We start from the raw sequence: 71,766 nt of genomic DNA, 5'->3' as shown, positions 1-71,766 counted from the left end.
GTTACCCAGATGGGTAACGTATCTGCCCACCGCTGTTTGAAGGCGTCGGCATGATAATCACATGCCAAGTAGCCCCCTTATCTTCCTTTGACCTAATACTAGGCCGGGACTGGATTGCGGAGCATGTAGTCTCCACCAACTGGGGGACCAATGAATGGGTCCTCCGCGATGTTGATACTAAACACGTCTCATTTTTTCCCACTTCCTCCTCACTAGCACCCATCTCAGCTCACGCTCTGTTATCTATAACAGAGGAGGGCGAGCATACGCTATCAAAGGAACAAATTCGGCGTCGGGCAGCAGCGTTCGCAACAAACTGCTACCTCAACCTGATCTCAGATGGTACAGTTTTGGGCCCTCGAGAGGAGCCTACTTCACAACTCCCATTGACTTTCCCCGCTGACGGGCCTTTAAAAGGCAAACTCATCACGCTGACAAACAAGTTTTCTTCCCTGTTTGATGAGCTAGAGCAGGCTACAGATTGCGAAAGGGTGATTGAACACCTGATTGACACGGGCGACGCTAAGCCGGTATACCAACCGGTCAGGCAGATGTTGCCAATGCTGCTGGGGGAATTGAAAGATAGACTAGCTAAGTTACAAAAAGCTGGATTTATTTGGCCTTCCACTTCTGCCTGGTCATCCCCCATCCTTTTTGCTAAAAATCCCAACTCGGGTAAACTTCGTCTGTGTGTAGACTACCGGGCTCTGAACGCGGTCACGAAGAAAGACCGCCATCCCATTCCTTTGATTCAAGAGTGTTTTGATTCGCTCCGAGGAGCGTGCGACTTCTCAAAGGTGGACCTCCAACAAGGATTTCGCCAAATGAAAATCGCCGAGAAGGATGTGCCGCGTACTGCCTTTGGCACGAAATACGGGCACTACAAATGGCTTGTTATGCCATTCTGGCTGGTGAATGCACCCAGCACTTTTCAGCGTATGATGACGCATATACTTTGTGAGTTCATTGATGTGTTCGTCCAAGTCTACTTGGACGACATCTTGATCTACTCTAAAGATGAAGACGAACATTTGCAGCATGTGCGGAAAGTCTTCGAGGTCCTCCGCCGGGAGGAGCTCAAGTGCAGCGGCGCCAAGTGTTCCTTTGGCCAGACTGAAATTCAATTCGTTGGACACATTGTCTCTCATAACTCCATCCGTCCGATGCAGGACAAACTCGATGCCATCAATGAGTGGCCGCGCCTAGCAACGGTCCATGATGTGCACTCTTTTCTGGGACTGAGCGGCTACTACAGGCGCTACGTAAATTTTTTTGCCAAGTTAGCTTCGCCTCTCCATGACTTGACCGCCGGTAATGTTACCAAACGGCAAGCGATTTCGTGGTTACCTGTCCACGAGGTCGCATTTAAATTGCTAAAACAGGCCTTAACTTCTGCGCCGGTATTAATCATGCCGGACCTGAACAAACCCTTCACTATCAAGACGGACGCATCCGACTACGCTGTTGGCGCGGTCCTACTGCAAACTGCCGAAGACAAGAAGCCCCATCCAGTCGCGTTCGAGTCTTGTAAGCTCAATTCTGCACAGCGCGGCTATCCAGCGCAGGAAAGAGAATTGTTGGCCATCCTCCATGCTTGGAGGAAGTGGAAGATTTATCTCGAGGGGGCCGTCGCCACGACCGTGGTGTACACTGATTACGCCTCTCTCCAATACCTCGCAACCCAAAAACTACCGACGCCTCGCCTCATCCAACGGATAGATGAGTTTTGAGAAATGGATATAAAAGTAAAATACAAAAAAGGTTGCGAAAACTTTGTGCCGGATGCATTATCGCGCCGCGCAGACTTAGCCTTGATTGATGAGATAGGCAATAAGTTCCATGAAACTGACTGGCCTTTGATTATTCCCTACCTGAAGGATGGCCGACCGGTGCCGGACGATGTCCCGGAAGGTCTTGTTAAACGGGCAGAAGATTCTGCCGAGATTTTTGAATACAATCCCATAGCCAAGACCCTGATGTATCTGGGCCGGCCAGGGCTGAAGGAGCGATCACTGTTCATCGCTTTCCCTCACCGTTTTGCCCTTCTTACCCAGCTGCACGATAATATGGGCCATCGTGGCAGGGATTGTACCCTGCAGCTCCTCCGTGGGCGCGGTTGGTGGCCTCGACGATATGAGGATGTCAAAAACTACATTCGTACGTGCTCTTCTTGTCAGATCCACGAGCGAGCGCACAAATCCCAGGAGACGGGACCGCAGATCCCCCTCCCGGCAGTTGGCTCTTTTGAACGTTGGGCCGCCGACTTTATCTCCATGCCGGAGAGCTACGCTAATAAGTATACGTGGATCTTGACGATAATTGAGCACTGTACGTCTTGGCCAATCGCTATCCCCATGAAGGAAGCGACAGCGACGGCCATTGCGGAGGCACTCCTCAATCACGTCATCACCCCGTTTGGTTTACCACGGGAATTCCTGACTGACAGAGGAGATAACTTCCTAGCTAAAGTCTTGACTAGCTTCCTCAAAGCTGGCAAGATCAGCAAACTCAACACTTTGGGCTACCACCCCCGGACAAATGGCAAATGCAAGCGTTACAACGGCATCTTGGAGGCCGCTTTGTTCCGACTCAACAAAACCGGTGATCCCTCCAAATGGGAGGACTTTTTACCGGCAGCTTTATTCTCCACGCGCATACATGTGAGCGATAGCAGTGGGTTTTCACCTTTTGAACTCACTTATGGAGTTAAACCGCAACTTGCCTGTGAGCCAGTTCCAGCATTAGCATCTGATGCAGCTCTCCCTGGAGAGGAAAAGCTGCGTGCTTGCATTGGCGAGATCAATAAGATTCGCCTTGAGGCTTTGGGCCAAACGGCCGTCCGAGCTGAACGTAACAAGGCCGCCTTTGACAGCAAGACCAAGTTCGCCAGGGATTTTGCTTCCTTCGTGGTCGGCCAAGCCGTCAAGCTGCGCAACGAGTCCCATACCAAGGGACAGGCGCGTTGGTTTGGACCTTTTGAGATTAAGAGGGTCCTTGAAAATAATGTGTACATCCTACAGGATCAAAACGGCGATGATTACTCCCGACCAGTAAACGGCAACAATCTCCGACCGGTAGCCCTGCGATCGCTCATCCCAAACAACATGTGGTCGACACCTCCGGCCATCATCCTCAAAGACAAGCAGAAGGCCGCCCGTGTCGCCAAGGCCCTTATCAAGAAGACCAAATCGGTTGTCAAACTTCCGCCACCGAAGTCCCGGATCAAGATTACCGGCCGCTTTGCTGCGGCAAATCCTTTGGAACCCTCAGCATCTTCCGGGGATGGGACCTCCCCTCCTTAGGGGGGGGGGGGGGATGGTTGTAGCCGTGTCCATGACACCCGGACAAAAGGCTCCATGGTTCACCTGGCCCTTGCTCTCCCAATGGGCTTGGGCCTTCACCTTGTTTCAGGATTCTCCGCCCTTCCGGCGGGCTCCAACCTCACCCTTGCCCTGAAAACAGTCTTGGGTATTCCTACGACAAGCGCCTCCGCCTCAAGATGACGATGGCGCCCCTTCCTACGCTTCTTTCCTCCTTACGTGCTTCTATGTTTGGGCTTTAGGCCCGTTTCCTTTGTTGTATTCCGGCTCGTTCCTAAGATACCTCGCTGGTTACCTTCTATTCTTCTTGTTACGCCCTGAGCCCCCCAGGGCTCTCCCTGAGGGAGCGCCCTTCTTGTCGACGATGTCCCATGATAGCCGCAGGGTATAAATAGACCCTGCTGGCCCGTTGTTTTCCTGTTCCTCACTCAACTACATAGTACAAATTACATACGTACCCATTTGAGCTTTCACACACTCCTTCACATGCCATTTCACACAGCTTTCACCTGTCCCGCATAGCCTATAGCCCACCCCACTATATATCTTGACTCAGGACGCTGAGTTCAAGGGCTGAACAGAGTTTTCATATTCATTGACTCGTGGTTGACTTCCATCTTACCAAAATTCTGAATTTTCCTCTTTGTATCCTCCAGTCAATTTTTTTTCTTTCTCTCCGTCACTGCCTATTCTTTCCCCTTTGCCACCATATCTCTTCAAAAATGATCAAAATCTTAACCCTAAACATAAAAAATCAAAAAAAAAAAAACATACATATCTACATCTCACCATGGACAAACTCTTTCATCTTTTCTTTCTTTTCCCCTGCCTCTCCTCAATCGTACTCCACACGTCCCACCCCTATCTTCAATCCTCATTTCTGCTCCGATTTTTTTTCCCCATTCCTTTTTTTCCTTTCATTTCATAACCCCACCAACCCATAAACATGGATCCCAACGTCAATCCCCCAAACCCGGCAAACATCGAAATCAACAGAGCTCCCCATCAGCAACCCCGTCTACCAGTGCCAGGGAACCTTGCCGACAATCAAAATGCCTCAGCAATCATTTCCTCTGTCTCAGGACAAATCAGAGACGCAGACAGACTGCTTGCTGACGGTAGTAACCTAGGGGTCTGGGAGGAATTTCTCGAAGAAAGGCTCCGGGACGCAATCAACGATCCGGACTATCTTGCATATGAATCAACAAGTGCTCACCATGAGGGGATTGCCCGCTCCATTCTGATATCCTCCGTCGATAGATCCCTGCAACAAGACTTACAATGACTTCCTTTTGCGTCCAGTATGTTGATTGAAATCCGCGCCCGATTCAGTGTGGTTAGCCAAGCTGCGCAGCTCAACTGTTTCTGACATCTCTTGCGATTCAACGTTGGCAACCACCCAACGGCGGCCACTATGGCTGCAGGAATCAATGACGAACTCGACGAGTTGGCTCGACTCAACATCACGCTCACGAGGAACCAACTAGCCGGTCTTATCCTCCAAAACAGTCTGGGATCGGAGCCAGAACTGATGGAAGAGGTTGACCGTTGCAGCGAGCAGTAATTGTCCAGATCAAGAACAGGGACAGTTGAAGATTTCAAATCAATCATCAGGACGATTGGGATCGTCCGCCAGAACCTCCGACATCAAACCAAGATGCGGAGCCAAGGTCAACAAACATCAACTGCGCCAACACTCGCCATGAATGTCGGGGTCAATCTGCCTGCCCCTCCTCAGTAACCTGTCTTCTTGGGCGAGGGACAGTACAGCAAAGTTGAAGTGGCGGCAATGCAAGCTGGTGTTTGCTTCCTATGTAGATCCCCGGGACATATCCAGCGCAACTGCCCCAACACTCAGCACCCTTGAAACGGCACCAGATCCTTTGCTCCGCCCTGCCCTTACAATCAGTACCCAACAACCGGTCAACATTCTGGATTTCAACCTTTCTACCCGATTGTGGCGCCCATTGGCTTGGTTGGCACTTACCCGTCGGTTGTTCCGCCGGCAAGACCACTAGGACATTCTCAAGCCACGTCGACAAACACCAGACATCAAGAACCCAATTTGTCTTGCAACGACTCCTATTGAGCGCAGTACCACTTGCAGCGAGTCGACTCGCACCGCCCGCCACAGGCAAACGCAAGGTTGGCGACGGCAGATGCTCCGGAGTCGGGAGCGGGCGGAGGGGCTCAGTTTGTGGAGCTCGGGGACCTGACAGAGGATCTGGCGAACCTCCAATTTGGCCAGATTGACGTGGATATGGCGGAAGGAGCACCAATAGTTGACTCTGGTGCGTCACACCATTTGTGTGGTGACAAATGTTTCCTTTTCAATTTTTGCTCATTTCCTTCCCCCATTCCCCTTAAAGTTGCGACCAAAGGTATTCCCGCTTTTATCACCGGCCAAGGTGACTTGCAGTTCAACAGACTTGAAAACCAATGTGTTACTATTCACAAAGTGCTGTACTGTAAGCTAGCAAGAACCATTCTTATCTCACTAGCTGCAATCCGCAAAGCTAATTCGTTCTTGATTGCTACGAGATTTTCAGTAGGGTTGGATCAAAACTCTTCTCTTGTCCTTTTGACGCTCGCCAGAACAAATGGATTTTCCCATTACCTATCCCGGTTCCTGTTCCTTTCTCGCCCCCGAGCATATCTTCTGCGCTACCTGCTTCATCTGCTACTCCGTCCTTTTGTCCTATATCTACTCCTGAACGTTTGCAACTAAAGACCAGTTTCTTGATACCTGTTGATGTGCCACAGCAAGAGTTCTTCGCTGGAAAAGAACTGAGAAACAATGAGAAGACTCTAGTGTACTGGCATAGGTTATTTGGCCACACAAGTCTCAGAAAAATCAGGAGGATTTGTAAGCTTGGGCTAGTGACGGGGCTTCCAAAGATTCTTCCGCCGGGGGAGATCAAGTGTTCTACGTGTGCCATAGCAAAGAGCGTTCTGAGGAACAGACTAACAAGTACTGACAGAGTTCTAGAACGATTGGCAGTGATATCTTGCGATATCATAGGTGTGAGCCCCCCCTCAAGGTCTTCCAAGACGGGATTAGATGGACTCTTAGGTTCAGACTCCCCGACGCCCTCCTAGCTCAGCAGAGAGAAACTAACTTCTCTCCTGGGCTAGGTGAGCTTCATCTCCTTTCATCCTTTCAAGTTGTAACTAGAGGAGAGAGAAATTAACTTCTCTCCTGGGCTAGTATTGCAATACAAGAGTGGTGTCCTAGAATTTCTTTTTTTCCCAGGCTCCAAGCCTGTGTGCCAGCCCAGCCTTAAGCCAACAGTGAAAATTTCAAACGGACTCTTACAATAGGGCCGTTCCAAGTACCAGAGTTCAAGGCAGGACTTTTCGTTCTCACAATCTGGGATTTAGGGACAGGTTACTCCAAGGCCAAAATGATGAAGACTAAAGATCAGGTGTGCAATATGCTGATATCAACCATCAAAAGGTGGGAAACTATAACAGGGAACAAGGTCAAAACGGTATGAAGTGACAACGGTGGTGAGTTTAACAGCCTGGTTCTTCTAAAATTCTTGAGTGAATGTGGTATTACTGCTGAACGTGCTTTACCCTACCATCACTATCACAATGGTGCAATTGAGTGTTACAACAGGAAACTGAGCGAAATGGGGCGGACGCTTCTGATTGATAGTGGATTGGATAAGTCTTTCTGGGGGTTCAGCTACATATGGGCGAGCAACACTTTGAATCGGATCCCAAGCAAGTCAAGCGGGAACAAGTCGCCGTGGGAAGCCTTTTTTGATTGCAAACTGTAAGAATTCACGAACTGAGAGAATTTTATTTCCAAGTCAGGTTATATGTACAATGAGAAGAAGCAATGTCTTGTTAGAGAATTTAGGATGTAGTGGATTATGCTCTTACCTGAGAGCAGGAACGCTGGCGAAAAGTAAATGAAAAATAGGAAAGAGTAGAGAAAAGAAGATAAATCGCTTGAGAGCGGTCTGATGAGGATAACGGTCTAAAAGGCTTTGAACAAGAAAGTAAAAGAAGATTGAAACAGGAATGGCAAGCTGCGCGGTAGGGGCTTTGACTGCAGGATGACAAAGGCTAGTAAAGCTAAAATGTAGCGGCAAAAATAGCAAGGAGGAAAATTCACAAGCTGTTGGTTGATGATTGAGCAAGGATGAAGATGATGGTGAGCTGAAAGAGACAAAGAGGATGAGGAAGCCAAGTTAGCTATTTGTCTCAATGAACGCTCTTTTATAGTCTTTTCTTTTAGCCCAGTCTTGTAGAGGAAGCTCTTACGGTAGAACGGCAGTCAGCCCAGTCAGAACGGTCCTGTACCGTTTTTAGGGGTTTATGTCTCCCATGGAGACATCCTGGTTGAAACCAGGGTAGTTGAAAGCCACAGCTTGAGCATTGTTGTCTGTAGAAACGGTAACAAGCCTGGTCAGTTTTATTCCGCTCATTGAGGCGGGATGGCTTGCTCAGGGTCTGGTTACTTACCTAAGGTTACAAGAGCCTCAGCGTCATCAGGCGAACTCTGACAGGCTGCCTTGCTCCCAGCAGCGATGCTGGGAGCAGAAGTCAGCGAGATGATGTTGGTTACCGTTGAGATTGCTCTAATAATCTTGCTGCGGCCGACAGGCTTGGTGAGAAAGTCGGAGATGTTTTCTTGAGACGTGACATATCGGAGCTTGACGGTTTTAGAGCTGATCATCTCCTGTATGAAATGGAGTCAAAGATCCATATGTTTTGTGCAGAAACCGTTTTGGCTGATTTGGCTGAGAGCAAGGTCAATTGCTCTTCTGTTGTCCACTAGGATGGTTGCAAGCCGTTGGGTTTTGTTTGGAAGCACCTCTCTGATTAGGTTGATGAGCCAGGCGATCTCTTTGCATGCATTGGACAGATCTTTGTACTCGGCCTCCGTGGATGAGAGAGATACCGTCTGTTGCTTGCAAGATTTCCAAGAGATCAGATGCTGGTTGTGAGTGATCATGTATCCAGTATGTGACCGTCGAGTGTCTGGGCAGTTTGCCCAATCTGCGTCAATGGAGGCGACCAGGGATGCTGGTTGATTGATGCGAAACGAGAGGACACAAAGATGCAGGTAATTCAGACGCGCCGAACTCAACCAACTTGCGTTCTATGTACTGCAATTGATTAAGAACGATTCCACCAGGTACTTGATCAAGTTTCATTCCTAAGAGAAAAGTTGCCTCTCCTAGGTACTTGATTTGAAATTCGTTGGCCATTTGCTTGCAGAAGGATTTGGGATCTTTGCTCACGATTACAAGGTCATCAACGTGCGCAAAGATCCAGGTAGGAGGTTCTGATGTCTTCCAGAATACGCAAGGATCAGCGACGGAGATAGAAAATCCAATGCGGACCAGGAACGAGCTTAATCTGTTGTACCAGGCTAGTGAGGCCTGTTTAAGCCCGTAGATTGCCTTTTTGAGCTCAAGGACAATGTTCTGATCTGACTTGTAACCGGGAGGTGGTAACATATAAACTTCCTCTTGGAGATCACACGTGAGGAAGGCTGATTTGACATCGAGTTGATGAATTAGAAGGTTGTTGGCCACGGAAAAGGAGTGAAGCGGGTTTACCGGTTGGAGCGTACTTGAGTTCAAAGTTGAGTCCGTAGGTTTGACGGTGTGAGAACTCCTTTGGGATGGGTTGGCAGTCCTTTGAGGGGGAAATAACAATATGATATTCCAGCTAAGTAATACTACTGTTACGGGTGGTTTGAAAGACCTGCCCCTCTATTATACTACACAGAATTCTGACAACAAATTTATTTGTTGTTGTGGCGTGACTTTTATGATGGAGAAAACTTGTATGTAGTAGTCTCTATCAGACCTAGATCAGTTTTAACAAGTACAAGATGCGTATACAACTTCTATATGGCGAGATGGGCAAAGAATATAATCAAGTGAGAATATGTTTTGTTGGGTTTTTAATGGTTTCAGCAGAGGGAAATGATGATGGAGTGTGGTATGAGATTTCTATGTTAATGTATGATGACTGTGTCTTCCGTGATGATGGCAAAATGATGACTGGTGACCACTGAGCTGGGGTGCCTGGGTGATGCTGGAAAAATGGTGGGAGGAGGGCCTCCTTATATATTCTTTTCTGAGTTATTTTTGCTGGTGAGGGCTGCACTTGAGGCATTTCTGCTGGTGGTGACCCTGTGGATTGCACTGCCTTCTGCCAGGGGTGCATAACTTAAACTGATGTTCCGCATGACCATGTGTGATTTGTACTTTTTAAGGCAAAGTCCGCCTAGGTTGGTTGCACTGCCAAAGTGGAGGCTTTCTGACCGCATGCATCGATGTAAGGTCCGTGCAAATCTGTTGAGTTGTTGAGTGGAGGCCTAGTCGATGCAGTTTCCAACACGCAGGTTGCGCAAGGTGATCTGTAGCTAATAGTGGAGGCCTGCCTAACTAGTAAATTTAACTATACCCTTCTATATATGCATGCCTTTTATGATTTATATGAATTTCCACCTGGGTATGGCCTGTACTAAACCTATAATTGTAACTAACTTCTAAACTAAAAGAGCTAGCTGGGTAGTTGAAGTGAGTGACTAGGGTTAAGTTTGTATTTAGAATCTATTTCTCTAATAATATTCTATCATATGCTAGTATTGTAGGCTGTGAGTTGAGGTTTTGGCAGTTTTGTTGCGCGCAACAGATCTGGATCACCACAACGGAAGCCTTGGGCGCAGATACGAGCTTTGTATTCTGTAACCTGGTTGTCTGCCCCAACTTTCTTGCGGTAGGCCCACGTCAAAGGGATAGCATGAATGCCAGGCTGCCTTGTCCTCTCAATCCAGACATTGTGAGCTTTCATGTTCTCGATCTCCTTTTTCTCGGCAGCGATCCAGGAGGCGCTGTCGTCGCAGGCCATTGCTTGATGATGATTGCAAGGTTCAACAGTTGCTGCGGTGAAAGCAGCCGGTGCTTGACGAGAAAAGTTGTGAATGTTGCTTTGGTCAATGCTGCTGTCAATCAGAGTTGGATGGCGAGGGCCAATGACTTTGATCCTCTTGACGGCAAGTGGTTCACCGGAAGGAGTCTCTTCCGACTCTGATGATTGCGAGTCCTGGGAACTTTGCTCATCCAGGTCCATTGGCTGCGGAACTCGAGAGGCGTCTTCCTGCTCTTGACCGGCAATTTCCAGGCCCTCGTCAATGAATGGAAGGGGTTCTTCATCAGTGATGGTCAGAAAAGGCGAGTTCGAGAAAGGGTCATAACTCGAATGAAGCGCGGATAAAGAAGGAAACACGGATTCGTCGAACAATGCATGTCGGGTTTCAATGATTTTCTTGTTGTCCAAGCGAATGATTCTGTAGGATGAATAGTCGTTGGAGTATCCGACGAGTATTCCTTCCCATGCTATTGGGTCAAACTTGCTGCCTCGGAAGTGTTTTGGCTTGACCATCCAGGCTTTGCATCCGAACGGCCTGAAGAATGATAGAGTCGGTATCTTTTTGAACAATTGCTCAACCAGCGAGATCTTGGATTTACCAAGGGAGGCGAGGCAGTTTGTTGTTAACATAGCCGTCTTGACTGCCTCCCCCCACCATTGTTTTGCAAGTTTGGATTGGACCATCAGGCATTGCGTCATGTTAATTATCGTTCTGTTAGCTCTTTCGGCGACGCCGTTGTGTTGAGGGGTGTAAGGCGGCGCAACATTGTGTTGACTTCCACATTCTTTGAGGTACGTCGAGAGTTGTTTGTTACAGAACTCACCTCCGCCATCGGTGACAAGCTTCTTGAGCGGATATCCGGTTTGTTTTTCAAAGAACACCTGAAAATCAATGATTGCTTTGGCGGCATGTCTCTTTTCTTTGAGGAGAGTTACACTGATAAAACCTGTATGTTGATCGACTAGAGTCAGGAAATATTTGGCACCGGCGTTTGTCGAAGGAGTGATTGGCCCAACTAATTCACCGTGGACAACTTCAAGAGGGTGTTGGGTTTTGTTGAAGTGCCCCTTAAAGGGGAGCTTCGTGATTTTCCCTTTCATGCAGGTATCGCAGGTGACTGAGTTCTCTAGATCAATGCCTGGTAGTGCGTTTTTGATTCGCGCCATGCTCGAGTGACCAAGACGGTTGTGCCAGGTTTTGAAAGGAGTAGTTTTGCCGGAATGAGAACTGGCAGCTAGCGCGGTTACAATTGTAGAGACTGGCCCAAGGAAATGACCAAACTTGAGTACATTGTTGGCGTGTTTGCACATGAAGATGATGGAGCCATCAATTGTAACTTCCTGGGCGGATCCGGCAGTCTGTCTGATTGAGATGGTGTTGGTCATCAGTTTTACCATTGAGATGAGATTTCTGGCTAGTCCTGGAACAAAAAGCGAGTCAGGAAGTTTTAGAGTTTTTCCAGTGGCCTGATAGATGGTGGCGGTTCCACGCCTGACCGCGACTAGTTCGGCCTCTCCTTTTCCGGTTCTGATGGGGATGTTGCACGTTTCAACGTCGGAGAAGGAATCGATGTTGTTGAACATATGATGTGATGCCCCGGAATCCAGAACCGGTCAAAGCTTCTGAGAGGTGGTCAAAAGGCCGACAACGGTGCAGTTGGCAAAGGCTGGTCTTTCATAGGAAGATGAGGATGGTTGGGGAGGTGCGGTATTGTTGGCAGTAGCTTTGGGTTTGCGGACTGGCCTCTTTTCCGGGTGCAAAGCCCAGCAGTTCTCTTCAGAGTAGCTGGCCTTGGGATTGTCCACACCGTTCTTGCATTTGGGAGGCGGTCTGGTTCGGCCGTTGCTCGAAAGTGCAGTTGCTTGCTTTTCTGCATAATTGGGTTTATGGTGAGTGGCGTCGTCATGATTGGCAATGTCGCGGAGCGTTTCAAGAAGAAGATCCAAGTTTTCCATGAGTTCAACGTTGGATATGAGGGGATCAGTTATCCCTTTTCTCTTCTTGGCAATTTTTGCGATGATTGTACCGCAGATTGTTTTCTCCGGAAGATCGAAGCTTATGGCGTCGAACTGGGCCAGGCAAGATTCAACTTGTTCAATGAAGATAGTCAGATCACCGTTGTAGCAAAGGTGATTCCACCCAGCTATGGCTCGCTGATTATTGTGAGTGGTTCCCCGGCCATACATGCGCTTGATTTTGGTCCAGAGCTCGTATCCGTTTGTGTTTGCCGTTCCTCTGACGGTTCCGTTGTAGATGCGGTCGCTGAGCTTGGTTCCAATTATGTACGTAGATTCGCGGAGTTGTTCCCTAACGCCGGCAGCGGGGTCAAGACCTGGGTCATTAGCAAGAACAGAGTCAAGTTTCTTGTGTGCAAGATATCCTTCCATGCGCTTGATCCAGAGAGGGTAGTTGCTGGTTCCCAAGAGCATGGGCAGGTTGTTGAGCTCGTCTTTGGTGCTGATTGTCGCCATTATCTAGTTCCTGCTCCGTCAGTTGTGATTTTTGGGTGATTTGAGTGAGCTGTTTGTCGAGACTGTAAATCTGTGAGAATTCACAAACTGAGAGAATTTTATTTCCAAGTCAGGTTATATGTACAATGAGAAGAAGCAATGTCTTGTTAGAGAATTTAGGATGTAGTGGATCATGCTCTTACCTCAGAGCAGGAACACTGGCAAAAAGTAAATGAAAAATAGGAAAGAGTAGAGAAAAGAAGATAAATCGCTTGAGAGCGGTCTGATGAGGATGACGGTCTAAAAGGCTTTGAACAAGAAAGTAAAAGAAGATTGAAACAGGAATGGCAAGCTGCGCGGTAGGGGCTTTGAATGCAGGATGACAAAGGCTAGTAAAGCTAAAATGTAGCGGCAAAAATAGCAAGGAGGCAAATTCACAAGCTGTTGGTTGATGATTGAGCAAGGATGAAGATGATGGTGAGCTGAAAGATCTCAATGAACGCTCTTTTATAGTCTTTTCTTTTAGCCCAGTCTTGTAGAGGAAGCTCTTACGGTAGAACGGCAGTCAGCCCAGTCAGAACGGTCCTGTACCGTTTTTAGGGGTTTATGTCTCCCATGGAGACATCCTGGTTGAAACCAGGGTAGTTGAAAGCCACAGCTTGAGCATTGTTGTCTGTAGAAACGGTAACAAGCCTGGTCAGTTTTATTCCGCTCATTGAGGCGGGATGGCTTGCTCAGGCTCTGGTTACTTACCTAAGGTTACAAGAGCCTCAGCGTCATCAGGCGAACTCTGACACAAACCTCTGTTTGGTTTCCTTCACATCCCGGTGGAGAAGAGAAAGAAGCTCAACGATCGTGCGATGGAAGGACACGTTGAGGCCAATTGCAATGATAGCAAAGGCTGGATTTTCTGGGTCCCCAGGAAGAACCAACTGGTGGCGTTGGCTGTGGTGCAATGGCAAGACAAACGGCCGAAGGAGCAAAAACAGATGAGTAGCAAAGGCGTCGTCAAACGTGTACCTGACAATAGTCCCGTAGGAGCTGCCGAACCGCGGGTGACTGACAAAAACAGTTGCTGCCCCACCAGATAAACACAAACTGGGCTTCATCATGAACAAGCTGACACTTGGGGATTTCAGCGCAGATAAATTGATTGTGCAGCAGGAACTGATAGTGAATAAGTTGTTGCAGGAATGTTCCTTTTTTTCAGCTACAGTTCCACGAACTTACAAACAGGCCGAGAAGTCAGCGCAATGGGATAAGTGGCAAGCAGCAATAGAAGAAGAGCTGGGAAACCTTCTTTGGATGAAAGTCTGGTCAGCGTTGCCGTTGTGGTGGCCCATTTGGTTGACCGCTGTGGAACTACTCAAGGGGGAGAATAGAGCTTGGAAGGGAAATGGATAGCAACACTAGTACTAATGTAAGCTATGCAAGGGTGCTGATGAGGCTGCCTTCCTTACTAATGCTGAGGGGATGAGAGTAACACTAAGAAAAAGAAGAAAAAGGTGTGGCTGATTTCTGCTTGATCTTAGGAGCTAGTACTATGAGCTTTAACTACTGACTACTGAGGGTAAGAGAGTTGGAGGAGTGATGAGAGTGGGGAATGCAATGGCAAGGTTTAATGGCAAGGGGTTGATGAGAATGGGCACTTATAATTTCTGTATCTAAAATTATCTATAAATTCTGCATAAGGTACAAGTGAGGGGGGAAAGACAGTTCTTATATGAAGGAAGGATGAGCACAGACAATAAGGAGTTCTGGCTATGAGAATGAAGGTTGTACAAATGAGGAAGAGTGATGTGAACATAGTAACAGTATGTAATGATGAGCAATGCTGAAAGGGGAATGCTGGTTATGGGAATAAAAGAATGTACTAATGGGGAAGAGTGATGAGAACATAGTAACTACTTGTAATGATGAGCACTACTGAAAGAGGTAAGCACAGATCCAATGATGTAATGTGTACAATAGGCATAGTACATAATGAGAAATGTATGTAAAGGGTTTAGTATGTGAGAATAAATATGTAAAAGGAATTTACTGTAATGATTCAAGTAGGTTACTAATGAAATGAGTATTGTAACTAATGAAGAATGTAGGTTGTCTGTAAGTCTTATATCCTTATATACACCAGGGAAGCTTTGGGGGCACTCCCCAGGGAGTGCCACAGCTGAATTTGGGGTTAGTTTTTGTCTGAACTGGGGCAGAAGTCCTTACAATGTGATGGTTAATTTTTCAATTACTGGGCAAGAACTATAGACCAATCTAATTTGGAGTGATATGTAACCGTTAGACGTGAACTATCATTCAACTCTGTTGAATTTGTCTTGAAGTCAAGTTCATGTCAATCCTAACTTAAGTTCTACATTTCAAAATCAGGTAACTCTTGCTTATACAATTTTTCTTACATTGGGGTGAACTGCCTCCATCAAATATATATCACACCTGAAACGCAACTGCCTAGATTTGGATAAAGAGAATATCAGAAGTGCAAAACGTTTCAATATTTGCACAAGAGCAGCAGAACTGTATTTTGGCTGGTTACACAAGGGTGAGACAGTTCATAAATCAATTGGCTACAAATGCCCCTCTGTTCTAAAAAATGTGTGATTGGTGTATGATTTGTCACCCTATTGTACGCGCGTACAATAGGGTGACAAATCATATTCCATCAGGGCAGTTACACTATTTTTTTCTTAAATTTTACCCTCATTTACTCGGCAGAAGTCCCCCTCTGGTCTGGAAATTTTGTGATTTGTCACCCTATTATACCCGCGTACAATAGGGTGACAAATCACAAACTTTTCAGACCAGAGGTGAATTTTTTCCCAGTAAATCAGGGTGACATGGTTTGGAAACAATTCAGCTGGACATGTCCCTCTGGTCTGAAAAGTGTGTGATTTGTCACCCTAGTACAATAGATTGACAAATCACACACAAGTCACATACTTTCCAGACCAGAGGGACATTTCCAGCTGATTTTTTTCCAAACTGTGCCACCCTCATTTCATTGGCAAAAATTAACCTTTGGTCTGAAAAGTGTGTGATTTGTCACCCTATTATACGCGCGTACAATAGGGTGACAAATCAGACACTTTCCATACCAGAGGGGGATTTCTGCCGAGTAAATGAGGGTTCCATACCAGAGGGGGATTTCTGCCGAGTAAATGAGGGTAAAATTTAAAAAATATTTGGCTGTAACTGCCCTGATGGACTATGATTTGTCACCCTATCGTCCAAGCGTACAATAGGGTGACAAATCACAAACCAATCACATTCTGTTGAGGCCACAGCAATGGGTACAGGATGATGAAATGGTTCCAACACTATTCAGCTTGACTTCACCCTTGGGTACAAACAATGTGTGAGTGGTGCTTTGCACTTTAGTTAAACTTTGGTTACAGACAATTTGTGTTCTGTGGTCAAGTTTAGTTACTCCTGCGCTACAGAAGAGTTCCAGCTGAGTTATAGATACTTCATATATATTTGTATATCATTTCATGTTTGATTACACATATGATGTAGTAGAAATTGCACTGAGTTATGAAAAAAATTCAAGGTAAGGCACTCCCTGGGGAGTGCCCCCCAAGCATCCCTGGTGATAACTACTGAACCATTGAAGATAAGGGGGTACTATGTATGAGTGACTATAGGTGAAATTTGGCGTAGAATCTGAATATGCAATAATAATGAAGTATTTGTGAAGGGTTATGGGGGAAATGGGAAATGTAATGATGAATGTATGTAAAGAAAAGCAATAAAATACTACTTATGGTTTGGAATGGAGCACCAAATCCTCCCCCAACTTATTGTCTGTCCCCAGGCAATGCACCAAAGAGAAGAGTGATCCAGAAAGAGTTGAAGAATGTTGAGTCCAAGAGTCCAAAGTTCCAAAGTCCAGTGTCCAAAGCCAATAGAATCCAAGTATAATCCAAGTCCAGTATATCTGAGTCCAAGGTATCCAAGTCCAATCCAAAGTCCAATAGTCCTATGTATCCAGAGTATCCATAGTCCAGTATCCAATCCAAAGAGTCCAGTATCCAAAAGAAGGTCCAATTATCAATGAGGGGTGAATGTTTAAGAAGATCTAACTCTGCTGAAGGCAATATCCTTGAGACAGACACATATTAGACTAATTTCCACTCTGAAGAATACAATAATTTTCCTGCCTAACTGAGGCCAATGGAAGAATGCAATGATTGATGATGAATGATGGGGTTGATAATTGTAGTTTCTGAAGGTTGTGAATGATTTGGGGTTGAATGGCTGAATTTCTGAGTATCTGAGTATATAATGTAGAGTTCTGTGAAGAGAATTTGAAGTCCAGGGAGGCTGATAAGCTGTCCAAAGAATATTCTTGCTCAAGTTGGGTGGCTTCTGAGCTGCAATGTGTTGGAAGAAATTGATTATAATGGTGAATGAATGAAAGGTTGGTTTGTTGGCTGAAGAATACCTAGAATACAGGGTGAAGATGATGATGGAGGAATGATTGATGTTCAGGAATTAATGAATGATGATTTTCCAGAAAGAATGATTTAGGATGATGATGATGATGGAGGAATTGAATGAATGACTGGATTATTGGATTTCTTCATGGAGGAGTCAATTGAGTTGGGGTTCAAAATGAATGATTGATGGCCGGGAATAATGATGGGTGCTTAGATTCCTTTCATGGAGGAGTGAATTATTGATGGATGAATGAATGATTATTTTTCAGAAAGAATGATTTTGGATGATGATGATGATGGAGGAATTCCATGAATTGCCTGGATGATTGGATTTCTTCATTTTGTCCAGACGGGGAATGGAACATGTTTTCATTGTGTGTAATGTCGAAAGAGGGGTCCTGTTGTCTGAGCGGGGGCTCCAAGCGGGAAACGCGCGTGCGGAACGTCAACAAAAAGAAAAGGAAATGGTCGACCCGTATCTTCGGAACGGCTCGATGAATTTTCTTGAAACCAAGCTCATTCGAAAGAGCCGATTCTTCAGATTAAAATGGTATATGCTGATAATTTTTAAGGGTTGAATTTCGGTTGTGTAGGGCCGATTAAAGATCCAAGCGAAATCCGCGGGCGCGCATAGTAGTAACACCGCGTAAATATAAGGTAATATGTTTTCGGTATAACTTGGATTTCCGTCGATGAAAAGTTCTGATTCCGGGCTCATTCGAAAGGCAAGAAGGAGAAGATGAATGGACAATCGAGCAATATTAAAGATTAATTCGGCCGATGGGCCGCCGTGGACGCTAAATGAAAGCCGTAAATGAGGCCGCGTACACTGCAAGAAAAACTTTGGAAACTGCTTGCAGTTGAGATCAAGCAAGCTACAATCAAGCCGCAGCTCAAGCTGGAGTCAAGCACCAAATTCCGTGCTGGTGCACTTGAGTGTGTACCTTGTTCAGCATCTCAATGTTGAAAATGCTGTAGTTCTCATGCAGTAGGCTGAGGCAAATGAGCATCCCCCTGAGCACCCTTTTATTTTCTTTTCTTAAACACTCCATGCACCATTGAATCCAGCCAGAATAACATAAAAAGGGTATGTACACATGAAACAAATATGTATAGATGAAAAGAATATGTATGCATGAAAGGCAAATGTGAGAATGTGTATTACCACATCAAGGGGATATGTACACATGATGAAAGGGGTATGTATGCATGAAAGGGGTATGTATGCATGAAAGGGGTATGTATGCATGAAAGGGGTATGTATGCATGAAAGGGGTATGTGAATTAAGGGGTATTTGCACATGAAAGGGATATGTAAACATCAAAGGGGTATGTAAACCTGAATGATGAAAGGGGTATTGAAAGGGATGTAAACACTCAAAGGGGACATTTAAACATGAAAGGGTCATGTACACATGATGAAAGGGGTATGTACACATTGTGAAAGGGGTGAATGCATACAAAAGGAATATGTGCACATGAAAGGGGTATGTGCACATGAAAGGGGAATTTTCGCATAAAAGGGGTATTTGCACAGGTATCAACTCCTGTAATCAGTTTTTTGTACCTTACACTCACTCTTGCATGAATTAGGCAATGTGCATGGAATCAACCAATGCTTGATTATTGCGTGAGTCACAGCTTGCCTTGAGCTCTTGCATCTCAACTGCAAGCAGTTTCTAGAGTTTTTCTTGCAGTGGTAAATCCTAAAAAACTTTGAGCACTTATAATTCCAAAACCGCTCGATAGAATCGGCTAAAACCAAATTCAGACGAAAGCCAGGATCGGAAAGGTGAAACTGGAAAGGTGTAATATGTATTTTGAGGTCGGCCGAATCGTTATTGAAACACTCCAAAGTTTCATTACAATTTCCGCGGTTTCCACCGCAAAGAAGTTGAGATCCAAGGGCTACATAATGAAATAAACCGAAGGTACCGCCGAGGGACTGCCCAAACGAACTCCTGCGTCTAAAAAGGGTGTTTAGATGAAATGATCGCGGTATTTACGCGCCAGGAGATATCGGAAAAGGGTAGATTAAACTGGGTCGAACACCAGAGTCAAAAATTAAAAGAATGAAAGAGAATCCGCGCCAAACGTCTTCGAAAGGTGAAGGCGTCCATGACGTCATAAAATGAAGAAGAATGAGTATCTATAAGGCCCCAGGTCGTCGGCCAACGGAAAAGTTCCGTTATCGCATTCGATATCCGTAATGTTTGCCTCCAGCGCCACTTCCACACCCTCATCGCCGAAAGGTATCATTGAAAACTCAATAGATTCTTCGTCCAATACGTCCATATCATCTTCGCAGCTTGACGAAGAGGCCGTCATTAGACCTTCCTACGAAATACCCTTTTCTATTCGCAGAGCGCACTCGTTCGTCGACAACATTCACGCGTACAACGCCGGTATGAGAGATTCTTTTAAACCTGAAGAAGTCGATGCCTTGCGCCACTATATCCAACAAGGACTCCTCGCCTTCGCTCGTGAGGACCTCGACGACCCGGTTGCTGCACGAAACGCACGCCTTAAATTGTATAGCCGGTTCCACGACGCTTTTACACATGTATGTCGAATGGATTCCGTATGTATATGAATAAGAATTTGAAAAGAAAGAAGATTGATTATAATACTGATATTTTTCCCTGTTTCTATTTTGATTTTTAGATGGATACTCATTCCATAATAGATGCCATGATAGAGGAAACTGAGGAGAGGAATGCCCTGGAATTATTAAGGATGAGGGACCAAGTGGAAGAGGAGGAAGATGGTTGGAGAGTAGAAGCAGAAATGGAGAGGATAAGAGCTGAGGGTAAGTTCTAATATATTCTATTTATTTTATTTTTTTATTCTTTATTGAAGACTTTTACTAATGTTATGCTTTAATTTTCTTTTTATGTCTTTTGATTTTTATTATTTTTTTTTAGATAAGGAGAAGGGAAAAGAGAAGGAGAAGGAGAAGGAGGAAAGTGAAATGGAAGAGGGTGATGTAGTGATAAAAGAAGAAGAGGTGAGCTTTTGATTTTATAATTAGTTATTTTATTTGAGAGTGTTTGAAAATGATTTTTATTGATTTTATTTCTGATTTGTTTATAGATTTGATTTTATTTTGTTTTTATGTTATTGTGTAAGAAGATGAGAAAGAGAAAAGAGAAGAGAAATGAATTGATTATCCTTTATTTATTGTTTTCACCTGGAGTGGTATTCCTTGACATGAGTTGCAGCAAACCTTCTGGCCAATTCTGTGCCATCCAATTCTTCCAAGATGTAAGATCCTCCTGGGTTTTGAGCTTTGATTCTGTAAGGACCATTCCATTTATTTTCAAAGAGCTTGCCAAATTGAGAGTCCAGAGATTTGTTATACACTACTACTAATTGACCTTTCTTTAGTGGCTGCCTTGATGTTTTCTTTTTGTTTCAATAATCCACAGAGTTTTTCCTGGAATCCATGAGCTGCTGGTGTGCTTGCTGCAAGATGGTATCCCTGTTTTCAAGCTGCTGAGTCCTAGCCAATAAAAGATCCTGAGTTGATTCTACCTTTGACCAATCCACTCCAAAGAAGGTTTCCAATTCTAAATCAATGGGTAAGATGGGGGGCTGTCCAAGAAATAGCTCATAAGGTGAGTAACCAGTTGATCTCTTGGTGGAAATTCTGTCTGCAAATAAAACTAAAGGTAAATAATTCCTCCACTTCTTGCCTTCTTTTCCACAGAGCTTGACCAAGGTATCCTTAATTGCCTGATGTCCTCTTTCTACCATACCATTTGCTTCAGGATAATAAGGGGTGGTGACTTTGATTTTGATTCCAGATTCCAGAAGGGATTTTTGAAATTGTTGTCCAAATTCAGAGCCTCCATCCACTGTGACTGACCAAGGGGCTCCATATCTGTAGATCCAGTTGTCCAAGAACCACTGAGAGATTTTCTTTGCCTGAATCTTTTCTAGTCCAACTGCCTCTACCCATCCAGAAAGGTCATCTCTTGCAATTACCAGGTACTTCCATTTGCCAGCTTTGATGTGAACTGTATCCAAACTGACTCTTCCAAAGATGGTTGCTGCTCCTGTAGGTTTCTTGGGTTCCATTGGCAATTTTGAACTCCTCTTCTGGCAAGCTTCACAAGACTGGACCCACTTGGTAACACCCCTCTTGAGACCTGGCCACCAAAATCTGAGTTTAATTCTTCTGTAGGTTTCAGCAATACCTCTGTGGCCTAAGGATTCATGAAGGGAATTGAGGATGGATTTCTGAGCTGAAGGAGAGGTGACTACTATCTGGGAGAATGATTTGTTGATCCTGTGCAAGACTCCATTGGAAAGGAAAAAGTTGGCTGATTTGTGCAAAATTTGCTTGAATTCCAGGCTGCTGCATCCTGGAGGTTTGTTCATGGTTGAAAGGTATTCCTGGAGATGCTTCCAAATTCCTTGCTGCAAGTTACTTACCCCCTCCCCCAACTGAGCTGATGTCCCCAGAAGCAGGCCAAAAGAATAATGTTTAGTTCCAAATCCAGGGTGAGGTTTGATCCAGGTTTCATCTTCATCAAAGCTAGGACAATCATCTTCATCAGAATCAGGGGGTCTTCTTGAAAGTCCATCAGGTAAGGTGAAAGTTTTTCCAGGAGTGTGAACAAGGTCATAGGAGAATAACTGAATAAATCCAATCCATCTGTTCATAGGGGCATTGGGAAGTGAAGGGTTGTTGATCATTCCAATAAGGCACTGGGCATCCACTCTGAGTTGAAAATGTTGACCCCACAGTTTGGTTTGAAGTTTCTTGAGGATCTTGGCAACACCACAGAGTTCTAATTTGGATTGTGAGTACTTTGATTCCCTGGGTGAAAAGACTACTGACTCATATAACACAGGCCTATCCAATCCATCAGAATCCTGTTGAGTAAGAACAGCACCTGCAGCAATAACACTGGAGTCCACTGAGAGTTTGATTAAGCCAGCATCAGGTCCATAGTCCAATTTCTTTAGGGTGATATCAGTTCCAACAATCCTTTTAAGGTCCTCAAAGGCATCCTGGCAATCTTCAGTCCAATCCCAAGAGGAGTCCTTCCTGGTGAGTCTTCTGAGTGGAGCAGTAATGGTTGAGTAATTTTTAATGAACATTCTAACATATACACAGATACCTAGGAATCCTCTGACATCTGAAGGAGTGGTGGGAGTTGGCCAGGTTTCAATTTTGTTGAGCTTCTTGATGGATATCCTTCTGCCTTCCTTACAAACCACATGGCCAACCAGATCCAGAGCAGGTACACAGCAAGCAAATTTCTTCCCAGAGATGGTGAGTCCAGCTTCTTCAATCCTGAAAAGAATCCTTTCCAGAGTAATGGCATATTCATAGATAAATCTTCTGATCTGGGGGTTGTCCTTTAGAGTTTCTTCATTGTAGTCAGAGGTTGGTCCCTTTATACCTCCATCATCCACAAAGATTCCCATATGTTGAGGTAATTCATCCTGGAGTATCCACATCATTTGGGCCTGGTAAACTGCAACTGAATTGGTGGCTCCTTGGGGTAATCTGGTAAGTTGAAATCTTCCAAGGGGTGTTTCAAAGGTGGTCAAAGGTCTGGATTCTGGAGCTAATTCTCTTTCATCATATCCTCCCATAATATCACCTAGTCCATAGCAAGCCCTTCCAGTGAATGGTTCAATGAGTTCCTCTGTCTTTGGTGGTAGTCCAGCGTCCTTAATGGTGACTTTGTTGAGTTTCTGAAGGTCATGTACAATTCTGAGCTTACCATCCTGCTTCTTTACACAAAATATAGGGCTGGAATAACTGGAAAAGGATTATTCATAGAGGCCAGTGCTGAGTCTTTCTCTTACCAATTCTATAACCTGGTCTTTGATGGGTGCAGGGATTGGAATTGGTTTCTGTTGCCAAGGTTCATGGGAAATGACTGGAATGATATAGGGCTGTCCATAGGTGTGTTTAAGAAGGCCTCTTTCTGTTTCTACAAAAGCCAAAGCACCTTGTCTAATCACAATTACCCATACCAGCAGGAGATATTCTTGAGGAGAAAGCCATCCAGGAGGTCCAAAATTGATGAGGTCCAGCCTTTCTTGAGTAATCTTGGAGGTAGGAGTGAATGGTGGAGGAAAAGGGCTTAAAGGAGTGAGGTAAGGATCTCTTGAGAGTGGTGGCCTTGATAATGGGGGATTGAGAGATAATGGCATTGGTTGGTTTACTGGTTTTATTTTTTTTAGAGTTGATTTATACTTTGCTGAATGAGTGACTACAGTTTGTTGCTTTTGGTTGTTTTCCAGGGTTGCAGTTGTAAGGGAAGGGAACTGAAAACCTGGTCTCAATCTAAAAAATTTACCAGTCCAGAATTGGAAGGTATGCTGGTTTCCCACTTCTGATTACTGGGGAGTATGATTGGAACCAAAAAAGTCTGACCAGCTGAATCCATGATTGAAAGTGCTTCTCCTCTGACTCCATTGTAGTTGATGTTAGCTGAGACATCCATCAAGAAAGGCTTTCCAATAATCATCTGAACTGGTCCTTTGGCTACCCAGAAATGAACTTTCCTGATTACTTTCCCAATGGTTACCTCCACATCTTCAGCAATTCCAGGTATATCAGTAAGGTGACCTCCAATTCCTTTGAGCTTCATAGATTTAGCAGTGAGTACTAATCCAAGTTTATGTGCAAGAGTTTCAGGAATAATGTTGACCATAGAGCCAGTATCCAAGAGTGCTTGATGTTTCTCTCCTCCAATAGTGATGGTGATGTATCCAAGGGGGCAGGAGTAGTGAGTAGTGGGTTGCTCCTGTGCTGGTTCTTCTCCATCCTCCATGTCTGTGAAGTTTGCTGATTTGACACCATCCAATGGGACCCTTCTGTTGGTTATCTTCTTCCTGATACAGTCAGTAACTCCTGGTGATATAGCAAAGATTTCTCCAAAGGCCAACTCCATCTTTCCTGCAGTCAACATCCTACTAGCCACTTCCTCCTCAATTCCTGGGTACTCCTTGGCCAAAGTCTTTTCCAAATAGGTCTTCTTAACTGGTTTGTCCTTAGGTGCAGTGGTTGAATCCTTGTCCTTATCCTGGAATCTGACTTGAGGGGAGCCTTTTGAAGTAGGGGATTTGGAAGCACTAGGAGTAGGGGGCTGTGTCATGTGAAGTAATTCCTCTGTATCCATGTCCATTAGGTCCTGTTTCTCCTTCCTGATCCTTTTGTCTGACTTGGCTGGTTCCTCCTCATCCTGATCCTTAGAGTTGTTTCTGGTCCTCTTTCCAAGGTCTGCTTCATAACTGTGGGTTTGATAATAGGCTGGGTCCTCCTCTAGTTGGCCAAAAGAAGATGTGAGCTTAGTTTTAGAGTACTCTTCCACTGGGGTTCTGATTGGTCTGCTTGGAATCCAGGGAATAACTGATTTGTCTGGAAGTCTGTAATCTCTGCCATCCTTGATAACAGCACCACTAGACATGTCCTGGGCAAGTTGAGAGCAGCTGTTGGTTCCATGGGTTTCCTGATGACAATAATAGCATTTGAATGGCCAGGTCCTAGCAGGTTTGTCCATGTGGGGAGGTAGTCCTTTGCCAGCAGTGAGGGATGCAAGTTGTTTGGTAAGGAGTTCCACTTGTTTGTCCAGAGAAATAGAAGCAGTAGGAGCAGTTCCCTGAGTAGCAGGTGTGGGTTTGAAGGTCCTAGGTGAGTTGTCCAAAGTGAATTTCTCTTCTGCCCTCCATTCAGTCCTTCTGTTGACCACTGATCTTGAGTAAACTTCCTGGTGAATGTAGGTAAGAAGAGTTTCAGTGTCTGGCAAGATATCACCTCCATCCTTTGAGGCTAGCATTTGATTGTCCCTCATCAAGCTCCTAGTAACTCTTTGATCCAGATCCTTGTGAAGAGTTTCCAAAAGAAGGTGTCTGAATTCCTCCAGGCTGGTACTGTACCCCATTCTTACCAAGTAGTGAGTGATGGTTTCAAACTTGTTTCTGAATGTGTTGAAGGTTTCCAAGGTGCTGATTCCTCCATCCTGGGCAGATTTGTAGACTAGTTTCCTGAGATCCTCCCTGGTATATCTGACCAATGGCTGAGAAGTTCCAAACCTGGTGAGTAGCTGTTTCTTCAGGGTTTCCCAATCCAAGTTTTCATGGCCTGACATGTCTTCCACTTCATCCTTAAGGTCCAACCCTTTGATAAAAGCAATGATTTGTCCAGCCAGTTCCTTAGAGTTAGCACCATCATCTCTTCCAGCACTTTCATACCTTCTAATGAACTTCTCCACAGGCATGTTGGTTCCATCAAAGAAGAGCTCTTTGTCCATGGGTTTGATCTTTACTCCTCTGCTGACAGGATCCTCATACCTAGGCATAGCTGGTTCCCTATTTAAAAAGTGAGTGTTGGACCTGGTAGAGTGTGTTGAGTCATCCCTTTGGCGCTGGAACCTGGGAAAGCGGGGTGGTGGTGCATTTAAATCTTCTGAATCTTCTGAAAGCTGATTGGTATCTCTATATCCTGTGTATCTAGGGATACTGGAAGTCTGAGGTCCAGGTGGAGGTCTGTAAGAACTGGAGTTGACTTGTGGAGTAGAAGAACCCTGGGGATCTGGAGCATTGGAAGAAGGTTGATAACCTGGACCATTGGGAGGAACCTGAGTCTGACCAGTGTTGGAAGTGGTGGATTCCTGAACTGCAGCATTACTGGATGGATCCACTGGAGGGTAAAGACTGGGAGCAACATTGGTGTTGGGAGATCCTTGGGCAGACATTATTGAAGCAGATAAGTTGACTCTAAATCTGAAGGGTGTTGAAGGTTGATAGTGGAGATGCTGATAGTGTTACTGTTGGTTGAAGTTGATTCTAAAAGCAGGGAGTTGATTTGTAAAGAAAGGAGTATGAGGAGTGTAGGTGAAGTAGTATGTAGCTGATGGTAAGAGTGTTACTAGAGCTGAAGATATCTGAAGTATAGAAAGGCCACTGTTGGGACACCACTTGTGGAACTACTCAAGGGGGATAATAGAGCTTGGAAGGGAAATGGATAGCAATACTCGTACTAATGTAAGCTATGCAAGGGTGCTGATGAGGCTGCCTTCCTGACTAATGCTGAGGGGATGAGAGTAACACTAAGAAAAAGAAGAAAAAGGTGTGGCTGATTTCTGCTTGATCTTAGGAGCTAGTACTATGAGCTTTAACTACTGACTACTGAGGGTAAGAGAGTTGGAGGAGTGATGAGAGTGGGGAATGCAATGGCAAGGTTTAATGGCAAGGGGTTGATGAGAATGGGCACTTATAATTTCTGTATCTAAAATTATCTATAAATTCTGCATAAGGTACAAGTGAGGGGGGAAAGACAGTTCTTATATGAAGGAAGGATGAGCACAGACAATAAGGAGTTCTGGCTATGAGAATGAAGGTTGTACAAATGAGGAAGAGTGATGTGAACATAGTAACAGTATGTAATGATGAGCAATGCTGAAAGGGGAATGCTGGTTATGGGAATAAAAGAATGTACTAATGGGGAAGAGTGATGAGAACATAGTAACTACTTGTAATGATGAGCACTACTGAAAGAGGTAAGCACAGATCCAATGATGTAATGTGTACAATAGGCATAGTACATAATGAGAAATGTATGTAAAGGGTTTAGTATGTGAGAATAAATATGTAAAAGGAATTTACTGTAATGATTCAAGTAGGTTACTAATGAAATGAGTATTGTAACTAATGAAGAATGTAGGTTGTCTGTAAGTCTTATATCCTTATATAACTACTGAACCATTGAAGATAAGGGGGTACTATGTATGAGTGACTATAGGTGAAATTTGGCGTAGAATCTGAATATGCAATAATAATGAAGTATTTGTGAAGGGTTATGGGGGAAATGGGAAATGTAATGATGAATGTATGTAAAGAAAAGCAATAAAATACTACTTATGGTTTGGAATGGAGCACCACACCGCTAGTCAGAAGCATTCTTGCCGCTGCTGCCAGCAAGATCAGCAAGTATCAGATTCATTCTTACCCTTCAAGATTTTCAAGATTCAAGACTTCACGCCTCAAGACCCAAGATCCTCACTCATTCCTCAAGATCCTCAAAGTTTCATCTTCAAGACCCTCAAGACGTGATCAAGATCCTCAAGGCTTCAAGAATTCACTCCCCAAGACCTCTCAATCTCAAGATTTCCCTCATTCCCTCTCTCTTCAAGATCCTTTCCTCCCCCCCCCTTCTTTCTTCCTTTTCCTGGTTGTTGTCCTTTGTTTCCTTTCTCAGTTTTATTTTCTCCTGTCCTCCCCTGTTTGTTTGTTTATTTCTCCTCTTGCGCGCATTGGTAGGTTTCAGAGTGGAGGGTTGGTTTTGTTTTGTGTTTTGTTTTGTTTTGTTTTGTTTTGTCTTTGCGAGCATCATGACAGGTCCGCTAAATGTCACAAACCCCAGACTCTGAGTTCAGCTCAAACTCAGAGGATGGGGCGGCATGAACTCTGTACTGATCCAAGTCAAAAATTCATCAAACCTTATTGATCCTGATCCTTCCTCATCTTCCCTGAGCTTCCCTTGATCCCTTTTCCTGATCACTTTGCCGGCAGTATCCCCGGCCCTCTTCTCAAACACCTCAACCGCCAACACGCGCTCAACGCCGTCGTAAAATACCCTTTTACCTCTTGGCTTACACAATCCTCATCACTTTTCCGGACCACCCACGAGGGCAGCCTCAACAGCACACATCCCCTCAACGCTCTGCCTACCGCCTGGCACGGTAGGAGTTCCACATTTGGTCCCCCGAGCCGGGATCGAACCAGCGACCTCAAGATTTACAGTCTCGCCGATTTTTGGACGGTTCGAGACGCTTGGCGGTCTTCTTTCTTGCTTTCTTTGTCTTAGGTGATTCTTCCCGGACGGATCCGAGTCTTTGATTTTTTTTTTTTTGGTGTGTTCAGTAGCGGAGGCACACGGAGCTAGAAGTAAGTCCTCCCCAATAGTGCATCTCCGCGGGTTGTCTACGCTTTTTTTGTCGAAGCATTACGATCGCCACGCTCGTGAGCCACTCGGATCTGTTTGCTCTCTTCTTTAGGGGCTAGTCAATCTGTCATGGTGGCCGCGATCCGTCCAGCTCCGATCGAAGTTGACCATCAAGATCTAGAGCTGGATTTCGACGGCGCAAACGTCGAAAGCTTTTTGAATGCGTACGAGATGATGGCAAGAAGGAGTGCCGCCTCCGAATACGATATGGCCTGGCAGATTTCTTTTTTCATCCGTTCAGACAAAGTCTTCGAGATTGTGAAAACCTTGGACGGATTTAGTGGTTGTAGATGGTCAGATCTGAAAGCCTCAATGCTCGTGTACTGGGGACAAGATGAAACCCCTCGATTCACTCTTCACGATATGGACAACTTGCTAGAATCTTGGTCAGCAAAAGAATACATCTATTGGCCGCGAGATTATCCAAATTTCTGGCAATCATTCGAGCCGATTGTTTCTTATCTACTCAGGAACGAATGTTGGGACTTACAAGACACCCAGGATCTTTGCTCTTGAGCCTTTTTCCGGGTCTGCCGACGATCTCTTGCTGCTCGCTTCCCTCCTTCATTGAATGAAAACAAGGCCTGGTTTTTTGACTGCCGTGCTGCGACAGAGTTTATCGATGATAATACGGACACGAAGCTGGATCCCTCTGCGCAATCTATCGAACAGCCGAATCACGCCAAAGCGGCGTCAACTAGACGGTCCTCTTTCTCTAGCACGTTCGCTTCCCCATCTCTTGCTGAAAGCTACTCATCTGCTCTTGCCCGAGAATCTTGTGAAGAGTCCAAGTCTGGCAAATAACTTGCTATCAAATCCCTTTCAGTCCCTTGTTTCGTCGAAGATCATACGCCGCCAGTCCCCGATAGGGATATAGAGGACAAAGATTTCAAACCACACCCTCCTGAGAAACTAATCAAAGAGCCGAGTCGCACCAAAGCCTCGTTGCCATCCAAGGGTTTTTCTTTGTCTTTTCCTAGAGGCCTTAGTCAGGCTGAGAAGCCCACGCGTACGGCCAGTGATTCGGAACAAGAACATCAGAGCGCTATTCCCAAGTCTTCCGAGCAATCAACTGAAGTTTTCCAGTCTCCTAGCCCATCCGATTTTGATCCCAAAGTTGTAGAGAAGATGGAAGCGCCGTCCGGCTGCGCGTCTGCCTCCGAATACGCTCTTGATTCCACTGTCCAACGTCCGCCGAGGTGTTATTATTGTCATCATGAAGGCCATCAATTCAGCCGCTGCCCCAATCTTCAGAAAGACAAGAAGAAAGCTCTTGTGGAGAAGAAGGGCAACCGCTTCTTTCTTCCAAGTGGGGTTCTGATTCCCTTTGATCCTAGCCGTCCAATCCGTCGAGCTTGTCAGGATTCGGGTACATCCCCGAATCAGAGGAAGCGCAAGGCTAATAGACCTAACCCTACTGGGGACCAAGGTGAGCCCGCGCGACTTTCAGGCGCATGCAATATGCATGCCGCCCTCAGGCGGATGAAGCAGGCTAAAGCTAATTCATCCGCTCCCAAACCTTTAGCCACGTCAGCAGCCGACGAAGCGCCCAAGCGACCCAAACAAGACAAACAACCTACTAGGTAAGTGCGTCTGTTGGGATAGCCTCAGCTAGGATCAATGGAGCTGACTAGAGCCTTTCTATGCTCGTGCAGCACATCGATACCCGACGCCAGATCAGACCGAACAGGTCCAAGCCTCAGCAATAGGATCTCCAGTCCCAATCACGGAGGTGAGTCTACTGCTGCTGTGCTCCAGTCAACAATGACCCTAGCCTGACAGTTGTCCATGCGCACTGCGACAGACAACTGCGGTTTCTCTTTATCAGCTCGTATAGGCAACTCTTGATTTACAAGACCCTCAAGCCAAAGTAAGAAGAACTTCTTCTTTCCTCAGTGCGACTCAAGGAGCGCAATAGCTGATGCAGCATCAAATCTTGTTAGCCTACGGAATCCGTGGTTTCACTTAGCTGCATAGCGGCACGAGAAGATTTCTTCTCACTCTTCTATCTCTCAGTACCAAGCAGATCTGCTCTTAGGTACTCATTGTTTTCCACTTTCATTTCTCTGTCTCCAAGATTGTTGGATAGACCAATAACTTACAAGAAATGAAACACTCTTAGTTGTGCAAAATCTAACAGAGCTGACAGAGCTTGCCAATCTCACATTCCAGAAAGTTTGAGGCGCGTGCCATGTCGATCTAGTTACATTTCGCTCAGCAAGACCCAGTCAAACAAGTTTAATCCGCCGCCGTTTCAAAATCACATATGGGACCCCGAAAAAGGGAGGATTAGGCCGCGGCACTCACAAAGAGCTCCGCCCACTTCTCAGCTGTATCATTGTTTTCCTATCCAAAGGCCTGCCAGTCCCGCCCCGTCCGACTCCCGCTCTCCGCCGTGTTCTGTTTGATCTGCACAGGCGGTGGATCGAGTGCTTAAGAAGATTGCCAATCTGATTGTTCCTGAATTTTCTGCCTCTACCCTTGTTTCTCCAAGTGGATCGGACCCTTCTCATGCTGCTCACCTCCGAGACGAGGTAAAACTATGTCCCAGCCCTTCCCCGATTCCAACCGCCAATCTCGCTTCTAGTACTCAACTCCACCAGGCGGCGGAGCATCCGATTCCGCTTCCTAACCTCCGAGAAGAGGTTAAACTAGGTCCCAGCTCTCCTCCACTTCTGACTCCCGATCTGCGTTTTGGTCGCCAACTCCGCCAGAGGGCGGAGCATCTGATTCCATCTCCTATCCTCCAAGACAAGGTTAAACTATGTTCTCCTTCCCATTCGACTCCGATTCCCAACCTCTGCTCTAGTCTTCAGCCCCGCTAGACGGCGGAGCATGCGATTCTGATCTCCAATCTCTGTTCCAGTAGCCAGCTCCGCCAGGGGGCGGAGCTTCTGATTCCACCATCAAGCCTCCGAGATGAGGTTAAACTACTCCCTTTGCCGTCCGATAGTTCAAATCTGCCTTGCATTTCGAAGCCGCGCCGTGCTCTTGAGGATACCGCTCGGTCCAAACCCTTTGAGCCTCTTTACTCAACAACCTCAGAATCCTCTTCAATCTTGACTTCACTGCAAATCCCTGCTTTGAATCCCCATCTTTTATCATCGCCGATTATCCCAACGCTCTCTGATCTTCCCATCCGGATCCCGTTTTTGCCGCAATTATCCAACTCCACTCTGTCTGAGCTTTCTGAGCTGACCAATTCTGAGCTTGGGCATCCTTCGCCTCCTGTTCAAACAAATCTTAATCATTCCCATCATCTCCCACCAGGAAAAAAAAATAGTCCCTTGATGACAAGTGAAATCATGCCAGCTCCAGCGGGCTACCCACCATCTACCCACCATCTACCCATCATCTACCCACCATCTACCCACCATCTAACCAGTTTAAGAATTTCCACAGGAGATCCTCAGTTTTTGCTGGGCACCACTGATCCCCATTTCTGGTCAGCTGATACTCAGCTTTAGCTCCCAGCTTATGTTCAGCTTTGGTGCCCAGCTCATGCTCAGCTTTGTTTCCCAGATCAGAACCAGTCCTGGCCCAGCTTATTTTCAGCTTTATTCCAGTCATGGCTCAGCTTAGACTCAGATTAGGACTATCATTGGCCCAGCCAATGCTCAGCTTTGGACCAGTATTGGCTCAGCTGATTTTCAGCTTTGGATAAATCTTGGCCCAGCCAATGCTCAGATTCTGAGTCTGACCACTCCTGTAACAGCTTATGCTCATCTGTGGACCAGCCTTGGCTCAGCTGATGCTCAGCTGTGGACCAACCTTGGCTAAGACAATGCTCAGCTGTGGACCAGCCTTGGCTCAGCTGATGCTCAGCTGTGGACCAGCCTTGGCTCAGCTGATGCTCAGCTGTGGACCAGCCTTGGCTCAGCTGATGCTCAGCTGTGGACCAGCCTTGGCTCAGCTGATGCTCAGCTGTAGAACAGCCTTGGCTCAGGTGATATTAATCTTTTGAATAGTCTCAAAAAATCTGATACTCAGCTTTGGAACAGCTTTGGCTCAGCCAATGCTCAGCTTTGGAACAGCTTTGGCTCAGCCAATGCTCAGCTTTGTATCAGCATTGGCTCAGCCAATGCTCAGATTTTGAAAATTTTTGGCCCAGCTGGTGTTAATCTTTGGAACAGTATTGTCCCAGCTGATCCTAAGCTCTGCGCAAGCCTTTTTCAAGATGATGCTCAGCTTTGGACCATTGTTGGCTAAGCTGATGCTCAGATTTGGAATATTCTTGGTCCAGCTGACACTTGGATTTGTTTCAGGCTTGGAATATCCAATTCTCAGCTGTAGCCCAGGCTCATCCAATGCTCATCTTTGGCCCAGGCTCAGTCAATTCCTACTGATCAGCTTATGATGAGCATCAGCTGTTCCTGGGAAAAAATTAGGATCAGCTGACTGTGCCACATTGAGTGCTCTGGTGCAGTCCTGCAAGCTCTACAAGTGCTGGTGGAGCAGACTTGGAGCAGTGCTGGAGTAGCTCTGGAGCAGAAACCAAAGCTGCATCATGTCACTTGCCATCAAGTGACTATTTTTTTTTCCTGGTGTCCGATCTTGTCACTGCAAAAAAAAACTTGGTCAACTGCTTTCAGTTGACATGCAGAGAACTCAAGCCAAGCTGCCATTGTAACTCCACCTGAATGCACAAGTGTCTTTGTTGGCACAGTCACTGTGCAAGGTGCACAGTGACTGTGCATTAAAGCTTGGGTTGAGTCAAACCTTGAGTAAGGGTGGTGTAACACCACAAGATTCCTCAGAGTTACCACATGTCAACTGCTCACAGTTGACACAGTTTTTTTTGCAGTGTGTTATTCTTGTGGGGCATTTCAGACCAGAAGTAAGTCCCCTTCTTAAGTATGCACCTCGGGTAGATACTACTGTCATGTCGTAAGCTCTACTTTAGCCACACTCGTGAGCCATCCGCGGGATCCCGTTTTGCTTTTCCTTTTTTTTCAGATCTATCTCTCTTCAGCCGCAAGGAATGTCAAAGGAGTCTGGGGACAGACTCCAAGTGGTGGGTGGATGTGGTGGCCCATTTGGTTGACCGCTAGTCAGAAGCATTCTTGCCGCTGCTGCCAGCAAGATCAGCAAGTATCAGATTCATTCTCACCCTTCAAGATTTTCAAGATTCAAGACTTCACGCCTCAAGACCCAAGATCCTCACTCATTCCTCAAGATCCTCAAAGTTTCATCTTCAATACCCTCAAGACGTGATCAAGATCCTCAAGGCTTCAAGAATTCACTCCCCAAGACCTCTCAATCTCAAGATTTCCCTCATTCCCTCTCTCTTCAAGATCCTTTCCTCCCCCCCCCTTCTTTCTTCCTTTTCCTGGTTGTTGTCCTTTGTTTCCTTTCTCAGTTTTATTTTCTCCTGTCCTCCCCTGTTTGTTTGTTTATTTCTCCTCTTGCGCGCATTGGTAGGTTTCAAAGTGGAGGGTTGGTTTTGTTTTGTGTTTTGTTTTGTTTTGTTTTGTTTTGTTTTGTTTTGTTTTGTTTTGTTTTTTTTTGTCTATGCGGGCATCATGACAGGTCCGCTAGATGTCACAAACCCCAGACTCTGAGTTCAGCTCAAACTCAGAGGATGGGGCCGCATGAACTCTGTACTGATCCAAGTCAAAAATTCATCAAACCTTGTTGATCCTGATCCTTCCTCATCTTCCCTGAGCTTCCCTTGATCCCTTTTCCTGATCACTTTGCCGGCAGTATCCCCGGCCCTCTTCTCAAACACCTCAACCGCCAACGCGTGCTCAACGCCGTCGTAAAATACCCTTTTACCTCTTCGCTTACACGATCCTCATCAATTTTCCGGACCACCCACGAGGGCAGCCTCAACAGCACACATCCCCTCGACGCTCTGCCTACCGCCTGGCACGGTAGGAGTTCCACACCGTGTCCGGCGGGACAAAAACCTCTGGACAGTAGATGGGTTTTTGCAGAAAAGTCAAACGATCAATCAGAAGTGGTGCGATGGAAGGCCAGGGATGTAGCAAAGGGATTCACCCAAATTGAAGGCTACAATTTCAACAAAACATTTGCGCCAACCGCGATGTTTGTATTGATGCACCTGATCTTTACGCTTGCGGCTAAGTTTAACTGGCCAGTCAGGTCTTTCGATTTTGTCGCAGCGTACCTTAACTCCCCTATCGATGAAGAGGTGTGGGTTAAGGCACCGGAAGGTATGAAGCTACCCCCTGCCTATGTGATGAAACTCCACAAGGCACTGTATGGCACAAAGCAGGCGGCGCGGTGTTGGTGGCTGCACCTAAAGGGGATTTTTACTGACCTGGGCTACAAAGCCCAATATGATAACAGCCTCTACACCCTACAGCACTCAAGCAAAATTGCCAAATTGGCATCATCTGGATAAATGTGGATGACGGGATTGTGACGGGCATCTCGGATGTCCTCCTGCGGTGGCTCAAAGACAACCTTAAGGGTATCCTCCAAATCAAATGGAGTGACGGGATCGAATTGACTTTTGGTCTACAAGTCCAAAGGAGTGAGAAAGGCTTTCACCTGAAGCAACCAAAGCTAATTGAGCAGGTCCTACGAGATCACTGGGATGGAGCATTCACTGCTAAAACACCTTTACCTCCCTCTTTGGAATTGGTGACTGACGAGGAAGGAGTTGAATCAGACTCAACACCTTATCTTTCTGTGCTAGGTTCCCTGAGCTATCTAGCGGTAGGCACACGCCCGGAAATCGCCTTCACCGTCAATCTTCTGGCCCGCTTCTCAGCAAAGCCCGGCGTGAATCTTTGGAAAGGTGTGAAACACCTTCTTGGGTATGTAGCGGGCTCAAGGGACATACACCTTGACTTAGTCCCGGACAACAGTAACAAGGCCCTCAAGTATTTTTGCAATGCATCATGGGGTGGGGAGCACAGCAGATCCACATATGGTATACTGATCAGTTTTTATGGTTGCCCAGTACTTTGGGCGTTGTGGTAGACGGAAAAGTGGAAAAATAAAAAGTTTTTTCCTTATCAACAGATTTACTCATACTGGGCCTCAAGATACCACCAGATGGACCCCAGAAATGGATTCCACGACCAATTTTACCCCTAGTCACCACTGGAGGCGTCACCTGAGCCCCTCTGGATTGGAACGTACACTTCCTTGGACAATGGACACCCATCACACGTTCAACATACCCAGTCACCAACCTGTCACAAGCCTCAAGTCAAGGATCACAGTATTATGCTTATACACATCACAGGATACAAGCATACATCTCCCCATCAGACTATAGTCATCACGTAGTATCAAGTACTCTTCTATTTCCATATTATGATGTCATCACGCACTGATTCTACAGCCTCAGACTTCATTTATGCACCCCCTGCATCCACCTGTCAACTCATGCAGTCTACTTTCACTTTACGCAGCCTTTATGCGGCCCTACTCCATTCTTCTGACATCATTTATGTACCCTTGACATATTATGACATCATTTGTATCTACTCCCACCAGCTAAAATCCCTCACACTGTTGTCTAGATTAGTTGAAACCCTAACCCACAAGCCCCTCTGGGGCTCCACTTTTGTCTATATAAAGAGCTCTCTCCTCCCCAGTTTTCAGCTCCTCAGCTCAGTACTCACCAGTTATTTACATACCACCCTTCACACTTACCATCACCACCACACATCACTACATCCCGTATATTTGCAAATAAATACTGAACTCACTCTCAAATCTCACATACCTGTCATCGAACAAGCTCATCTGGAATTAGACCAGACCTATCACTTGATTAAAACCTGCCAAGCATAGCTTGGTGGGTCTTGTTGACTGATAGCATAGAAGGGCAGAGTTTGCACCTCCATCATCCCCTTCTCCATTCAGCAAAAGGGTTTCACAACCACTTTTGAGTCTTACAGCGTCTTGGCGTTTTGCCACAATAGCTGCATCCACCTGTCAAGCAGAGTACATGGCACTCGGAATTGGCACGAGGCATGTGTTATGGGTCAAGCATTTGCTCACTGACGTTTCAAAACAGGATTTCAAAGGTCATCTGCATTGCAACAACCAGGCAGCAATCCGAGTTAGCACGGATGACTCCGCTAACAAAAGGGTGCGACACGTTGACAGGGAATTTTACCTCACAAACCAAGCTATTTTTGAGGGGAAGACGGATCTGGTTTGGGTTCCTACCGCTGATCAATTGGCGGATGTGTTTACTAAGGCCCTTGGAAGAGACCTGTTTGAAAAATTCAGGAGGCAGATAATGTCTTGTGTCTAGGTGAGGGGGGAGTGTTGCAACCCGGTATGGGTCACTGAGTTAGCTCACACCTAGACCATAGTATGCTCTTATGATTACATGTATATAAAGTGTTTCTCCTTTCTCTACATGTAATCATCATCATCCTACCACAAACCATCTCAGGTTCCATTACCCGCCGGCGGGTGCCGGGTGCGGGTGCGGGTGTCCAGAATTCTGGTGGGAAGGACGGCGGGTACCTGGACGGGTACCCGTTGGTCAGCCAGTCATCGAAGAGGATACCTCTTGATGACCGACTGAACCTGTCATTGAAGAGGATAAAAGCTCACAATGACCGTTCAGCTGGTCATTGAAGAGCCTACAACCTCTCAATGACCGGTCAGCCAGTCATTGAAGAGGCTACACTCTTGATGACCGGCTGACCGGTCAGCCGGCCATCAAGGAGGATAAAACCTCTTGATGACCGTTCAGCTGGTCATCAAAGATCCTACAACCTCTTGATGACCGGCTGACCGGTCATCAAAAGGGATACAACCTCTTGATGGCCGGCTGACCGGTCATTGAACAGGATAAAAGCTCTCAATGAACGTTCAGCCGATCATCAAAGAGCCTCCAACCTCTCGATGACCGGTTGGCCGGTCATTGAGGAGGCTAAGAGGCTACACACTCAATGACCGGCTGACCGGTCATTGAAAGGGATACAGCCTCTTGATGACCGGCTGACCGGTCATCAAAAAGGATAAAGGCTCTTGATGACCGATCAGCCAGCCATTGAGGAGGATAAAATCTCTCAATGACCGGTCAGCCGGTCATTGAAGGCGCTACAACCTCAGCCGGCCATTGAAGGTGATACCTGGGTACCTGTGCCTGGCACCCGGGTACCTCTCCCTCTGCACCTGGGTACCTCCCATGGCGGGTGCCGGGTGCGGGTGCGGGTGTGAGGAATTTGTGAAAAAACAGAGGGGTACCCACACCCGCCACAGGTACCCGGGTGCCATATGCCATCTCTAACAGGCTAATACCTGCTGGGATTTGGTAGGGGTTGCAGCGCTGCAACATCCACCCAAAGGATTTTGAACTTCCACCATCTTCAATGTGACTGATGATTTTCCAAGATCACCTGGACTGTTTCAACCATTTTTTACACAAAATTATTTATTTAATTTCAAAGAGAAAATGAACTTATGATAGAAAAACAACAACTAAGCAGTGACAATGATTTGAGAAAACACATGATTAACAACTTTATGTTCAATACAAGGACAATTGAAAGTTATTACACAAAAATATATGAAATGTGTTCTCATATCTTTTATTGTACCTCCATTTGGCTAAAATACAACAACTAAATGGAGATTTCAGAATGATAACCCCTGCAGATAGGTTCCTACATATGCGGCAATAACACACTTTCAAAGGAATTTAAACCGATGACTGGGTACTCCAGGGCATGAGTTTTAAACCACACCAAAAAAAAATTTCATCAAAATTATCAGTTGAAATTTCTTCTTGAATTTTTTATTACATGGGTTTAACTTCTGTGACAATTGAATTAAACTCTTGTAAGAAGGTTAAAAACAAGGTTAATATTCTGTAATACCTAGGTTAGCCGTGTGAAATACCTTGGTATTAACAATGTATTGAACATAGCAATGTGTGCACATTGCCTTACTTTTGGGGGTGGTGAGGGGTGTTGGAATTTCACAGGTCTCTCTCTTTTTTTCTCCCCCTTGTCACTCTGCATTCTCTTCCTTCCAGATGCATATGAATTTTCACCTTCTGTCCCACAGCTTTTCTCCATTCCCAATAGCTTATATATCCTTGATAGATTACACCACGGGCCGTCGCGGACGTTGATCAGACATGTATATGGACATGTTTGCGGATGTCCAGCTCTGGCGCTGCAGGAAACATCCGCTGGATGCCACTTGCATTGCGTGATGGCGGATGTCCCGCCAGAATGCATCCGCTGGATGAATTGAAAACGTCCACCGGATATCAGCCACTATCACCAGGTTGGAAAAAAATGTAGCAAATTCATCTGTGGCCTGGTGTATTCACTCACTCGCGCTCATCGCGGGGGGCCACAGAGTTTGGTGGATAGGTGGGAACAGGGGCGGGGGGGTGAAGGGGGGGCGGGGGGAAGGGCATGGCCTGAATGGGGATCGAACACCAACCTGCTTCCCCAAGGTTCGCGCTCGCAGGTCGCAGTGAACGGTGTCAACAACCAGCTGCGACATCATGCCTTTAGTGCAAGGTCTCTAAACGCAACCTATATAGGGTCAAGTTTGCAACGGCAGACCCTCTTGCCACCCAACAGGCAGCTGAACATCTTGGACTGTCGAAATCTAGACAGTACAAGATGCAGCCATTGGAGACTTGTTCCAATGGTTGAATTGATAAATTCCTTTGGTCACTCCAGCTCGGGTGTCCGATGGATAGTGAGTTATGGTGTCCATCAGACACTCTTGATCAAGAGTGTCTGATGGACAGTGGTTTTTGGTGTCCATCGGACACTCTGGCTGGAGTGTCCGATGGATGCTGAGCTTTGTGGAACATCAAGATGTCCATTGGACACTCTCACTTGGGAGTGTCTGCTGGACGGTGTTTTTTGATGTCCAGTGGACATTTCCGAGTGCTGAGCGTCACTTGGACGCTTCCAGAAGCGTCCAAGTGATGCTCAGTGCCCCTCGCGTCCGCTGGATGCCCTCCGGACATCCTCTGGACATATCTCAGTGAGAAACGTCCGCGGGATGCAGGGCATTTCCAGGAATGCGCCCCGTGGTGTAGAAATGAAACTCATAAGTCCTCTGTGCCTTTTCCTTTTTTCCTCCTCACAAACTAGCAGTCTAGCCCCTCTTTTGGGATTCTTTGTTCCTCTCTCCCGGCCACAAGCTTTTTTCCTCAGGCTGTTGTTCCCTCCTCCCTCCATCTTGGAGGCATCATTTCTTCAAGGTGCTAATTCTTGACATAGCCCAAAGTCCCTCCTTTGGAGGTTGCTTTGCTCCCCCAAGGAGGAGGGAATTAGTTAAGTTAGCCACCTAACATCGGCAAGCTGATTCACCATGGCCCACCATCCATCCTTGTCTAGCAGGGTTAAAAAAGCGGTGAGAGGATAACCCCCAGTGATAAGAGAATGATAGCTACAAGATAAGCCATAATCAAGAACCTCCACAATCACAAACACATAGAAATGAGTGCAATAAACCGTAATAATAAATCAAGGTCTGTAGAAGATAGCCCTCCCCCCCCTCATCCTCTCAAGGAAGGAACAACCCCCCTCTACAGAGATAGATCTCCACCAAGGGTGGGTAGTTAAGTTACAGTACGTTACAGCCTTCCTGAAAGAAGTTACCATCTGGCACTCTCTGGAGAGTGTGACCATTCCCCCCCTGGTGAATGCAGCAGCTCCACAGCATCCCATGCAACAAAAAGAAGCCACAGTCACACCACTGCCCCAGATACAAACCGTCCATCCCTGACAGCCCTGACTATGAAGGTGCATGATTCCACTGCAATCTCAACCTTGCCATCAATGCAACACTGTTGCTCATCCAACTGTCTCCCAATCCACATTCCAATGACATTTTCAACACGGCAGTTTTAAACTTGGCACAATATGTGGGGACAGTGCTATTTGATGTACTCACGTTATGGAGCTCTGCTGGGTGCTAGGCCGGCGACAGCGCTGGGAGGGGAAAAAGGTGCCTGATGGCTGCCCTCTCAGATGGTCTGGATGAGTGAGTTGTGAGGATTCAAAATGATAGCTTGGGAAGTGGTTTTGTTTTTGATTTTGCGGGGGTTTGGATCTTTGGCAGCGGTTGTGTTGGTTTCTGAGAAAGATTCTGGGAAGGGACTCTGGGACTCTTGGAACTCAGAATGCTGATCAAAATTTGATAACCCCTGACTTACAGGTGCTATGGCCCCCCATCCTCCAAGTTTGCCCAGAGCTTGGATTCCTGGAGGCCTGTCACGCACATGTCATCATCTGCATGTAGCACCGAGCTTAACTAAGCCTCTCAATTGGAGGGTTGGGGGGGGGGGGGGGGGGGGGGGGGGGGGGGGTGGGGGGCGACTCTGCTTCCCAAAGGGGCGCTCTCCAAAGTAGAGGCTTACTTGTAAAGTCGGAACCGCAGCCTGAGGACAGTCAAATTTTGGCAGGGAAATGATAAAAAATAAAATCAGCACAAAATTAAATATAAATCAATAAACTCTCTTTGATGCCTTTTGGCACAGCTGTAGCTCCCCATCTTGGGCATCTGCTGGATTTTTTCGGGGGAAATTTGGCCATAAATGACCTGCTCAGCAGTTTTTTTTGCAAGGGCACTTCCAGGTTTGGGAGATTAGATTTTGCTGACCCGCCGGATTCTGCTCTTGTCAGATCAAGGAGAGTTGAAGTTTCAAATTTTATTTTCAATTAAATATGTACATATTTTCAATTGGTGGCGCGTATGGCTTATGATGTATGCCTTTTGCTATTTATGCAATAAGGAGCAGATCAATCCAAGAGTTTATCTGCGCCTGCATTGGGCGGATCACTCCAATGCCCAATACCTATCCATCCCCACAGTTTCCTAATGCTATGGAAATGTGGAGCTTTGAGGGCCGTACATACACCAAAAAATCACAAGCTTTTCAATGGTCTGGGAGGCATGACCAGAATCAGAGCGCTTGTGGGTGATTTAGGGGTTGTAATGCCCTCCCCAGCCAAATGGCTGGTTGCGCTCACGCAAGATTTGGGACATTATATTCAAGTCCCTCCTTTGGAGGCGCTTCGCGCCTCCTTGGAAGGAAGGGACTTGTGTTAAGTTGGGCGTAGCACCCACCGCAGACAACAGAAAGAGAGGAGAGGAAACAACACAAGGAAGAGAAACAAATATAAAACAAGAAGAGGAATCAAGAAACAAAAATACCAAAAATCTAAGACATGAGAAAGAAAAGAACACAGCGGAGAGAAGGGAAGAAGACACAAAGGAAAGCAAGAAACAATTCAAAAACAAACCCGCAGTACATTCTGTGTTAGTACCAAGAAAGAGAAAAAAAGTGGAAAGGGGAGGGAAAGGGAAGTGAGAATAAAAAAAAAGAAAAGTGAGAAAGAGGGAACTTGAGGAAATGAAGATCTTGATTCTCGAGGGTGATCTTGAATTCTTGATCCTGGAACGTGTACCGGTTTGGGCACCACAACATGGGGCACAGGGACTCTTTTCCACCGCAGGTGGACAGGGGATTCCTGTAGTTGGGTTCACTTACACCAGGTGAGGTTTTGAAGTTTCAATCCAGAAAAGTTACTGGATGGTACAAAAAAACAAAAACTAATCAGAATCATTCCGGTATGGTCAAAGGACCAAAAACCAATCGGAATGCTTCTGGTATGGTCAAAGGACCAGAACCATTCCAATTGCATTTTGGGTTAAACCCAAAACCAAAAAAGGGTCCAAGTTGGAATGAAGTCAAAATTGATTTGACTTCATTTCATTTTTTTTCTGGTATTTTCCCCAGAATGTTTTTGAATATGACTGACCATGCCTCACAGAAGCAGGTTCATCCAAGTTTATTAAAGCCTCTGAATCACAAAACAAAACTTCAAGGGTTTCCCCTACAAATCTCCAAAAATCACAAAAAAAATGCAGGGTTTCCCCTCTACAACTTCCAGCAAAAGACATGAAGTGTTTTCCCTCTACAAATGCCAAAATCAACAAAAAAACACAATTTTACAACAACCTGCAACCAGCCACCTAACATCAGCAAGCTGATGCACCGTGGTCCACCGTCCATCCCTGTCTAGCAGGGTTAAAAAACGGTGAGAGGATGACCCCCAGTGCGCCGCATTTAAGGCATTATGCAAAGGGGGGCCAACAAGTTTAACCCCTCAAACTGCACAAGTGCAACAGCAGAGGGGGTGAGGAAGAACCGCACACTGGAAGTACAGTGGCAGAGGACCCCTGGGGGATTATCCAAACACAAGAGCACCCCCCCTTTTATACACCATCAACCAGCAGTGCCAAGCTCGCCTCAAGCCTTCCCCTTGGATCCCCCCGCATGTATCCTTGACAAAAAAACCTCCTCCACGCCGCCGCTGTTCATATTTTTGACTTGCAAGGCATTAGCTACATCTCAGATCTTCTGGCCATCCTGGTCAACACATCTGATGGCGCGCTACTGGAAGCTGAAATCAACTGTAGAATTTGACTTGTTGGGGGCATCATGGCGCCACCGCCATGTTCCTTCAACACCACCGCCACTCCCGCCCTCACCAAGCCATCTCCTTCCAACAACAAGCCAACTGAAAAACAACGGTTGGTTTTGGACAGAGACAACGCAACCGGACCCCTTTGCCGCTCCGTTCTCCACCCCACCACGTCGAGGGGGGATCTTCTTTTCTCCCCCAAGGAGCTTGGACACGCTTACCGCCAAGCGAACCCAATCCGAAGACCTGACTTGCACCATTCATTGTGTTTGACCAGGTTTGACCAAAGGACAAGACTGAGACCATCCTGAGCGCTCACAGCCACCTTTGCTTCTCGTCTGCCTTCTCGCAGGCGGTCAACCGCGGCGATTAGTGTCTTGATCTCGAGTCAGTGTCTCCTTGCTTCTTCTGTCACACGTCTCTATTTTCCATCCGGCGTTATACTAGCTGACCTTGAGGGCGTTCGCCCAGCTCGGCCAGATCTGCTATTTCCAAGGCCTGTAGAATCTCAGTCTCCGCTCGAACCAGCTCACCAAACTGCCGTCCGAGATCGGCAATCTGCGGAGCTTGAGGGTCCTCAAGCTGGCGTACAACCGGCTCGAGTTCCTACCCGCCTCAACCGTCCAACTTGTTGATTGCAAGCTGTTCCTGAACGGAAATCCCTGGCCCAAGCCCCCCTCTCGTCGCCACCTCTTTTGTCCCAAACATGATGATGATGGTGGACAACCGCCAGTTCCGATGGTTCTCGCAGTCCCGGGGCGTGTGTTACTTCGCCCCGCCCGCCAGGACGCTTGTCCCAGTCGACGATGAGTTGCCGTCTCCGCTGCCCAGCTTGCTCAAAACCTGTATCCGGAAGATGTGCATAACCAAGGATCTCGAGGGCGAAGAGGAGAGCCTGATTGGGGACGAAGACGGCCTCCAAAACGCCCACTTCTCCAGGCCGTCTTTGCCCACTCATGACTCCCACACCCTTTGCCATCAGGCTCCGGATCCGGCAGCGCTCCTGCCCGTCCAGCTCCAGAAGATCCTCGCAGACCCGGGCGCATACTCCTATTGCTGCAACTTGTGCATCTCCAGACGGGCCTTGAAGCCCGGCACGCTTCCCCAGACCCGGCCCCATCCAAGACACGCTTTCCAGTTCAGAGCCATCAACCAACACAGACTCAAAAGTGGTAATGAAACCCTTTTGCTGAATGGTGAAGGGTATGATGGAGTTGCAAGCTCTGCCCTTCTGTTATCAGTCCATTCTGCATATCAGTACTAACTTCTAGTACTCGTGTCAAGGGTAGGACAAAACTAAACCTTATCTGGTTTAAACTAGTTTTGTCTCCCTCTAGGGTGTATAGGAGAACTCCGGGAAGGTCTCTCAGTCCACCCGAGCCTAGGGAGAAAATTGAGGGCAACTCAATTTAGGCTAGAAGTGTAACGGGTGCAGTTTAATCTTTTGAGAACTATTTTTGTCTACAATCAAGGAGTGTTTTGCGCGGCGAGCACCTTTACTTGAAATAGATCAAAAAATCAAAAGGGTGGGTGGGATGGTATTAAAAAATTCTAGAATATTTCCTGAGTCAAGGAAATATTTTAGTACTAAGAGTTGAAACGCGAAACTATCAGGAGTGGGAAGTGTAGATTGAGGTCTGTCTGGGACAACGTATCTCTATATATCACACGTTCGCTCCTAGTCTAAAACCACTGCTCAGGCCTGCCTTCTGAGGCTGTCCGCCCGGTTTGTTTCAGAACAGTTTGGTTTTGACTATGCACATGGACCCCGGTACTCTCGCGGCATTTTTAGCTTCGGGTACCTTTCATCCATTCTGCATATCAGTACTAACTTCTAGTACTCGTGTCAAGGGTAGGACAAAACTAAACCTTATCTGGTTTAAACTAGTTTTTTCTCCCTCTAGGGTGTATAGGAGAACTCCGGGAAGGTCTCTCAGTCCACCCGAGCCTAGGGAGAAAATTGAGGGCAACTCAATTTAGGCTAGAAGTGTAACGGGCGCAGTTTAATCTTTTGAGAACTATTTTTGTCTACAATCAAGGAGTGTTTTGCGCGGCGAGCACCTAATTCTCAGTGTGAAAATTTTAAAAATCGAGCCTGAGCCCTTGGCGCGAATACCCACTACTCGATAGTAATTTGAAAACAAAACGTAATTCTATTCAAAGACCAATAAACCACAGCCACATTGACACCAAGTCTAACTTTTCCACAACTCTCCTAGGTGTCTGATTAAGGTGTTGGTGTCGTCTATCTCTTTCTCGCTATAAATCCTAATGTATAATTTGTAGCATGAGGACTTCCAGCGTCCCAAGTCGCAAATATCCTCGGTCGAAACCCCCAACGCGTTCCGTAGAGAAGCTCCTCCCACCCTGAACGAGTGGCCCATCAAACCCTCGAAGTGGCCCTCTCTCAGGACGTGTTGAACGCGGTTAATAGTCCGCGCGCGTTGTAAATGATGCCTAACCCCATCGAGATAGTACCCGAATAGTGAGGTGGTGGATCCCATTGCCTCCAGAAGCCGGCGCTCGATCGCCTCTACAGGGCATAACATATTTTTCAGGCTATGTAGAACCAGCTTTTGAGGATCGCCAGGTTTCGCCGTCTTCGCGTTCCAAACAGTTAAGTACATGTTGCGTCCTACGTTCGTTTGTACTTGTCGGACGTCACTCGTTAAGATAGAGTGTTGCATGTCTAGGTGACCAGTTTGGGCTCTGTAAGTAAGCTCTCCCAAACGCGCCATCCCCCCAAAAGCAACTATAGCTAGGTCGGAAATAGCCTTATCCTCCTCTGAACCGACCGAAAGTCGGTTTACAATCCATACCAAATGTTTCAACATTATTGCCGGTTTTGGTCCTTTAAGTGGCAAAGTTGCGTCAATTCTTCTTGAAGCCAACAGGATCAATTCTATTCTCCTGCCGGTGACCCAGGGAAACGGTTTCTTATGAAAGCCGTGCCAAGCTTTAATACCGAATAAGTATTTCTTCACTGAGGTTGAGCTGATTTTGTGGCGGCCTTGTGTGTGTAGGTTGCGCCCCGCCCAAAAACAGAATTCCTCAACGTCGTCTCCAGAGATTGGTAGAACAAAATCTTTGTTGGTTGTCTGCCTCTTGAAAACCATAAATTTCTTCACGGCGCAGTTGTAAGTGACCAAAGTTGACATCGCCCTAGCTGATAGGATGTGTTCGTTTATCGGTCGTACCTCTTTTGGGAGTGACCCATCCATCAAAAAACAGCTTAGTTTTGCTCTCCATCTTGGATCCTCCATATCTGAACAATGCAAACTACCGTGTCTAATGCAAAGATCGGGTTTGACGAAAAAACGAAAATTGTGTGTCGGAAATGGTTTGAAATAATACCACAGAGGTGTCTTAGCGAAAAAAACAAGAATAACGGAATGGTTTAAAAACCAAAAGGATAGAAAGTGTAGAATAAAGAAAAGGGACGCAGTATGGCCACCTTTTATACAACGGCATAAAGATAACGAGTGTGCATTTCAAAGCGTGTGGTATAAAACCGTTGCTAGGTCATCAGGGAGGACGAACAGAACCCTGTCTTTTTCTTTATGTGGACCCTTTATCCCTCGCGACAAGGCGTCCGCCACGTTGTCCCCAGATTTAACCCTTTTAGCAGTCAAATCAATCTGGTGGACTATCAGTAGAGCCTGGATTACTTTCCACTCGTTATTCACTGCCACGTCACCCGACTTCTTGTTTTCAATTACGGCCAGGGTTGTGTTGTTGTCGGTCCAGACTAGCAGATTTGACCCTTGTTGTATCCGCCTCTCGTGAATCAGCATCAACAGGCCTAGTCTGATGGCTACCGTCTCTAGCCATGCGATGTTCTGGCGATTCCCGTCCGAATCCTTATCGAACAGTTTCAATTGGGACCATAGTCGGCCGATCTTGATCCCGATGCCGAAACTAGTGCTAGCATCACCAACCCAATCTATGTTGACCGGTTCTCTAGTTGGGATCAGTCTTGTATGTTCGAAAGATCGGAGTGTATTATACCAAATTTCTAAATCTTCAAGAACTTCGACTGGGGCTGGCCGCTTTGCGTAACAAAAGTGCCATGACGCCAGCCACTTATAGACACTATTCAAATACGCCTTTAGTTGAGGTAATATGTACGCCACATGATTCAAGCGTCCAGCCAATACTTCGACTTCGTTGTAAGAGAAAATTCTTACTTCAATCAAAAATATCAATACTTGATCAATTTGTTCTAAAAGTTTTGCGATTGGAAGCCGGACCGTCTTGTGCCTTCCATTCCAAATAAAACCAATAAATTTTTGTTCTTCAGAAAATTCGGAACATTTCTCTTCGTTAGTCTGAACACCCAGCCTAGTCAAATATGCCACTATATCTTTCATCTCAGTTGGGGAGTTTTCTTCTTTCACAAAAAGGTTATCATCCACCCATCTAAACACCTTTACTAGGTCGAATTTATCTTCCATTATGTCTTTCCATGCGTCCGCCGGTCTTCCAAAAGAACCGCAACCCGCTACGCCACCAAAAGTGATTCTTGTATCTAGATATAAACCGCCTTCCAGGTCTTGTACCACCAAAAAAGGCCATTGCGAAGGGTGAGTAGGAATTTGTCTATACGCCTTCTCCCAGTCGAACAGAGCTAACAAAACCGGTCTCGCTAAAGCTTTGAAAAATTTTGCTACAACTTTAAAATCATCCCATGTTGTAGTGAAATCTTTCGCGTTTACGAAGGAGTTTACTGAAGGGACGGCAGGATCATTTCTCGGAAACGATAGGTCATTAATTGGTCTAATTGATCCATCGTTGTTTACTACTGCTCCTAATGGGCTAGATCTGAAAAACTTGAATTTTGAGGACAATTGTTCGACTGTGAATGGTCCGAACATTCGTCTAGCCGTTACTTCTTTCTGAAACGACTTCTCTATCTTCTCGGACGCCAGCGTAGCCAAACGGTGGTTGGGAGGAATGAAAAACCTCATATTCTCCAATTCATGTGAAGGAATGCCTTGACTAAAACCAAACTTGAAACCAGGAACGATGTCGCTATACATCTCACTTAAACCTGCCTTTTTCAAGGCAAATTCCCAGAACGGTATGTTCATCTCACATTCAACTCTATGTGGCCAAGTCATATTTTCAATCCATTGTCTTGATTTGTTTGATTTAAAAACAAATTACGAAACAATGAGAGAAGGAGAAACAATTTGAATCAGAAAAATTTGTAAAGTTATACTTCTTAACCAAGTACCAATCCACAATCGGATCCAAAAACAAAGAAAATTACATTCTCTAAAGAAAAATAGAAACGGAACAAAAAAGGACATGTAGCCTACTTCGGGTTAGACGCCGGTGGAGGGTTAGACGACGCTCTCTTCTCGCCGAAACCTTGTATGAAGTTCGATCCCTTATAACCGGACCTCGCTCGCTTCTTCGACTCTTGATTTTGTCCATTATTTGTATTATTGTTTGGTTGGGCTTGGAAACCAGTCGATGGTCCTTGTGATACCTGAGTCTGACCTTGATTATTGAAAGTTTGGTGTTGATGATGAGTTGGGTTCGCTACGTTATGGAAATTGTTTGCTTGAAGGTTCAATCTAGCATTTCCGGTAACTGGGTTGATATGAGCGTATCCGTAACCCGGTGCATAATAATTCTCATCCCACTTGAGTTCGCCAAATTCTCTACAAGTATTATAGCAATCTTCCACAATATCTTCTTTCAACTTGGTTATATCTGGAATCTTCATGACACCTTTCACGTTGACTCGATGCGCAAAAGTATTCGATCGCATTAATAAATCATAGCGAAAACCGACCATAAAACAACGAGTATCCGATATGAAATCAACATTCTTCTTGTGTTCTAGAAGCATGTCGGCGAATTTTTTGTTGTTATAAACTTCTGCTAAAGTACGATAGAAATCTCGGTGGTTAAACGTCCAGTGCATATGAGTCATGTGCCATTCTGGAATGAAAGGAAAACCTTTATAACTAGAGTTCAAAGTCTCTTCTGATTTCGGCCTCTTCTCTAGATTCCAGGACATCGCGTTGTGTCTCCACAACTTGTTGAATATAGTCAAAGGTAGTGGTCCTCTAAGTTTCTTGATGTTTTCGTCTAGAAACGGTGCATACCCCACATGAACATGAGTAGTTCCCACGTCGGCATACATCAAACCTCCGTCTTGGGAATCTTCTACCGTAGGTTCGGATACAGGATCTCTTGATTTGTTTGACTTTATGTCATTTGCGGCTTTCATCAAAACCGAAGCGACTGAAGCGTTTCCTGCGTTCAACGCTGCCAACCCTTGTTCAATAAGAATGGACTTCGCGTCGGTACTAGATTTGTCTGGGTCTGTTTTCATAGATAGTTTAACAGAAATAATCCCAAACGAAAACCCGAAATAATCAGAAACAAATTAAACGTTATCAAAATTCAAAACGAGTAACTGACTGGGTACGGCCCGTATTAAATCAACGAAGTCGGTATCTTCTCTAGTGGGTGAGTTCCCTTTTAAGTTTGATTCAACAATATCGTCCTCTTCAAATTCTAGTTCGGCCGCGCTCTTATCAACAGGTTCAGTACCCGGAGCTAAATCGCCTCTGACATCTGTGTGGGATTCATAAAAAACAATACGCCACATATTAACATCCTTTTTCCTGAGAAGACTCGTTCAACAGTTTTTCGGGCAAAATTTGAAGTATGTCGGGAGAAAATAATTCTTTGCCAATCTTCGGAACAGATGAAAAATTCCCTATGTTCCTGGAGTTTCAAAATAACTACACAGTGGTCTGGTACTCGCAAAGAAACTTCTTCTGCTTACCATGCATCTCTTCTTCACTTCTACCTTCTCCTATTACGAGTTGATCGTCTGGTTTATCTTTACCAATCAATTGGATCTTGTTCGCGTTCTTCGTGTTGCTCTTTGCTGCTCTAGTCGACTCAACCATGATGATATATAAAGGAATTATAGTTGCTTAACTTCGTTACAAAAATAAAAAACTCAATTAAAAAATTCTAGAATATTTCCTGAGTCAAGGAAATATTTTAGTACTAAGAGTTGAAACGCGAAACTGTCAGGAGTGGGAAGTGTAGATTGAGGTCTGTCTGGGACAACGTATCTCTATATATCACACGTTTGCTCCTAGTCTAAAACCACCGCTCAGGCCTGCCTTCTGAGGCTGTCCGCCCGGTTTGTTTCAGAACAGTTTGGTTTTGACTATGCACATGGACCCCGGTACTCTCGCGGCATTTTTAGCTTCGGGTACCTTTCATCAACAAGACCCACCAAGCTCAGCTTGGCAAGTTTTATTAAGTGATAGGTCTGGTCTGTTCCAGATAAAATCTGTTTGATTGGCAACGTGTAAGTGTTTTAATTACTTTGTTATAATGGTTGAATTGTTGTTATAAGGGTTGATTTATTGTTATGAGGGTTTTAGGATTTGAGTGTGGATGAGTTTTGGGTGACTTGTGAGTTCTGGGTGAGGAACTGGGGAGCAGACCACTGGGGGTGGAGAGAGCTCCTTTTATAGACAAAAGTGGAGCTCCAAAGGGGCTTGTGGGTTAGGGTTTCAGCTAATCTAGACAAAAGGGTGAGGGATTTTAGCTGGTGGGAGTAGGTACAAATGATGTCATAACCCCTCAGGGGCGCATGAATGGTGTCAGAATATACCACAGAACATTCTAAACATGCCAGGGGTGCAGGGGTGCATACATGATGTCAGAATATAAAAAAGAACATTCTAACGCATGCATGAGGTGACGGTAGACTGCATGAGCTGTCATACAGGGGGAATTAGTGTATACACACACCAGGAAAAAAAAATAGTCACTTGATGGCAAGTGACATGATGCAGCTTTGTTTTCTGCTCCAGAGCTACTCCAGTGCTGCTCCAAGTCTGCTCCACCAGCACTTGTAGAGCTTGCAGGACTGCACCAGAGCACTCAATGTGGCACAGTCAGCTGATCCTAATTTTTTCCCAGGAACAGCTGATGCTCATCATAAGCTGAGCAGTAGGCATTGACTGAGCCTGGGCCAAAGCTGAGCATTGGCTGAGCCTGGGCCACAGCTGAGCATTGGATATTCCAAGCCTGAAACAAATCCAAGTGTCAGCTGGACCAAGAATATTCCAAATCTGAGCATCAGCTTAGCCAACAATGGTCCAAAGCTGAGCATCATCTTGGAAAAGGCTTGTGCAGAGCTTAGGATCAGCTGGGACAATACTTTTCCAAAGATTAACACCAGCTGGGCCAAAAATTTTCAAAAGCTGAGCATTGGCTGAGCCAATGCTGGTACAAAGCTGAGCATTGGCTGAGCCAAGGCTGTTCCAAAGCTGAGTATCAGATTTTTTGAGACTATTCAAAAGATTAATATCACCTGAGCCAAGGCTGTTCCAAAGCTGAGCATCAGCTGAGCCAAGGCTGGTCCACAGCTGAGCATCAGCTGAGCCAAGGCTGGTCCACAGCTGAGCATCAGCTGAGCCAAGGCTGGTCCACAGCTGAGCATCAGCTGAGCCAAGGCTGGTCCACATATGAGCATAAGCTGTTACAGGAGTGGTCAGACTGAGAATCTGAGCATTGGCTGGGCCAAGATTTATCCAAAGCTGAAAACCAGCTGAGCCAATACTGGTCCAAAGCTGAGCATTGGCTGGGCCAATGATAGTCCTAATCTGAGTCTAAGCTGAGCCATGACTGGAATAAAGCTGAAAATAAGCTGGGCCAGGACTGGTTCTGATCTGGGCAACAAAGCTGAGCATGAGCTGGGCACCAAAGCTGAGCATAAGCTGGGAGCTAAAGCTGAGTATCAGCTGACCAGAAATGGGGATCAGTGGTGCCCAGCAAAAACTGAGGATCTCCTGTGGAAATTCTTAAACTGGTTAGATGGTGGGTAGATGGTGGGTAGATGATGGGTAGATGGTGGGTAGATGGTGGGTAGCCCGCTGGAGCTGGCATGATGTCACTTGTAATCAAGTGACCTTTTTTTTTTCCTGGTGACAAAGTCTGAGGCTGCAGAAACAGTGTAAATGATGTCATACTATGTATATAAAGGAGTGTATGTAGTTAATATGTAATGAGTGTAACCTGACGGGGAAATGTATGTTTGTATCCTGTGATATGTATAAGTGTACTACTGCGAAACTTGGGTTGGGGCAGGTGACAGCTGGGTTACTGGGGCTGGCCATGTGATAGGTGTTTGGTGGGGTCCACAGAGGTGTAACTTCTTATCCAGTGGGGTTGTAATCACCGTTCCAGTGGAGACTAGGGGTGAAATTGGCCATAGAATCCATTTCTGGGGTCCATTTGATGGTATCTTGAGGCCTAGTATGAGTAATTATGAGTAATTATGTGGCATAAAAAAAACTTTTTATTTTTCCACTTTTCCGTCTACCACACCGGCCTCGTGCCCCTCAATAAGTGAATCGTCTTGAACCGTGCTGCTACCCTTTTCCAGCCATCAAACCACTTGCTTTATCTCCGCACCAGCCAATCTCAGCATTGGATGGCGCAAGCAACATAGCTGTTGAGGATATTTGTGGAGCTGAAGATGTTGCTGATCATTTTTAAGCCCGCTCACACAGCGCAAAACAACCAGGGCGGACTTAACCCACCTTCATCTTTCTTCAATCCTTTCAAAGTTTGATTGTTGGTGATTACGGCGCCTTTGGCATCGCTCTCAATGCTCTCATGAGCGGAAGACCCGCGGATTGGGCCAATGCTTACTCAAAACCCTCACGACACTCGTGAGTCCAGAGCTTGGGACTGAAAGGCCGGGCCAATTGATCTTAGAGCACTGTTTCTTCGCGCGAATGTTGTCCAATTTTAGACAGGGGTGGCCGAGCCCCCTCTCCAGGTACGCATGCTCATCTTCATTAGTAAAAAACCCATCTTGAACTGACATTGGATCAAATTGTCAGGTGTATGTGTGCCAGAGAGGCCTTGCAACCAGATGCACTGGCAGAGGTCTCTCCGGCCCCAAAGCATGTGCTCCCATCTTGAGTAGTCTACCACAAACGGTCAGTGCCATTGGCTTGTTGCTTGGTGGGCTTGTATGCATTCTTGAACTATAGATGATCATAACTGGAAAATAATTGCAAATCTGAAAAAACATTATCTTATGAACCTCAAACAGTATACACTTTTAACAACCAATTTTGAACAGCTAAACCCTTGATATCTTTCTAAACAAAATGTTGATTGTTTCCTTTTAGGTATATACTTGTCTTGTGAATCTTTGATTGATTTTCTGTGATTTTTAGTGTTGATCAATTAGCCATTGGATCCATTTTTGATTTTTCCTCTTTTTGGGTGTGACTTTTGCTCATTTCAAATTACAAAAAATTCACTTTTTCCAGCCAAGTTTGGATATTTTTAGTCAATTTTCTCCCTGAATTTTTCTGTACTGCTTAACTCCTGAGCCAAACCAATGAATCATCATGAGCAGATTTGAACTCAACAAAGCCCCTCTCTGTAGTGGGCATGTGATCTTCCCAAGCAAGCCCATGAAAGCCCTTGGCAGGAGGTAATCGCGCTCTACAACACAGGTCTGTCACATTTACCCATGACTTTAACATATCATAAAATAAAATAAAATAAAATAAAATAGTTAGATAATGGTAGACTTGAGGGATAAAAGAATACCCTTGACAACAGCAGTTACAGGTTAGTTTCTTCAAACACAGCCTGAAACACATTGTAAGGTATTGTGAAGTACTGTATAATTGATGATTTTTTTATCTTATGACAGGAGAAGAAATGAATTATAAGTGATGTGCTGCAGGATTAGAAGGAAAATGACTGCTAACATGTATGAACAATGTTTTACACACCCAAACAGTCCAAAACTCTCAGTATTTCTTCAATTTTGCATATTATTTGAGCTGTTAAACTATTGGCAATGATGTTTTTTCACCAGAGAATGAAATTTAAGGGGTGGGCGGAGGGCTCATTGGGAACATGACTGCCAACTGGATAAATTTTTGCATAAAAAATCAAATGATATAGGGAAAAAAATTTCATCAATTGTGCTGATTCAAGAGGTATTATTGATTTTCCAGTGGTTTTGCCAATTGGATACCGGTGCAGCAAGACAACCAGTTTTCTTGAGCTCCGCAGCGGTGCAGCCGCCTTGGCCTCTAGTATACATAAAACAAGGCAAACACATCTAGCGCCATTGGCAAACAGCTTTTGTGGGGTGGATCAGCAAGATGTTGCATGTTCAAGCCCCTCTCTTGTCTACTTAACTTCCCCATTCCTTTTTTTGGGCTTTCCACAGCCTGGGAAGGACCGTAACCATTCCAATTAGCAAGGAAAAGCAATTCAGAAGGGCATTGGGAATCCAAAAATATTTTGGATTGCCTTCTAGTAGGGTTCCTGGAATTTTCCAGCGGAATTGCAGCAATGGTCCCCCCTTGCAGGCAGGCCAACTGAAATGATATCAGTTGCAACCTTAGCTAAGTCCCTCCTGGGTGCGACATGCCCGCCTCCAAAGGAGGGACTTAGGAATGAGTGAAGTTTTTTGCCCTGACAAGTTTTTTGAATTTGGCAGGGAAAAATTGAAAACTTGAATAACTTTTTAACCACACTAGGTAGAGTGGCATAGAATAGATGAGAGCAAAGGCCTCTCACCAATTTTGGGGACCATCCTTCTCCAACTTCATTCCAAAATGGCCTCCGCGTGTGAAAAGACTGAGACTCCAATTCCTTGGGTTGTTTGGTGGCAATATGTTGCTTAAAAAATAAAAGGAAAATTCTAGAATGTAGCTGAGCTTCTTGGCTACTCATTACATGCTGTACAATTTTTTTTTGGATGAGTTTTGGCAAAGATGTGGCCAAAAAAAGAAGGTGTACTTCTGCATACCTCTCACGCCAGAAAAGGTCGTTGCTTCATAAGGCTTCGCGCCCAGGAGGGACTTAGTTAAGTTCATATCGGTTGGCAATCGCAATCATTTTGTTGAGCTTCACCCGTGGTGTAGTCAATCGCATGAATATCAGCCTTAATTCTTAAACGGTCTTGCATAAAGTATCAATAATTTAGAATACATGGATGTAGGAGCAGGATAAAAGTTGAAACATGCAAGTTTTATAAAGCACAAGTCGAGTTTTGAATCTGGATGGTGGACATTCTTGTGAGGTACTCGGTTCAGTAAAGTAGAATCAAGGAGCGTATACTGCGGTAGTGATTGGTTGCTACTGAATCCTTGCGCGCAAGCATTAACCGAAGGGAAGGTATCGTATAATCCGTGCTGGGACCGATCGTTCATGCACGTGAGCAATATGCATGTTTGATAATTCGTCAGATCGTGCAGCTTCCTCATTCCTGCAGTTTGTAGGCTGCTTTGATGTCCCATTTGCTTTGAGGAGACTTCGAGCTGACGTATTTTGTAAATGTAAGAATTTGTGGGTCTCTTAAGACGAGGTCTAACTTATTCCAACCAGGATGGATCGTCAACAAGGTGGAGTCATCCTCATCCTCCTCGCCTTCAGATGGACCTGGACCTTTGTAAACTGCGGGGTCTGATTGATCTTCATCGCTGGAAGTCATGTAGCAATCCCATCCGCCCAATTCACCGTCCTCCCATCCCAAAGATGGGGTCAAGGACATGTGAAGTTCTAATAGTTGTTGTTCGTTCGATGTGGCGAGAGTATAGTCCAACCCAGGCCGGAATCGACGAGGGATTACATGGTGAGAGGTAGGAGTGCACGTGGTGATGAGGTTGAGCCATTTGGCGAAGGCACTGCTTTGGAAAAGTGACTGCAAATTCAAAAGTTGCAGTTTGGCCGAGTTACTGCTAGCCGGATCGGTCTTCGATGGAGTAAGGTAGCGATGTTTATGCGGCGGGCCTACAAGCTCCCAAGATTCGTCCTGGAGTCCGAGTTCAAACCTAGGGCCCTGGAACTGTTTGGGATACAATCGAGATTCAGGCGGATTTTTTGCAAGTGCTAAGAGGTCTTCGGCCTCATTGACAAGAACGGCCTGCTTGAGTTGACACGAGAAGTCGTAGTCGAGGAATCCCATCAAACTAATGTGCGAATCCCTAACGAATCGCTCCTTGAGCCTGGAGATATCTTCGATTTTCAGGAAGCTGGGGTCGATGAATTGACTCAGATACTGAAGATCACTAGCAGTCAACAACGAGGCAGGCTCAGCAGGTGCCTGAAATTCGGTATCCACCCACAGTGAATCATCGTCCCCTTTACCTTTCTTCAGTCGATATAGCATGTATTAAAAAAAGAACAGTTCAGGAATTTGTCTAAAAGGCAGTATTACTAGCAGACACTGACAAGTTGGTCTAAGCTTGCACCGAGACTTTTGAGTTGTTTCTCCTCTTCTTCTTTGGTTCGAAGTCCATCTAAGTATCCCGGCTCATCTTCGTGGGGTAAGTGAAACCATCCAGAAATACTGAGCCGACTCTTTTTCAAGTTAAAAACTTCTTCGACCGAATGGAAACTTTTGCCGGGTTGAACGACGAAGAATACGAAAGTATTCCAGCTCGGCAAGATTTTACATGTTGGAATAGGTAGCGGTTGCCGAGTGTCTGAGTCGACTGGATATAGTTCTAGGGATCCCCCATCTGTGGCTTCCCAGGGAATATCGGGATCAGTTAGGTATAAGATATAGGAAACTCTTCTGGTTCCAATCACATCGTCATGATTCAGCAAATCTGTTAATTCAGAATAAGTATCAGCGTCAAATAGGAATAACAGAAATGTGTCTGAATTCCATTTGTACTTACGACATCCTTGGCGGTAGTTGTTGATGGACATATCGGTCTGTTTCCCGGATAGAGGCCCGCATGAAGTGACTTGATGGAGGAATTGTCGGAATTCATTGGAATATAAGGCATCTCTGACTGTTTTAACATGTTTCAATTTCTGCGCTTCTTCTGCTGGTAGACCGTCCACGTTCGCCAGATCGCCTGCAATAATATGAGATACAGTTCAATTCATGAAAAAAACGTTGGTCAGCATTCCAAATCCCATCATTAGACCCATCTTTGACCGGTATGTGACGTAGATGCATGAATACAAACCTGTTTGAAACACCTGTTGGGCCCGATTTTGGATAAGTTTCCAAGGTACAAAGCACATCAATAAAAGAAGGCGAGGTTCATATCTATTAATCAGGAGCGGCCTGACCTTGTAAATGTCGGTTTCTTTCAGTGAAAATGACAGCCCATTCCTGATTTCATCGCGGGCCTGACGTAACAATTGGTCGTCGAATATATTCTTGAGAACTGAGTGTCGGTATGGGATTGATTGGTCGTGTTCGAGCTTCAGAGCGGCCGCCAGAGATTTCAAGAGGTTTTTTGAACTGAAGGCACTCGCGTCGGGTTGACCATCCTCGTCAGCTTTCATGCTTTCATCTTCGAGTTTTGCACGTTTTGGGAGATGGCCATCGTCCACTGAGCCATCGACCCCGGTACCGAATGACTTGACATCAATTGCCATTCTGGTTATCAGACCCCGGAGGAGAATGGATACTGTGATTGGTTTTTGTTCCAAGTTGTCCCACTACAGCCATCTCGGCATTGTGCCCCATGTTGAATATGCAAACTGCTTGGAATCGAATTGCGAAATAGAACTAGTGTTGATGATAAATACCAATTGGTGCGGACAATGAAAGCTGGCTTAGATCAATGGTAGATCGTCTCCCTCCTACTGCCTGGAGAGTGGAGGAGAAGGCTGCGGGTTCGAGTCCCGTGGTCAGTGCAGTTTTTGCTGCGGAGGGACAGGCGTGCTCACCAGGAAAAAAAAGTAGTGATGACAACTGACATAACACAGCTCTGGTTTCAGCTCCAAAGCTACTCCATCTGCTAGTTCAGGGCTGGCTGGCACACAGCTCAGTGCTGATTTTGGCACAGCTGAAGCCTCTAGCTTGCATTTTTCACAAGCTGCTCCTCAGCTTTGTCCCAGGCACAGCTGCTGCTCAGCCTTGGCCCAGGCCCAGCTGCCCCTCAGTCTTGGCACAGGACAAGCCACTGCTCAGCCTTTGCCTGAGCAAGAACGGGTGTTGATAAATGCACACCCGTCCCCTGGGGGCACGCCCTCGCCCACGCCCCTCAAAAAGGGCGTGTGGCGCTGGTTGGGTGTAATGCACCCTTGAAGGATGTCTCCCGCGCGCGCGGGAACAATCCTTCAAGGGAATATGCGGACTGGTCAGGTGGACCGCACGCCCTTTATCAAGGGTGTGCAAGTCAAAGGGCATGCACGCCTCTGTATGGGCGTGCGAGGGCGTGCACGCCCCCCCCACATGGGCGTTCACGGGCGTGCACCATGGCTTGTTGGGAGCCCCTTGGCAGTCAGGTGCAAGTATACCTGCTCGCCAAGAGGCTCTTGGCGAGGTGGGATCTGTATGCCTGCTTGCCAAGGATTTCTCTTGGCAAGCAGGTATAAATGCACCTACCCGCCGAGGGGCTCTCGGTGAACAGGCTTGATGGGCAGGTGTATGTATACCTGCTCGCCAAGAGGCTCTTGGCGAGGTGGGATCTGTATGCCTGCTTGCCCAGAGTTATCCTTCTCGGCGAGCAGGGATACATACACTTACCCGCCAAGGGGCTCTCGGCGAGCAGGTATATGTACTTGCACCTGCCCACCGAGGGGCTCTCGGCAAGCAGGCACGGTGCATGCTTGTGCACGCCTATGTGGGGGCGTGCACGCCCTTGCACGCCCTTTGAGTCGCACACCCTTGATAAAGGCCCAAAGGGCGTGCGGTCCCACACGCCCTTTTTGAAGGGTGTGGGCGTGGGCGTGCCCCCGGGGGACGGGTGTGCATTTATCAATGCCCGTTCATGCTCAGGCAAAGGCTGAGCAGCAGCTGGGCCTGGGCCAAGGCTGAGCAGCAGCTGGGCCTGGGCCAAGGCTGAGCAGCAGCTGGGCCTGGGCCAAGGCTGAGAAGCAGCTGGGCCTGGGACAAAGCTGAGGATCAGCTTGTGAAAATTGCACTAGAGGCTGGATAGCCAGCTGGAGCAGTTGTCATGTCAGTTGTCATCTAGTGACTACTGATTTTTCCTGGTGGCTAGAAAGGCACTAAGGGCCTGTACCATAGGGCATTGAAATTGAAATTTTCCAAATTTATTTGCCTCAAAATTTCTTGGGACAAAAAATGAGCCTAGCCAAAATGTAGGCCTGAGTCCAAATGTGAAGAATTTCAACATTTGAACTCTCTGCTAGTTTTCAATTTTTGTGTACAGGGCAAAAAAAGATGAAAATTTTCAAAATTGAGGCCCATGGTACAGGCCCTAAGTAGAGCAGACCTTCCAAGTCTATAGCCAAGGTGTGAGCGATTAAGGCCCCGTTTGGCACCAATATAAATACGGACTTACTTCGCGCACTGCAAAAAACTCTTTGCGCACTGCACAGTGCGCGCAGTCCCAAACACTTCGCGCACTGCGGGTGAAATACACAACTTTTTCAAGATTTTTTTTGACCAATCAATAGAACACCTTTTAATTGGCCTCTCTGAATTTTTTGGGAGTTTTTTGAAGCATTCTTCCGTGTTAACAAAATCATGAAAAACTAGAACAAATGTAGGATGTGGGGGCCTTAAAAACAAGGTTCCCATTGCCCAAAAATTCCAAATATTTTCTTGAGTAATTAAAGATATGAGGACAGCTCTTTTAGAAATTTTTAGCTAATTTGTGGAAGGATAAGGGTCCGAAAAATGAGGATATTTTAGAGGCAATGTGCTATCATGGGGTGAAATTTCCTCATTTTGCATACCCTTATTTTTGCACAAAGTGGCTCAAAAGTATCAAAGTAGCTGTTCTTATATATTTCACTAGAGGCCAAGGCGGCTTCGCCGCTCCAAATACTAACCACAATTTTTAAGCCCCCTTGCTCCCTGATAGTAGTGTCATACTAAGCTCCCTCCAATTATAATGCCATCACAGCCCTGAAATTAACATGTTGAAATTGTTTGCATTTACCAAACCACTCAGCATCCCTCCTTGTACGCAGAGTCCGTGAAATTGATGACAATCATCTATTCCTTTAAGCTCCATAGATACTCTTCAATTTCATATGGCAGGGCTTTCCCCAAGAATGATTCCGTGAGCTTGTGAAAAACTCTACCAGTGAAAGTCTCAAAGGGGCAGTGCTACATGTTTTCTGTCTTGTTATGTTTGATGATATTACAGCCTGAAAATTGATGTGCATATGTAGGTGACAGATGCAGATTGCAGAAAGCAATCAGCTTTGTATATTTTTGTTTTCTTTTTGAAGAAAAATGTTTCCAGCTCATGGGTGATCACTCTGATGTGGCAGTAATGTTGTTAGAGGAATGAGGGTACATTTCAGTCAAATACAAGGGTATAGTTGAGGTTTTTTCAATCTGCACAGTTTGGTTTCAGTGGCTGAAACAGATTTGTGTATACATACTCAAATAAGGTTTGACAATAAATAGTGAATCCAAGACAAGTAATTTTGTCCTATGCCAAGCCTGGGAGGCATGAGATTACATGTCAGTCAAATAAAATGGGATAGGATATTTTAGAACAAATCTTGGAGACATTCAAAAGTTTTTTGTTTTGTTTTTCTTGTGTATTAAATTATGATTTTTTCTCAAAAATAACCAATTCTAACAGCTAGAAAGCTTTAGAAGAACAAGCTGGAGGCCCCTTGAGTGGTAATTAACAAAAATCAGGCGGAGCACACATCCAATCCACATTGTCTCCCACCAAAGAAGGCTTGGCAGCTTTGACAGTTCTACTCATGTTGTAGGCTCTTTGCAACTTCAATTTTTGTCATCTGATATAAGGGCTAGAGGGCTGCTGTCTCCGGATACCGTGTGACTGCCATTGGAGTGACGGTTGGCCTGGGGCAAGAGCAGACAGGAGAGGTTGGGCTCACACCGCCGAAGCCGAGTGGTCGGGAGAGCCGTCGAGCTCGATGGAATCCAGCTTGGTCTGGCGCCGATAGATCAGCGCCTGGGCGAGGATCAAGATATCGATTGACAGCTGAAAGAGTGCACTGTGTCCAAGAGAAATTGATGTTAGAAGGGATGGGCTCCTGGATCCGGGGATCACCACTGACCATATTTTGAATTGGATCGAGTTCGAGTCTGGGGTGATGAAGACCAGGTAGATCGATTTGAAGCTGTCCCCAAACAGCCAGCCAAACAGGACCATCGAGCTGAGCCCGGCCAGTGATTTCCGACGGAAGTTGGTGATGAGTTGAGGGATTGGTAGCTGGAGAGAGAGAGAGAGATAGAGAGAGATGGGATTGGATTAATGGACTGGACGAGTTTCAGGTGGGAGAGAGGATACATGATACAGACGGTGCTTTCGAGTCCGAGAGAGAAGAAGCCGCTGGCCTGGATGAACCAGTCGTAGTGCTGGACATCATTTGGTCAATTCGAGGGTGTCGCCATAGCACAGCTCGAGCCACACAACGCTTAGGTTGGCTCTTGGTGTATGAGATTTGGATCGCTTGAGAGGCCTTGTCATCAGTGTCATTGACACTGGTGCAGGCTTGGATGATCGGAGCCAAGTTCGAAAGGCTTGGGTAGTGGATGAGTGTGGCGAAGCTAAAGTTGGATTAAGAGTGCTGAGATTTATTTAGTACCGGCACCTGACAATGCAACTGAAACGGTAGCGACTTACATTGTGCAATCGTGAAGTGCGACGGAGTTGCTTCGCATGGGTCGCTACTTTATCAGAATCCAAGGCGTTCTCTTCCCGATATCTGTTTCACATTGTGTTAGCTAAGATAGTAGGAGAGTATATTCCAAAGGAAGCAACATACCGCCTCCTGAGACGTTGAGTATACTGGTCATTAGAGCTTGTCGGGTTTGTTCGGTGCTTGTGACTTCCAGGTTGATCGCAGGGTACTCGCCGCATTTAACTAATTCAATAAAGCTATCAACGGCCAAGTCAGTGTTGAGCGCAATCTGGCAGTTCGACGCCTTCTTGGGAAGATAGTTGGTCAGTTGTTGGAATGTGGAGTGGGAGACAGTTGGCCAGCCAACAGCCTTGAAGTGATGGCGAGGGCGAGATTGCAACCTTCATCGTCAGGGCTGCATGGTTTGTAACTGGGGCAGTGGCGTGGCGGTGGCTTTTTGTTGTTGCATGGAGTGCGGTGGAGCTGCTGTATGTTGGTTGGTGGGTATAAATAGGAGGTCCTTGGGTTCAATAAATCCCCAGGGCGTCCTCTGCCGCTGCACTTCCAGCGTGCGGTTCGTCCTCACCCCCTCCGCTGTTGCACTTGCACAGTTTGAGGGGTTAAAATTGTTGGCCCCCCTTTGCATAATGCCTTCAATGCGGCGCGCTGGGGGTCATCCTCTCACCATTTTTTAACCCTGCTAGACAGGGATGGATGGTGGGCCACGGTTCATCAGCTTGCTGATGTTAGGCGGCTGGGTGCAGATTATTGTCCTATTTTTGGCTGTTATAATATTGTGGTTTTTTTTTGTTAATTTTGATATTTGTAGAGGAAAAACCTTGGGTTTTTTTTTCTGGAAGTTGTAGAGGGGAAACCCTTGATTTTTTTTGTGTTTTTTTGTAATTTGTAGGGGAAACCCTTGAATTTTTGTTTTGTGATTCAGAGGCTTTAATAAACTTGGATTACTCAATAAATGATTTGGAATTTTTGGGCTATAGGAACCTTGTTTTTTAGGCCCCCACATTCTACCTTTGTTCTGGTTTTTTATGATTTTTTTTAACGTGGAAGAATGCTTCAAAAAACTCCCAAAAAATTCAGAGAGACCAATTAAAAGGTGTTCTATTGATTGGTCAAAAAAAATCTTGAAAAAGTTGTGTATTTCACCCGCAGTGCGCGAAGTGTTTGGGACTGCGCGCACTGTGCAGTGCGCGAAGAGTTTTTTGCAGTGCGCGAAGTAAGTCCGTATAAATATAGATGATATAATCACCAATTAATTCAATAAAAAATACAAAATTCAACCCAAATTGTCCAAAAAATTTTGCAGGCAACTTACAGTGCTAGTCTCTTCAACTTTGAAATCAGATTCAACTGATTCAACCATCTTCAGCACTATGAAGCAATATAATGGTATTATAGCGCTGGAGATGGCTGGATAAGTTGATTCTGAGTCCACAGCTGAAGAGACCAGCAATATATAGGGCTGGACCCCGGGTGATACCCAAGAGCCTCCAGCCCTGCCGTGGTAATACCCGTCGGGAATACCCAAGGAGTAAAACCAGAGGTTTTGCTCCCATGGAAATACCCGCGGATAACGGGTTGGGTAGACGGGTAGATGCGGGTATTTTTTGCGGCGGGTACCCGCGGATATGCCCCAGAACTATAGGGTATACCCGCGGGTACCCGGTCTCTTACGCCTATTTGTCGGACTTCGGGACCTTTATGCCTGAGACAACTTCCCCAGGGCTTTGGCATCAGGTGTGAGCACCCGGATGCCTATTCATGCCGCGCCTCGGGCGGCCAGATGGCGCAAAAAGTTGAGCACACCGGCCTTGCGCCGCTGCAAGGCGCAAGGCCGGTGTGCTCAACCCCTGAGACCAAATACCCGTCGGACCCCGTGAGATCAGCAGAGTGTCCCGACTTTTATACCCAAGAATACCCAACAGGTATTTTTTGAAGAGAGCACTGCTGGCCCCCGACCCGTTGGGTCGGATATCCGGGTATACCTGTCCACCCCGTCTTTGGGGTCCAGCCCTAGCACTATAGGTTGCCTAAAAAAAATTGGAGGCTTTATGTTGAATTTGGTATTTTTTATTGAATTAATTGGTGATTATATCACCTGTATTTATATTGGTGCTAAACAGGGCCTAAAGTGTTCAAATATGGTGTTCAAAGTTGGTTTGCATAATTTTATGCATACATCCAAGTTTATTAAAACCACAGTTTCACAGAAACTGACTTCATGGGGTCATGCTGCATTTCATTGAAATTGCAGGCAGAAGAAATTAAAAGTTTGAAATTTGTGTTCTTTAAGTTTAAAAAGTGTGAGTTTTTTTTCAGTAAAGAGTTTATGGTTTGTTTGAGTTTGAATTATGGTTTTTGTGTGAGTTTTTTTTTGTGTGTTCAAATGTTTTTGTTTTGTGTGAGTTCAAAGTTTAAATGTTTTTGTGTTGTGTTAGTTCAAAGTTTAAATTTTCTTGTTTTGTGTGCAGAGTTTAAAGTTTTGTTTGGGTTTGGGATTTTTGTTTTTTGAAATCAAGAAGGGGCCTACTCAAATGAAATAGGGGGCCTTCAGGGAGGGGGTGGACAAAACCAGATCCCCTGGGGGGACAAACAGCTTCCCTCCCCCAGCCCTTTAAGTATCCGACCAAGCTCACACACCCTGGGCCCTGACATCCATCAAACCAAAACTTGACAACTTGGTTTTCAGGGCCCTGCACCTGGGTAGACAAGATGCTGGCCTGTACACACTCATCTGAGTGTTTACAGGTCAGGTTGAGAGCTTGAATCTTCCAGATGACCAGTGAGGGTTATCCGGACATGTTCCAAAACCAAGGAACTTGGCTGCGAGTAGTTACATAAACTGATTGTGTCCTGTAGGTCTCCATCTTGTCTTGATGCTGATCTGTAGTGGTTATTGGGGGGACTCACACCTCTTGATGACCTGGCATCAAGCAGATTCACTCGTCCTCTCCGATGACTGGTCTATGCCGGTTATTGAGGGGAGTCACAGCTCTTGATGACCGGTCTGTGTGGTCATCAAGGGAGGTAACACCTCTTGACGACCAGAACAGCCTGGCATTGAGGAGATTCATACCTCTCAATGGCTGGTCTGTACCGGTCATCAAGGGAACTCTGCAGTACATTACACCTCAATGGCCCTTCCAACCGGTCATTGAGGGGTGTCTCACTCCCTGATGACCGGTCGGACCAGCCATTGAGGGGTCTCATAGCTGTCAATGGCAGGTCTTTACCTGTCATTGAGGGGACTCTGTAGTACAGTACACCTCAATGACCGGCCAGTTCCGGCCATCGAGGGGTCTCTCACCTCCCAATGACCGGTTGGACCGGCCAGCAAAGGGTCTCTCACCTCCCAATGACCGGTTGGACCGGCCATCAAGGGGTCTCATACCTCTCAATGGCCGCTCAGTACTGGTCATCAAGGGGTCTCACACCTCTCAATGACCGGTCGGACCGGCCATCAAGGGGTCTCATCGCTCTCAATGACCGGTTGGACCAGCCATCAAGGAGTCTCACCTCCCGATGACCGGTCAGACCAGCCATCAAGGGGTCTCTCACCTCCCAATGAACGGTTGGGCCGGCCACTGAGGGGTCTCTCACCTCCCAATGACCGGTGTGGAACTACTCTTTGGGGAAGGGGGGAGAATCTGGATTTTGGGTTTGCAGCGGCGAAGCCGCCTTGGCCTCTAGTATATTCAGTAAATTCAAGGTCACAACAAACTAACAATGCATGCAGGATGGTATTATGATAGATGTGCACCAGGGAAGCTTTGGGGGCACTCCCCAGGGAGTGCCACAGCTGAATTTGGGGTTAGTTTTTGTCTGAACTGGGGCAGAAGTCCTTACAATGTGATGGTTAATTTTTCAATTACTGGGCAAGAACTATAGACCAATCTAATTTGGAGTGATATGTAACCGTTAGACGTGAACTATCATTCAACTCTGTTGAATTTGTCTTGAAGTCAAGCTCATGTCAATCCTAACTTAAGTTCTACATTTCAAAATCAGGTAACTCTTGCTTATACAATTTTTCTTACATTGGGGTGAACTGCCTCCATCAAATATATATCACACCTGAAACGCAACTGCCTAGATTTGGATAAAGAGAATATCAGAAGTGCAAAACGTTTCAATATTTGCACAAGAGCAGCAGAACTGTATTTTGGCTGGTTACACAAGGGTGAGACAGTTCATAAATCAATTGGCTACAAATGCCCCTCTGTTCTAAAAAATGTGTGATTGGTGTATGATTTGTCACCCTATTGTACGCGCGTACAATAGGGTGACAAATCATATTCCATCAGGGCAGTTACACTATTTTTTTCTTAAATTTTACCCTCATTTACTCGGCAGAAGTCCCCCTCTGGTCTGGAAATTTTGTGATTTGTCACCCTATTATACCCGCGTACAATAGGGTGACAAATCACAAACTTTTCAGACCAGAGGTGAATTTTTTCCCAGTAAATCAGGGTGACATGGTTTGGAAACAATTCAGCTGGACATGTCCCTCTGGTCTGAAAAGTGTGTGATTTGTCACCCTAGTACAATAGATTGACAAATCACACACAAGTCACATACTTTCCAGACCAGAGGGACATTTCCAGCTGATTTTTTTCCAAACTGTGCCACCCTCATTTCATTGGCAAAAATTAACCTTTGGTCTGAAAAGTGTGTGATTTGTCACCCTATTATACGCGCGTACAATAGGGTGACAAATCAGACACTTTCCATACCAGAGGGGGATTTCTGCCGAGTAAATGAGGGTAAAATTTAAAAAATATTTGGCTGTAACTGCCCTGATGGACTATGATTTGTCACCCTATCGTCCAAGCGTACAATAGGGTGACAAATCACAAACCAATCACATTCTGTTGAGGCCACAGCAATGGGTACAGGATGATGAAATGGTTCCAACACTATTCAGCTTGACTTCACCCTTGGGTACAAACAATGTGTGAGTGGTGCTTTGCACTTTAGTTAAACTTTGGTTACAGACAATTTGTGTTCTGTGGTCAAGTTTAGTTACTCCTGCGCTACAGAAGAGTTCCAGCTGAGTTATAGATACTTCATATATATTTGTATATCATTTCATGTTTGATTACACATATGATGTAGTAGACATTGCACTGAGTTATGAAAAAAATTCAAGGTAAGGCACTCCCTGGGGAGTGCCCCCCAAGCATCCCTGGTGGTGAGAGGTCAATGTTTTTCCTTTTTGAAAAAAATTAGATTTGGAGACTTCTTATAACATCAATGGTTGAAGTAATAAAAAACAATTTAAAATTTTTGAGACCCCTCAGCTACCCTGGATTAATCCTAAAACTTGCAATGTCTTTTTTCCAGGAAGAATTGATTAATTGGTGTATTTAGAAATTTATGAATTTTATGAGGCAAAAAAAATGGAAAGATTCCTGTGGCTTGAAGCTAACACAGGGGGAAGGAGATAGAATGTAGAAGAGTATTAAGGAGACATGGAACACAGACAAATGTATCAAGAGGAATAAAAACAAAATTGATCAATATAATTTTATCAATATACGCTATATTAATCAATATATGACATTGCAAATTCATCCATGTTGGTAGTGAGAACAATTTGAAGTTTCTTGAGAATTTGGGTGACCCCGCACAACTCGATTTTGAGTTGGAAGTACCTTGATTCAACATCAGATAATAGTAGAGACTTTTAGAGCGCGGGCCAATCAAGCCCGTTGTTGTCCTCCTGAGTGAGGATGGCTCCAGCTGCGTGGAAGCTGGAATCCACCACAAGCTTAAGGTGTCCTGCACTTGGACCATAGTTCACCTTGACCAACAAGATATCCCTACCAGGGACGTAAGCCAATTGAAGGCCTCTGTACAGTCCTCTCTCCAGCAAAAGTCGGCATCTTTCCGTGTCAGCCGCCGCAGAGGTAGACAAATCTGAGATAATGATTGTATGAACATCCGTATGTACACAACCACACCCAGAAAACCACGAACCTTGGTAGTGTTGGTTGGATTATGCCAGGTCAGGATCTTGTTGAACTTACTTTTTACCATCCCCTGGCCCTCCTTGCAGGCCACATGCCCAACAATCTCCAAAGCAGGCATACATGCCGCCAGTTTGGACGCTGATACCATCAACCCGGCCTCCTCAATACAAAACAACACTCCTCCAGTGTCGTGGCGTACTCCCAAATGAAGCGCCTGACGCCGGGGTGCCAAGGAAGCACCTCTCCGTCATATTCTGAAACCGGGCCCTTTATGCTCCCATTGTCAATGAAAACTCCGGCGTAGTCGGGGATCTTGTCCTGCAGGACCCACATCATCTGTGCCTGGTAGACAGAAACAGAATTAGTTGCGCCCTGCGGGATACGGGTCCACTGGAATCTACCCAGAGGGGTGTAAAAGGTGGTCAGTGTTTGAGAGATGGGGTCCAACATGCGCTTGTCATAACCACCAAGAATATTGCCTAGCCCATGGCAGGCACGTCCCAAGAATGATTTGACGAAGTACTAAACATGTGAAATACCCTTAAGTAAGGTATCACTCATTTATCCCCTGTTACGCCTCATTCCCTACACACATAAGCTATTGATTATGATATAAATTCATAACCAATATATGATGTAATCTAATATAAAGAGAACTGAATGGAATCATTGATTCCAATGATCAAATAGTTTACAAAGCTACTGATCTGTACTGATCATTACACAGCCCTGATGATTTCCAATGTGAATCCTCTTGAGCATCTGCTTCCCTTGAGCGCTTCCAGTTCCCCCCTTGGTCCTGAAGCGCCTCCAGGCGCCTCAAATCCCCTCCTGCTCTTTTCCCCCTCTATCCAAACACGCCACCCGGGACTGTTTATCCCTCACAATATTATTACAGCAAATTTTAACCCATACAATAGTTAAACAGTGCTTCCATTATCACCCATTGTTCAATTCAGCAATCACATCAACTCTTGATTACTCTTACCTTTTTTTATGTAAAACCACAAACCTAAGTTTAGTCACCAGGGGGGGATGTGTTGCACTTTCCAGAGAGTGCAGACCGTCATGTCTCTCTAGAAGTCTGCCAGATATGAACCGTTGCCTCATGTGTAACTGAATTGTGGGTTAGTCTTATGTTTAGACTCAACTCATATTGATCTGATATGTATCATATCTTGTTAGATCTGGTGAGTCAAACTCAACTAATGGGTTTCTTCACTGCGTGGCCATTACACACAGGGATTCTCCACTGATTAGTTTTTACCCACCACCAAGTGGAGAAACCCTTCAATTTATTTTTATTATGGCCATCAAGTGGAGAAAACTTCCACTTTATGACTGGTTTGGAATGCTATCAAGTAGAGAAAACCTTTGATAAAATTCTGTATTGACCATAGAGCTAGGAAAACTTCCACTTTAAGACCATTTATGCTGGCCATGGAGTGGAGAGATCCTCCACTAAATGACTGGTTTGTATGGCCCTTGAGTGGATGAATTCTCATCTCAATGACTGGTGTACACCAGCCATTTAGTGGATACATTGCACCCTCCACTTGATTAAAGGTTACTGGTCTGCAGAAAGCCCAGCCAATGATACATACATCTTGGTCATTGAGGATGTCCTTACCCAGATTGGTGAACCAGCAATTACTGTATGTACATTGGGCTGGGAAATTCCCGGCTCAGCGGCCAGTAAATGCTGGCCATCCAGCTTGTTTTTTGAGAGCTTGATGGTCAGTATATGCTGCCTACCAAGCTTGGGAAGGCCAGCTCAATGGCCAGTATGTGCTGTTCATTGGGCTAGGGCGTTTCCAGTTTCATGACCAGTAGGTACTGGTCATCAGACTTGAGCTTGGAGGGGCAGTGAATTGATGTGCACTGCACTTCTCCACCGCAATTTTTGGCCAAAAATGGTGGTGAACAAATGACAGGGGTCCTTGAGTCGTGGAAGCCCATCCCAATGGCCAGTAAAGGATGGACATTGTGCCAGCCTTTCTGAGATTGTTAGGCAGTATGTACTGCCCACCAAGCTTGGAAAAGCCCAGATGGATGACCAGAATTTGGTCTTCATTGAGATGTGACTCTCCCAGTGCAATGAAACACACACACTGCTCATCAAGTCTGGGTACATGTGCAAGCTGCTTGTGAATGTCCACCCCAATTTTCGCACAAACATGAGGGTGGATATTAAATAAGAAAAAAAAACACTCCCTGGGAAAACAGGGGGATGCTGAGCCAATCCGTTTCCCCATGTGGCCATAGTTCACTTTTGTCAACATTCAAGCCGCCAGACACAAGTTTTTTTAATGATTTTAATGAGATATTTGTTTTGTTGAGGGTAACTGGGTGACACAACACCAAGAGAAATTGGCAAGGTATCAAGGACATGGTCCTAGCACAGTGAGTCAACTTGTAATGATCATTCAGTGAGGAAGGATAACAGTAAGAAGAACAACTAGACTATATACATGTATAATGTAGGCTAAGTTGTGAGTGTATAGGTTAGAAGCATACTACATAGGGAAATGCTAATACACTATCTCAACATATTTGTTCCCCTCTTGCTGTCCCAATGTCAATTACTCTGAGTGGTCAGGATACAGCAGGCCCGCTGTTCAGGAAACTCACAGCTTGCTCTACTGAAGGGACATGTGATAAGAGCAATCAAAAAAATGTTGTTGCATAATGCACATGGAAACAAAGGTACCTTTGATGAAATGATGATATGAAAAGGAGAAATGTAATGGAAAATGGTTGTGGAAAAGATGTGAAGATGTTAATCTACATGAAAAAAGGTGTTTACCACACTGGGATGTGCCTGGGAATTGAAGAATTGACTGTTCACATTGGAGTTCTCAGACCAGCTTTTGAATTATTTCTCCAGCTGCCTCCAGGAGCAAGGGAATACTGGTGCGCCTTTTAATATCCACAAATGTACTTTCCCTTGAGAATCTTTATTTAGGCATCTGGAAACTTGAATTTTCAGCCAGTTCTACGTAAATTTACAAGAATTTTACAATTTCTGGTTGTCTACTACTACTAGCCAAGATGAATTTTCACAAATGAACTGTGAGCCTGAGTCTCTATAGTGACAGCAGGACACAAGAAAAAAGGGGGCAATATTTGGATTTCTTGGGATAAGAAAATTGAAAATATTAGAGAGAGAGGGAAAGGGAGAGAGAAACTGAGCAGATTCAAGATTGGCAGATATTCAAAGTTATTGATCTGGTGGGTACTAACTTCCACTGGCAATGCTACCTCCTTAAGGGAGTGCTTCCAAGCTGTGCTAGAGAGTGCAACAGCCTCCTCTCACCAAAGAAACATGGAGGGCTCCTGAATTAGACAAGTTTAATCCAGCCACAATTTTTTGGATGTCCGTCTGGATAGTCAAGGTTCTTTAAAGAGAAACCTAGATGGTTTTTTTCTTACAAAAACCACAGAAGAAGAATGATATGATGCAGCAGAATCCTTTGGTTGATGATGTCAAGAGAGGTGCAGACCTGTGGTCAAAGATTGGGAAGAAGAAAGCAAAAAGAGAGAGAACAATCAAGAGACATAGAGTTTTACCTCTGAGATAGTCAAGGTTCAGTGAAAGAGTGATACTTACTGTCAATATCCTAGGCGCCTGTGACAGTAGGTATACTGGGAGCGTGGTATCCTCTTTGGTGGTGATCCTGGGCTATCTGGGGTGTGGTTCTGGGTGTCTGAAGCAAGGGTGAAACAGCTTCGCTGCAAACAGCGCAGTGAAGCGGTCAGCGCAGCGGTTTTCGGCCCCGCTGCGCTGCGCTGACATTCAGCGGGTGGAGCGCTGTGCTAAGCGCTGATAGTTCTCACCGGAAAAAAATGTTGATAATTAGCGCGCTAAATCAGCGGTCTGTCAGCGGCAGGACCGCTGCGCTGACACTTTTTTCAGCGGAAAAACCACTAAATTCAGCGCAGCGCAGCGGTCCAAAACCGCTGATTGGAGAGCCATGGGGTCGGACATGACCGCTGATCTAAGTACAACATTAGAAAAAAAACCAATGAAAAAAAAGTAATAAAAATGTGGAGTGAGAAATAATTAAATATAAATGAGGAAGAGGAAGACAATAGGCTACTTTTTGGGGGGTTTTGGCGGGTTGGGGGGGGAAGAATCATCATACTTTTTGAACTTTGGGTTTTTCCGTGCACTGTCAATGACTTTCTGGCAGTCTTCAAATTCTGCACCCATCCTGACACCATTCACAAGCCACACATCGTCCGAATCCTGAATTGTATCGACATTAATCACTTGGCCTGTACATTGGGAGGTTTGCTTCACTCCTGCAGCTCAAACTTCCTTATTGGTGGAATCTGCAACATTCTTTTTTTTCATTTGGTACTGGTTTGTGCTGGTGCATCTGAGAATGAAGCGGCGGGTCGACGAGTTTTGGTTTGAGTCAGAGTTGGGATGAAGCCAGGTCGAGTGCTAGGAGTACGAATGCGGCTGGATTCCCGGCGGGTGGATTGGGGGACATTGATAGGATCATCGATTGTGTTAGGAGGGGTGCAAGGGTGATCAGTCCGGTCCTGGTCTTCATTATCTTCACTAAGTCCGTTGTCTTCAGCCATGGTGATGAGGAGAATCAACAATGGGAAGTTACTTACGTTACGTTATCCAGCGGGATTTTTGTAACATAACTTCCCACCGTTACCAGATAACGCGTTATT

At 45.7% G+C, this 71,766-nt stretch overlaps 4 protein-coding genes across 4 annotated transcripts; 1 reads left to right on the top strand and 3 right to left on the bottom strand.

Moving 5' to 3' along the window:
- Positions 1–39,808: 39,808 nt before the first annotated feature.
- Positions 39,809–43,773, top strand: PtA15_14A21 (uncharacterized protein; the record flags this gene model as incomplete). The annotated part of the gene is made up of 5 exons (XM_053162913.1): positions 39,809–39,814; positions 42,627–42,674; positions 43,007–43,104; positions 43,175–43,639; positions 43,761–43,773. The coding sequence occupies 5 exons, from the start codon at positions 39,809–39,811 to the stop codon at positions 43,771–43,773; spliced, it is 630 nt and encodes a 209-aa protein (XP_053026696.1).
- Positions 43,774–48,905: 5,132 nt separating this feature from the next.
- Positions 48,906–49,437, bottom strand: PtA15_14A20 (uncharacterized protein; the record flags this gene model as incomplete). Its single annotated transcript, XM_053162902.1, has 2 exons — positions 48,906–49,096; positions 49,311–49,437. The coding sequence occupies 2 exons, from the start codon at positions 49,435–49,437 to the stop codon at positions 48,906–48,908; spliced, it is 318 nt and encodes a 105-aa protein (XP_053026695.1).
- Positions 49,438–54,797: 5,360 nt separating this feature from the next.
- PtA15_14A19 (uncharacterized protein) lies at positions 54,798–56,935 on the bottom strand (the record flags this gene model as incomplete). Its single annotated transcript, XM_053162890.1, has 5 exons — positions 54,798–55,688; positions 55,769–56,148; positions 56,221–56,403; positions 56,518–56,530; positions 56,624–56,935. The coding sequence occupies 5 exons, from the start codon at positions 56,933–56,935 to the stop codon at positions 54,798–54,800; spliced, it is 1,779 nt and encodes a 592-aa protein (XP_053026694.1).
- A 3,395-nt stretch (positions 56,936–60,330) lies between these two features.
- On the bottom strand, positions 60,331–61,323 carry PtA15_14A18 (uncharacterized protein; the record flags this gene model as incomplete). The annotated part of the gene is made up of 5 exons (XM_053162880.1): positions 60,331–60,454; positions 60,518–60,672; positions 60,762–60,818; positions 61,087–61,168; positions 61,229–61,323. The coding sequence occupies 5 exons, from the start codon at positions 61,321–61,323 to the stop codon at positions 60,331–60,333; spliced, it is 513 nt and encodes a 170-aa protein (XP_053026693.1).
- Positions 61,324–71,766: the final 10,443 nt, after the last annotated feature.

Source organism: Puccinia triticina, chromosome 14A (genome assembly GCF_026914185.1).
Source record: "Puccinia triticina chromosome 14A, complete sequence".
Lineage (NCBI taxonomy): Eukaryota > Fungi > Basidiomycota > Pucciniomycetes > Pucciniales > Pucciniaceae > Puccinia > Puccinia triticina.
This window is presented reverse-complemented; position numbering and strand designations above follow the sequence as displayed.